This window comes from Erinaceus europaeus, chromosome 1 (genome assembly GCF_950295315.1).
Source record: "Erinaceus europaeus chromosome 1, mEriEur2.1, whole genome shotgun sequence".
Lineage (NCBI taxonomy): Eukaryota > Metazoa > Chordata > Mammalia > Eulipotyphla > Erinaceidae > Erinaceus > Erinaceus europaeus.
The window spans coordinates 115666011-115734870 of NC_080162.1; the positions used below are offsets into that span (position 1 = coordinate 115666011).

The 68860-nt window shown below is 47.9% G+C and overlaps 2 protein-coding genes across 8 annotated transcripts; one reads left to right on the forward strand and one right to left on the reverse strand.

Annotated features, from left to right (window-relative positions):
- Positions 1–13838: 13838 nt before the first annotated feature.
- GUCD1 (guanylyl cyclase domain containing 1) lies at positions 13839–26962 on the reverse strand. 6 transcript variants are annotated; one of them, XM_007533788.3, is made up of 7 exons: positions 26746–26935; positions 25991–26094; positions 21203–21287; positions 20348–20513; positions 19158–19249; positions 16858–17099; positions 13839–16297 (listed from the first exon to the last, which is right to left on the reverse strand). In XM_007533788.3, exons 2-7 carry the CDS (start codon positions 26028–26030, stop codon positions 16203–16205), a joined length of 720 nt encoding a protein of 239 aa, XP_007533850.1. In that variant the 5' UTR covers positions 26031–26094; positions 26746–26935; the 3' UTR covers positions 13839–16202. The 6 variants fall into 6 exon arrangements, with proteins under 6 accessions (XP_007533850.1, XP_007533851.1, XP_060050062.1 ...); XM_007533789.3 differs by having other exon boundaries at positions 13839–16294; positions 26746–26930; XM_060194079.1 differs by lacking the exon at positions 25991–26094 and adding an exon at positions 24923–25071 and having other exon boundaries at positions 26746–26853.
- A 94-nt stretch (positions 26963–27056) lies between these two features.
- SNRPD3 (small nuclear ribonucleoprotein D3 polypeptide) lies at positions 27057–38399 on the forward strand. Of its 2 annotated transcripts, none has more exons than XM_016192827.2 (4): positions 27057–27193; positions 30196–30339; positions 36238–36430; positions 38194–38399. In XM_016192827.2, exons 2-4 carry the CDS (start codon positions 30214–30216, stop codon positions 38253–38255), a joined length of 381 nt encoding a protein of 126 aa, XP_016048313.1. In that variant the 5' UTR covers positions 27057–27193; positions 30196–30213; the 3' UTR covers positions 38256–38399. The 2 variants fall into 2 exon arrangements, with proteins under 2 accessions (XP_016048313.1, XP_016048314.1); XM_016192828.2 differs by having other exon boundaries at positions 27069–27203.
- The last annotated feature ends 30461 nt before the right edge of the window (positions 38400–68860 follow it).

Sequence of the window (68860 nt, forward strand, 5' to 3'; positions counted from 1 at the left end):
CTCCGTCCAAGACGAAGTGAAGAAAGTGAATTCACCATTTTTAATAGCTGAGTAGCATTCCATTGTGTATATAGACCACAGCTTATTCAGCCATTTCATCTGTTATTGGACACTTAGGTTGCTTCCAAGTTTTGGCTATTACAAATTGTGCTGCTATGAACACAAATTGTTTTGGAGATGCCTCCTTTCTTCAGATTCTGCACGGCTCTGTGGAGGCCATCAGTGGTGTGAGGGTTCATGAGGAATGTGGGCTGGTGTGAGAGACCAAGGCTGGGATGCTGGCTGACAACAGAAGGGGAACAGTCATCAGAGGTTTCCACTTGCTGGGCCAGTCTCCAGTTATGCATACTGTGCAATACTATGGATGAGCTGCCAGTTCAGAACCAGATAACTAAACAGGTGGGAGGGCTGGGCAGTGGCACACCCAGTTGAGTGCACACGTTACCATGTCTAAAGACCCAGGTTCAAGCCCCCTCGTCCCCACCTGCAGGGGGAAATCTTGCTGAGTGGTAAAACAGTGGTATAGGTGTCTGTGTATTGCTCCCTCTCTATCCCCCCCAACTTCTCTCTGTCCTACCAAAAGCAAATAAATATTTTTAAACATTTTAGTTACTAATTACTGAGAAAGATAGGAGGAGGAGGAGAGAGAGAGAGAGAGAGAGAGAGAAACAGGTATCACTCAGGTAGTGTGCTACTGGGGATTGAACTCAGGACCTCATGCTTGAGAGTCTAATGCTTTAGCCACTGTACCAGCTCCCAAACCACAGAAGTAAACAAACCAAACAGGTAAGAGAGCATCAGGAGAGCCTGCTGAGTCAGGGAAAGGCACTGATAGAGAATGGCCTATTGGACAGATGCTTCTACCAGGCCTAAGAACAGTTGTTTCTCTTCCTGATGGCCTGCCTGACAGAAGTCATAGTGGTCTCTCTAGCCACCATAATCCCTCCTGTCAGCTCCTCACAATAAACCTCACAGGAGACACCAGTTTTGCCTCTTTGGTTGGACCTTGACTGGCACAGACTCCAGTGCCAGAAAATGCAACCAGGGGAACAGAACCCCAAAGGTGAGGGGCTCTTCACTGGCTCTGGGTCTCTGGCAATCTCTCTAATTTAGTTGCAGTTGTAGGCTCTAGTGACTGTATCTTCAGTGGTAAAGAGGGCTCTGGTAGCCTGGCGTGACTCTGTGGTGGCAGGAAATCAGACATCAGGCGGTCGGCAGCCTGGACCCAGGAGTTCTAGCTCATCCTTCCTGCTGGGTTCCTGGTGGCCTGCACTGTCTCTGGATTTGGGGCTCAAATCACCAGACCCTTCCATCATGTAAGGCAATTCCATGTACTAATTTTTGTTTACCTAAATTTTGCATATAAGCATGCACACACATATATACATATATATCCTATATGGAACAAAGTATGTGTGTGTGTGTGTGTGTGTGTGTGTGTGTGTGTGTGTGTGTGTGTGTGTGTACATACAGTCATATACTTCTCTAGTTGAATCCCTGCTGCCTGACTGACACAGCAGGTACAAACCTCTCTGTACCTTGACTTCCACATCTGTAAACTGAGATCATAGGGAATTTGCAGGTGGCTCCATAGAACACACACATGACCATGTGCTAGGACCATGTTGAGTCCTTTGACCACTACGTGCAAGCTCCAGTAGGGGGCCATTAGGGGAAGCTTCACAAACAGTGGAGTGGTACTGCAGTGTCTCTCCTCTTTCAGTCTCTATCTTTCCCACCTCCCTTTTCATTCCCTATCTAGAAGGAAGAAAGGAGGGAAGGAACAAAGGAGGAGCAAAAGGAGGGAGGAAACAAAGAGGAAACTGGGTGGTGGCACATTCAGTTAAGGACACCTGTTGCAAAGTGAAAGGACCCTGGCTCAAGCCCCCACCCAGTCCCCTACATGCAGGGTGGGGGGATTGAGGGGATTCACAAGTGGTGAAACAGTGCTGCTGCAGGTATCTCTCTCTCTCTCTCCCTCACTCCCTCTCTCCCCTTCTCTATCTCCTTCTTCCCTTTCAATTTCTGTCTCTACCCAATAAGTAATTTTAAAAAATTAAAGATATTAAGGAAGGAAGGAAGGAAGGAAGGAAGGAAGGAAGGAAGGAAGGAAGGAAGGAAGGGTATCCATGACCACTGGGTTCATCATGTAGTCACTGAGTAACAGAAATAACCCAGGTGATAAAGAAAAGGATTGGGGGGGCTGGACAGTGCTGCACCTGTTACTGTGCACAAGGACTCTGGTTCAAGCCCTCAGTCTCCACCTGCAGGGGGAAAGCTTCACAACTGGTGAAGTGGGCTGAGGTGTCTATCTCTCTCCCTATCTCGCCTTCCCCCTCTCAATGTCTCTTTGTCCTATCAAATAAGCAAATAACTGACACAGAGAGAGACTGACTACGCCCTCTCTCCTCCTTTATGTCATCGGGCACACGATGAACCTGGGACCCCCCACCCCCCGGCAGCACTTGCAGGAGCTCCATCGGTTGCTCTGCCACAGCAAGAATCCACCTGCCAAATCTCACAACTCCAGAGCTGAGCAGCATGTCTGAAGGTGGGATCCTTGCTGTGGTTTTCATCCACTCACCAACTCAGCAACTGAATTGCAAGAACAACCCCCTATCAGAGCTGGGGAGTCTCAAGTGAGACTCTACCTGGGGTGAGAAAGCCAGGTGGAGCAGTGTGGGGATTAACTCTGTATTAACCCCTTAACATCTCAGCTGCAGGCTTTTCATCTTAGTGATTCTCTCTGTACCTGACTTTGTCATGTGAGTGCTTTCGAAAAGGAGCATGCAATCAGCTTACAGAGGCCAAATTAGGTGACAAGTTAGTGCACTTATTAAATGGGCCCTGGGGGCCTTAATAAGCGCACACATTACAGTTCACAAGGACCAGGATTCAAGCCCCAGTCCCCACCTGCAGAGGGGAAACTTTATGAGCAGTTAAGTACTGTTGGTGGTGTCTTTTTTCTCTCTCCCCTTCCCTCTGAATTTCTATCTCTATCTTAAATAAATAAATAATATTTTAGTGGTAGTGTGTATGCTTAACACCACCACATGGCTCCCTAGTAGATAAATAATATTTTAAAAGAAACCTTTAAAATATAAGAAAGCATAGGGAAAAAATTAAATACTTGATTTGACAGTGATTTTTTGGTTGTAACACCAAACAAAAGAAAAACTCAACAAACTGAACTTAACCCAAATTTAAAACTTTGTTTATCAACAACACTATCATCCAAGGAGAAAGACAACTCACAGAGTGGCAGAAAATATTTGCAACTCATATCAAATGAAAGGTTCATATTCAGAATTTTATTTTATTTTTTTAAATATTTATTTTATTTATTTATTCCCTTTTGTTGCCCTTGTTGTTTTATTGTTGTAGTTATTATTGTTATTGTCGTTGTTGGATAGGACAGAGAGAAATGGAGAGAGGAGGGGAAGATAGAGAGGAGGAGAGAAAGATAGACACCTGCAGACCTGCTTCACCTCCTGTGAGGCAACTCCCCTGCAGGTGGGGAGCCAGGGTTCGAACCGGGATCCTTATGCCGGTCCTTGTGCTTTGCGCCACCTGTGCTTAACCTGCTGCGCTACAGCCCGACTCCCCATATTCAGAATTTTAAAATGTTCATATTCAGAATTTTAAGATGTTCATATTCAGAATTTTTAAATGTTCATATTCAGAAATAAAAACTCAATACTCCATTTATTTCTCAATAAATGAGAAAATAACTTGAATGAACGTTTTCCCAAATATATGTAAGTGGTCAGTGGTACATAAGATGCTTAATATTATGAATCATGGGGAAATGCAAACCAAAAGTCCACTGAAATGGCTCTAGTAACCAGGGAGGCATGAAATAACTCAGCCAGTAGAGGGTGCGTTTTACCAACTGTGTGGCCCTAGGTTCAAGCTCCAGCTTCACTCAGAAATACCAATGACCTACCCATGGAAGATTCCACAACTGGAGCCTCCTCTTCCTCCTTCACCTCCTCCTCCTCCTCTTAGTGTTTATGTATTTATTGAGTAGAGACAGAAAGAAATTAATTTGGAAGTGGGAAAGAAAGGGGGAGGAAGGAGTCAGGCAGTAGCACAGCGGGTTAAGTGCACGTGGCGTGAAGCTCAAGGACTGTAAGGATCCTGGTTCAAGCCCCCGGCTCCCCACCTGCAGGGGAGTTGCTTCACAGGTGGTGAAACAGGTCTACAGCTGTCTATCTTTCTCTCCCCCCTCTGTCTTCCCCTCCTCTCTCCATTTCTCTCTGTCCAGTCTAACAACGACAACAATAATAACTACAACAATAAAACAATAAGGGCAACAAAAAGGAAAATCAATAAATATCAAAAAAAAGAAAGAGGGAGGGAGAAAGAGAGACACCTGCAGCTCTGCTTCACTGCTTGTGAAGCTTACCCTCTAAAGATTGGAACCTGAGGCTTGAACCCAGGTTCTTGCACATGATAACGTGTACTCAACCATGTGTGCCACCACCTGGCCCCACGGCCCCACACTCTGCTTCTTTCTCTCCCTTTTCTCAATACCACTCTCAAATAAAAAGAATAAAAAGTTAACCTAGGAGGACACATGGTGCAGTGTTTGGTAATGCACAAGTACCATACCCTGAGTTCATTCCCTGGTGCATAACAAACCTGTAAACACATAAACTGAAAATAACAAACATGGCAAGGATGTAGAGAGATTAGATCTTTGTTAACAGGCTGGTAAGAATATAAAACAGGTGGTCCGGGAGGTGGGGCAGTGATAAAACTTTGGACTCTCAAGCATGAGGTCCTGAGTTCGATCCCCAACAGCACATGTGCCAGAGTGATGTCTGGTTCTTTCTCTCTCCTCCTATCTTTCTCATAAATAAATAAATAAATATTTTTTTAAAAAAAGAATATAAAACAGGGGCTGGTAAAATAGCTCACTTGGGTAGTGTGTTGTTCTGCCATGTGTGTGATCTGGGTTTGAGCCCAGCCTCTAACATATTAGTGGAAGCTTCAATGCTGTGGTCTCTTTCATTCTCTCTCTGCCTCTATTAAGAAAAAAAAGTAAAATGATGTAGGTGCTATGAAAGAGACTTTAAAAAATCATTCATTTATTTGATAGATACAGCTAGAATTCTAGGGGAAGGGGAATATACAGAGGGAAAAAGACAGAGAGACACACCTGCAGCTGTGTTTCATCACCTGTGAAGCTTTCCCCCATAGGTGGGGACCAGGGGCTTGAACCTGAATCCTTGAACATTGTAACATGTGCACTCAACCAGATGCGCAACCATCCAGCCCCCAAAAGAGACTTTTGTGATTCTTCCAAACATTAAATAGAGAATTACCTGCCTGAGGCTCAAAAGTCCCAGGTTCATTCCCCCATACCAGCATAAGCCAGAGCTGAGCAGTGTTCTGGGGAAAAAGTAAAAATAAATAACCCGGGGCCGGGAGGTAGCACATCAGGTTAAGCACACATGGCACAAAGCACAATGACCAGCCAGAGGATCCCAGTTCGAATCCCTGGCTCCCCACCTGCAGGGGAATCACTTCATAGGCAGTGAAGCAGGTCTACAGGTGTCTTATCTTTCTCTCTCCCTCTCTCAATTTCTCTCTGTCCTATCCAACAACAGCAATGGCAGCAATAACAACAATAATAAGGGCAACAAAAGTGGGAAAAATAGCCTCCAGAAGCAGTGGATTCATAGTGCAGGCACCAAGCCCCAAAAATAACCTTGGAAGCAAAAAAAAAAATTAAAAGTCTTTAAAAATAAATAAATAAATAACCCAAGGAACCACATTTTGTTTATTCATCTGTACTAACCCTACATCTGTATACATAGAAGTGGGAATAGTCAGGGCAGAGGGTAGACAGCATAATGGTTATGCAAACAAACTCTCATGCTTGAGGCTCCTAAGTCCCAGGTTCAATCCCCTGCACTACCATAAGCCAGAGCTGAACAGTGCTCTGGTAAAAAAAAAAAAAAAAAAAAAAAAAGTGGGAATAGTCAATCATGTATTTAATTTTTTTGAGAAACCACAAAAGTGTCTTTCATATTACCTACATCATTTTTATCATATTTATATTTATATATTTTATATACCATATAATTATTTATTCATTTTAATGAGAGAGAGACCAGAACCCTGCTCACCTCTGGCTTATGGTGGTGCTGGGGTTTGAACCTAAGACCAAGGAGCCTCAGGCTTGAAAGCCTTCTGCATAACTACTTTGCTGCTTCCCCAGCCATACACTTTGCTTTTAGAGGGAGACCTCATTCAGTCTTTCATAGCTGTTTGGTTCTGCAAACACCCTTGAAACTATAATCTAGGACAAAGGCAGTCAAAAATTTTTTTTCCTCTCAAGTCATGCAAAAATGTATAAAATGTGAGAGCCTTCCAACACACACTTACAGCCATCCTCACTCACCCTTCATCCCACATCATCTAGACTCCTGGCAGTCACCCCAGGTCTCCCATGAATCACTGTGATTAATCTGACCAACAGAAACTGGATGGAAGTTGTTTGGTTGGTCTCACCGATTATAATTGATTTCACCTACATGACTTCATGTGCTGAGCCCAACTAGCCGGTAGGTTAACCTCACTCCACTTGACCAGGAAGACAAAGATCCCATAAGCCACCAAGAGCTCTGCCTTGGGGAGCCAAATGACTTTTTCAAACAGTGACCTTTCTCCACTTGGCCTAGGCCATGAGTCCAGGTACAGCAGGGTGTGTTAGATACTACCTAGTCTCCACTTTGGCATCAGGAATGGAGCCTAGGCCACCCTGGTTGATGAATTAACGCTGATCTAAATGCCCTTCAGGTCCAGGGTGGGACCTCTGATCTCTTCAGCAACAGAGACAAATGTTGTTTTCACCTCTCTTAATTGAATGGCTGCCATGACAGGGATATCTGGCAGAGAATGCACAGAATCACTGAGACTGTTGCTGTTCCCAGGAGCTTCTCTGAGTACCTGAGTCTGGCTGGCCTCCTGTTAGCAATGGCACCATGTGATCTGTGGGTGATCTTAGAACCACACCAGAATGTGGGATATAATTCCAGAGGCTAACCCGGTTAGTGCCTGGCTTCCACACAATCACCTGGACTACCCCTAGAAAGACAGGAGCCTGTACCAGTTTGGGGACTGCTGGTCTCACGTGGGTGGCCTCACAACAGAGGTAAGCCACTGACATCCCCCTCACCAATTCAAGGGATGCATGTGATGCAGAAGGGAACACCAGGAGAAATTCAGGTACGAACTTCCAATTTTATTCAGAAAAGAGAGGGCTTATATAGCAAAGTGGAACAAAGAACATTTTTCACATATGTCAGTAATCATAGGTTTCCAAAAGGTCAGTACCCCTGTGGTGGGGAGGGTTAAGGAATGACGGGAATTGATGAGATACCAAAAGGTCAAAGCAGTTAGTTTCCATGAAGCAAGAGATGTTAATTACCTAAAGGTATTAAGAAAAGCATGGTGGTTAAACCAGCAGAGTGAGATAAAGCAGAGAAGAGCAGAATATTGATGTAAGGCATGGTGATCAAAGAACAGAGAAATACGGTGTGTGGAGGTATCATTGTTAAATTACTGGCAAGGCAATGATGAAGTGTATTTTGTATGTGATCAAAGATGGTGAACTGATAGTGAACTTTAAGTGAACTTTCAAGCAGGCAACCATTTGGTTTGCAGCAGGGGAATGAGTTAAGTGTTAAGAGGTTGCAGGCCTCTGTGAAGCTTGGGAGACTGACAAGGGGGAACTGAATCAGGAAAACATTTCCCTCCAAGCTCTATCCTCGAAAGAGAGACTGACAGGTGGGGTGTCTTTTCAGACCTCCATCCCAAGGATAGGGGAGTTCCCCTATGCTTTACCATGCTTTCACATAATCCTACAGGTGTCCCCAAATGTGACCTACATCAGTTTGGGGTATAGACTGATAAGCACTTTCAATATGGCTGCCTAGCCAGGTCGTTTACATTCTGGTTCCTAATTTATTTTGAATAATTGAGTCTAATTCTTGTGTGTTTTTAAAAAAAAAAAAAATTATGGCGGTTGGGCGGTGGTGCACTGAGTTAACTGCACATGGCACGAAGCACAAGGACCTGCACAAGGATCCCCCAGTTGGAGCCCCCAGCTCCCCGCCTGCAGGGGGGTCACTTCACAAGCGGTGAAGCAGGTCTGCAGGTGTCTCTCACTTCCTCTCTATCTCCACTTTCCCTTTAAATTTCTCTCTGTCCTATCCAACAAAAATGGAAAAAATTGGCCACATGAGCAGCGGATCCATAGTGCTGGCACCAAGCAATAACCCTGGAGGCAAAGAAAAAAGAAAAATTACTATCTATTTATTGGATAGAGGTAGCCAGAAATCAAGAAGTAGGGGAAGATAGAGGCACCTGCAGATCTGCTTCACCACTCACAAAGCATTCCTTTTTTTATTAGTGATTTAATAATGATTTACAAGATTGTAAGATAACAGGGGAACAATTCCATACAAGTTCCCACCACAAGAGTTCTGTGTCCCATCCCCTCCATTGGAAGTTTTCCAATTATTTAAACTTCTGGGAGTATAAACCAAAAAAAAAAAAAATTTTTTTTTAGGGTGCATTATTTGAGGAAGTCACTTGGCTTTCCAAGACAGAGTTCAATGGCTTCTGGGATTTATTCTCTCTGTATCTCCCTCATTTAAAAAATAATAAAGTATTAGGAAGGAAGGAAAGAAGAAAAGCATCTGCCCCTGCCCCCTCGCCAAGGATAACTGGCTGTAGTTGTTACAATGGACAGTTAGACGACTATCTGACTATCTTCAGACCTATTTCAGGATGGAACCCCTTCCCCAATTTCTTCTTCATTAACTGGCAGTAAACTGAGGCACCATTTTGTCACCGTATTTCCATACAAATCGGTCAATAAGTGCTACCAATTTCTCAGACTTCCCATCAGATCAACTGCCACCCCCCCACCCCCCACCCCTCAGAGCCATCTCTTTGTCAGCGTGCTGTCCTTGGACTCCGGTTGAGGAGTTGGCTCAGCCAGCAGAAACTCAGGACTTGCATGTGTGAGGTCCCAGGCGTGATTCATAGCTCTGCATATGCCTAGAGCAGAGTTCTGCTATCATGCTTTGTGTCTACCACAAAGTAAGTTTGAAAATGTCAAAATCAAGAGTCTGGTGGTAGCGCAGCAGGTTAAATGAATGTGGCGCAAAGCGCAAGGACCCACGTAAGGATGCCGGTTCGAGCCCTGGCTCCCCACTTTCAGGGGAGTTGCTTCACAGGCGGTGAAGCAGGTCTGCAGGTGTCTATCTTTCTCTCCCCCTCTCAGTTTTCCCCTCCTCTCTCCATTTCTCTCTGTCCTATCCAACAATGACGACATCAATAACAACAATAACTACAATAAAACAAGGGCAACAAAAGGGAATGAATAAATATTTTTTAAAAAAAGAAAATGTCAAAATCTACCAAAGGGCCTGCCTGCAAATTAGCCAACAGTTTCATGGATACAGACTATCTGGAGACACAAAGCTCCCGGATCAAAGCAGAGGGAAGTTTATTATAGCAACAGTAGCAGTCAGAACACTCATATTATCTTTTTTAAAAAATATTTATTCCATTTTGTTGTCACTGTTTTATTGTTGTAGTTATTTTTGATGTCATTGTTGTTGGATAGGACAGAGAGAAATGGAGAGAGGAGGGGAAGACAGAGAGGGGGAGAGATAGACACCTGCAGACCTGCTTCACCGCCTGTGAAGCAACTCCCCTGCAGGGGGGGAGCCAGGGGCTCGAACCGGGATCTTTACACCAGTCCTTGCACTTTGCGCCACGTGTGCTTAACCTGCTGTGCTACCGCCCAACTCCCAGAACACCCATATTATCTTTTTTATTTCTATTTTATTTATTTATTATTTTTACCACAGCACTGCCCACCTCTGGCTTATGGTGATATCACAGCACCAGACATCCCCCCCATATGCTGTCAGGGCTTAACCCCAGGCTGTGTCCTACACCTCAAAGCAGAGCACAGAAACTAAACAGCAGGTACAAAGATTCCTGAGGGAGGGAAGGACTCTGATAAATGGCAGATTCCAAGAGGGTGTTATCTCAGCTGCCTCATGGATCTGTTGTGGGTGTGGGGTGAGATGAGGACACCAAGCCATATACAGTCAAAGACCTGGGGAAAATTCTCTGGAAGCATTTCCTCAGGAAGTGAGGCAGGGCAGACAGCCGGGGAGAGGCACAGAGGAGGGTGGCCAGGGAAGCAGAGCCTGGAGAAGCCACTGGAGGCCACCATGCCAGGCCCAATTCCTGGTAATGGAAGTTTCCCATGAACACACAATCCTGTGCTGGCCCCCATCACACAGGTCTTGGGACCAGGGGCTCAGGAAGATGGTGTGTTGGTGTCTTTCTGGGTTTCTCTATTCTATTGTGAGTGCAAGGGTGGATACTGTGACTGGGGCAGGTCGGAGGCAGTTTAGTTCCCAGACTTCATGCCAGCCTGACTCAAAGGCAGAACTTCAGGGGCCAGAAGCAGCCCACCTCTGACTCTGGAAGCCAGAGTTCAGGTCCTGACTCTTTTAAGCATGGACTCAGCCCTCCAGGCCGCTGGAATTGTTTCAGTTTAGGAAGCAGCAGTGACAGTTTTGGGTCTGTGTCTGTAGCTTGCTGAGTGATGTCCCTGAACCACTGCCCACCTGCTTTCTGTTGGATAAGATCAGAGGTTAATCCAGATGTTATCCTAGTTCACAGGACACAGGCCTGCACAAAAACAAAATCAGTAGTCAAGGAGTGTTAGGGAGCCCTGGACAAATGCCACAGGATTACAGCCTTTTCTGCTAGATCACCCGGAGGAGACTCTAGCTTGCAGTGTTTGTCGAGCTGACTTGACCAAGCACCCTGACAGAGGGTTGCCCCCCACACACACACACAAACTGCCACTCTGAAGGGGCACTAGGCCTGGTGGCCACTGAAGGCATTTTCAGTTCTAAGATTTTTTTTTATCTTTATTTATTTGGATAGACAGTGAGAAATCAAGAGGGTGGGGCAGAAAGAGAGGATGAGAAACAGAGACACTTGCAGGAGGCTGGGTGGTGGCGCACCTGGTTGAGTGCACATGTTACAGTGAGCAAGGACCTGGGTTAGAGCCCCTGGCCCCCACCTGCAAGGGGAAAGCTTTGTGAGTGGTAAAGCAAGGCTGCAAGTATCTGTCTCTCTCCCTATCACTCCCTTCCCTCTCAATTTCTGCTGTCTCTATCCAATAAATATATATTTAAAAAGAGAGAGAGACCTGCAGCACTGCTTCACCACTTGTGAAGCTTTCCCCCTGCAGGTGGGAACTGAGGGCTCAAACCAGGGTCCTTGCACACTGCAGCATGTGCACTCAACCAGGAGCACCACCACTCGGCCCCCGATTTTTTTTTTCAATGGAGCCTCCTGACTTCTGATGGTCCTTTCACTCTGGTGTCCATGCCCTGCCCTGCCAAGTAACCCTGACAGCACAGAACTGACTCATTTCTAAAGGAGGGTGGAGCCAAGATGGCGACTTGCAAGCAGCAGCGGCTGGCGTGAGCTCCAACAAACAACAGCTTGTGACTGGGGATTCTCTGGATAGGGTTCCAGATGCTAGCATGATGCCAACCAGACTTCCCTGGACAGACAACCCCACCAATATGTCCTGGAGTTCCGCTTCCCCAGAGCCCTTCCCCACTAGGGAAAGAGAAGACAGCCTGGGAGTAAGGATCAATCACTCAATGCCCATGTTCAGTGGGGAAGCAATTACAGAAGCCAGACCTTCCACCTTCTGCATCCCACAATGACCTTGGGTCCATACTCTCAGAGGGATAAAGAATGGGAAAACTAGGAGTCTGGCGGTAGTGCAGCGGGTTAGCGCACATGGCACAAAGCACAAGGACCTGCATAAGGATCCAGCTCCCCACCTGCAGGGGAGTCGCTTCAGATAGTGAAGCAGGTCTGCAGGTGTCTGTCTCTCCCCCTTTCTGTCTTACCCTCCTCTCTCCATTTCTCTCTGTCCTATCCAACAACAACACTAATAATAACTACAACAATAAAACAATAAAGGCAAAAAAAGGAAATAAATAAAATTTTTTTAAAAAACAGCAAGAAAAGGAAAGCTATGAGGGGAGGGCATGGGATACAGAGTTCTGGTGGTGGGAACTGTGTGAAGTTGTACCCCTCTTATCCTATGATTTAGTCAATGTTTCCTTTTTATAAATAAAAAATTACATTAAAAAAAAAACTGACTCATTTCTGAAACATGGGAAAAAACTATGGCTTCCATTCTTGATGTTGTCTTTTCTCTTTCTTCTGTTGTCCCTATCCCCCAGCCATCCAGCCTATGGTCTATGAGTTAGCAGTGAGTGCACCTGCCTCCGTTGAACCTTGAGGTGCTGCCTGCAAACCTGAGGGGCCCAGAACCAAAGGCACCAGCTCAGCTATGCCTACAACTCTGCTGGGAACTACCCTTAGTCCCGAGTAGGATCCCTCTCAGTTCAATTTCCTAGTACCCCCCTCCCCCTCAGTACCTTCCCAGTATCCCACACACACCACAGCCACTGCCCCTGTCTGCTAGAACACACCGTCTGCGTTCTAGCAGCTAAGTCCACCAAGGACTCAACACCTCCCACCTCTGTCCCTCCTGCTCCAGTGCGCCCCTCACTCTGTAACTTTTCTGTCTTTACTGTACTCAGTAACTACTCGAAAGAACCCAGACCATTCACAGGCTTGTCCCAAGCTATGATATGTCCGTCTGGAATGGGAAGAGCAGAGCAGGGCAAGCTGACTGCCGGCACTCACACTAACTTGCAGCTGGTGTACACCACCTGTCATGGCACCTGTGCCTGATAACTAAGAATTGGGCAGCTCATGTCTACCAGACTGTCCTACTCCAAAGTCTAGATCCTGGGTCGAAATTTCTAATGTATCACCACAGTGTGGGGCCTAAGGGGACAGGGGCAAGGGCAGAGCAGTCATCAGCGTGGGAACATGGGTCAGGCACAGAACCCTACCTGATAAGCCAGCTCTGGCTGTTAACTCCTGCCATGTCTAGAGCAGGTGAGGCTGCCAGATAAAAGCTTCCCAGCACTTCTTGTCCAATTAGGGCCAGATGGTGGTGCACCTGGTTGAGCACACGTTACAGTGTGCAAGGACCTGGGTTTGAGCCCCTGGTTCCATCTGCAGGGGGAAAGCTTCGAGAGTGGGTAAGCAGGGATGCAGGTGTTTCTCTCCCTCTCTCCCTACCACTGCCTTCCCTCTTGATTTCTGGCTGTCTCTATTCAATAAAGATAACGGGGATGAACAATGGTACCCCAGGTCAAGCGCACACAGTATGAAGCGCGAGGTCCCACACAAGGATCCTCCTTTGAGCCTCTAACTCCCCACCTGCAGGAGGGTCATTGCTTCACAAGCAGTGAGGCAGGTCTGCAGGTGTCTATCTTTCTCTCCCTGTGTTCCTCTCCTCTCTCAATTTCTTTGTCCTCTAAAAGAAAAAAAAAAAAATCAAAAAAATGGCCTCCAGAAGCAGTGGATTCATAGTGTAGGCAACAAGCTCCAGCGAAGCAACAAGCCCCTGCAACAACCCTGAAAGTAAAAAAAAGATAGTAAAAGAAAAAAAAATTCTTGTAAAATCAACCGGTAACAGCCCTGTAACTGGCAGGTAAGCAGGGCCTCCTGACTGGAGGGAGAGTACATCGAGGGCTCACTCATCTCCTCCCTGGTGAGCACCCCCTCCCCCCCCCACACACACACAGTCCCAGCTAACATGTAGAGTTACAAGGACCCAGGTCCCTGTGTGCTCATGCTAAGAACTCAGGAGGAGACACGAATTCCTAAAGGAGAGTCAGAGGTTGCCATCCTTTTGCAATGAGAATAATGTTTATTGAGAATGGCTCATTACAAACAAAATAAATTTTATGTATAAAATCTCTGCAATGCAAAAAGATCCCTTGGGCCTCCAGGTGTCTAGAGTGAATGAAGCCAAATGTCTAGTGCAGCCTCAGGGACTCTGCTAGGTCCCCAATGTGTGGGTAGGGGTGGGTGCCATGGTGCTACAGGCAGAAGTCCAGGCATTATCTCTGGACCCATTTCCCTGACCCATGCAGGACACAGCGGTATGGTGTAGTATGTGTGTGTCCTGCCTCCAGAGCCCACACCAAGGCAGAGGGCACAAGTGCAGAGGCAGGCAGCATTCACTTAAGTCTCCCAGATGGGTGGCCTCTAACTTGGAGCTTGTCCTGAGAGATCACCCTGCAAGCCCAGGGGCTGTTGCTCAGTGTCCTGTGGACAGGCATCACTCATATTTAGTCATCCTGGAAGCTGCTCTTCCTCTTGCTGCTTCTCTCTACATGACTACTTTCACCATGAATGCCTTCAGAACCCTCCTAAGGATGCCACCACAACCACCACACATGGCACCACTGCCATAGGATCTGAGCTTCCTGGGGGCCTGGGCTATCCAGCATTAAGGCAACAGAGACAAGACCAGTCTAAAGGCAACATTGGTCCCTGGAACCCAGGCTGCCTGCTCAGCCAACAGTACCTCCCTCTCAACTCGGGGCTGTCAGGTATTGGGGGGCAATGTGCCGGGGAGCTCTGAGAGAGCTCTAAACAGAGTCCAATTCCACTTCTCATAGCGCTGACTTGGGGTGGTGGCAGCTGACGGGTGGGTAAGTCTTCGGGGGTTGGGGGGCAGCAGCTACCATGGTGTCGTGCCTCAGGCACTGGAAGACCAAGCGCAGGGGCGTCTGGCTGTTGGGGCAACCCCTGTAGGAATAACTCAACTCCCTTGGTTCTGAGATCCACCTCTGCTTAGCTGACTCGCCCCAGACTGGACTGTGTGCTGACTTAAGGCCCTAGCACTTATCCCCCTAGTGTGAGCCCATCCCCATCTCTTCAGAGGACCTTGACCTGGCTCACCTGGCCCTGTAAGAGGTGTCAGTGGTTCCAAAGTACCTGCAAGCTCACTATTATTGTCTTACTTGAGGGCAGTTCTCCCCTGCAAAAGTGAAAATCTAAACCTAAAAAAAAGAAAGAAAGAAAGAAAGAAAGAAAGAAAGAAAGAAAGAAAGAAAGAAAGAAAGGAAAGGGGGGGGTCGGACAGAAGAATGGTTCTTCAAAAGACTTCCAAACCTGAGGTCCCAAAGTCCCAGGTTCAATCCTCAGCACCACCAAAAACCAGAGCTGAGCACTCTGGTATGGGAGGGAGGAAGGAAGGGAGGGAAAGAGGGAGGAAGAAAAAACACACACACACATAAAATTTAAGAAAAAAGGGAATAGCTCAAGGCCATGCTGCGTGACCCTGTGTGCGAACAACACCCTCCACTGTCAAGTCACAGGAGACCCAACATGCTGTGCAAAAAAGGGGAAAACACCATGGGGGGTGGGGGAGAGGCACCACCAGTGACCACCCTGCCACTGCTTTAGGAGCACCAAGTCCTGCACAACTACCTGGGACCTTGGCTAGTGTCATGAGACTCTCAGGTGGTTGGGAAGACCTCTGAGACCCACACGGCTGTGGTCCTCAGGTCAGACATTTTGGGGGGTTGCCTCTGGCACTGCCAATTGGCAGGAAGCAGGGTTCTTCCACTCCCTGGCCCCAAGCCCACTGGACCTAGCGCCTTCATCCTAGAGATGCAGGAGGCCTGAGGTCCAGCCCTCACTAGAGCCAAGGCCCTGGACAGTCACAGGAACTTAGGTCCCCTGGGAGGCTAGAAGTATTGGCAGCATCTCCTGATGGGAACGGAGGTCTGCAGCATTCCAGGGGAGATGGGCGAGAGCGGGTCCTGGCAAGGTCTATGGAAGTCCGTTGCCCTGGGGGTAAGGGTCAGATAGTCTCCCAACACAGATGCTCCTCTGACAACTGGCGTCATTCTCAGGACTTAGCCCCTGGGTTTATGGAGAAGTGGGCTCAGGTCTCTCCCCTGACCCTGGCCGGATGCCCCCTGTGGTCCATCTGCATTCAGGTTCCAGATCCCGGGGGAGGTTCTGTTCACACGTGGGGTGCTCCCAGCAGCTGCAAGTGTGTGGGGTAAGTGGTGTGATGACACTCAGTGCTGGCGAATGAAGTGGACTGTCTGTGGTCTTCCAGAGTTCCCTGGGCCACTGTCCTGCTGACTAAGGACACAGCTCCATATTTGAGTCCCCGCTGATAAAGATGGGCCAGGGCCTTCTGAGGAAGCCCACCTGGTGTGGAGCAGGGCGGGATCCCACTGTCAGCTGTCCAAGTAGACAAAGAGGATGTCTTCATCTGTCCCGTAGCTGGTTCTGGCCTCCTCAAAGTTGCTGACGCTGGTGCTGCACATTCCTGCTGGGGGCGCACAGCCAATGGGTCTATAGAGAGCACTGACCTCTCTCAAGAGATCAGAACCTGTCTGGCCTGGCCACCCCTCACCCTTCAAGTCCCATTCCCCGCCCCCACCAAAAGCCTGCCTACCCTCCTGCAGCTTTGAGAGCTCATTCTCAGACTTCTCCCCAGTATAGCAGATGGACAAACTGGGTCCAGAGAGGAGGAGAAACAAGCTTGAGACCAGCGGGGTGAGTCTGCCGTGACCTCCCTCATCCCTAGGGCAGTGGGAAAGCCCTGGATGGAGCTGGACAGATCTTTTGTGCCGGGTGTGGCAGGAGGCTGGTGAGGCCACAGAGGGAGGAAAACCGAAGTATGTGCAGCATGAGGCAGTGAGGCCCGGCCCCGAGCAGAGGGGGAGGGAGATGGCCAGCTTGGCCAAGACCCGGGCATGAGAGAAGCCAGTGGGCCTGAGTGTGCTGCACAGGTGATGGGGGGTAGGGGGGGAATGACCTTGGGGAGAAGGTGGTGAGGGAGAGAGGTCTTATGGACTGGAGACCTGCCGGTCAGCTGGCTATACTCACGGTCGGAATAGGCTGGGTTGTTGTAGAAGATGCAGCCGGCCGTGCGGTTGTAGCCTCGAAGCACGATGAAGTGGCCCTGGTAGTCAGGGCTGCGGCAGAAGCAGCGGTGGCCACTGGGCGCGAAGCAGCAGTACTTGACTGGGCTGGAGCAGAGGTCACAGTGCAGCACCCCCGAGTTCACCAGAACGATGGCCACGTGGCCCTGGGCCAGATGTGCCTGGATGTCCTGTATGCTCACGGTACTATGGGCAGGAGGTGGGTCAGCTGAGCTGGGCCTTGGGCCACTGCTTAGAACCCTGCTCTCTGCCCCGAGTGTCACAGAACTTGGAGTCATGGCTCATCTCCGCCCTGAGTTCCTCACAGGTGGAATAAACGCCCTGCATTGTCACAGCAGCCCAGGCTCAGCAGTGCAGGATGCTGAGGGACCCATCAGACCCGCCACAGAGGGGCAGGTCAGCTCCAGACAGGCCCCAGGCATAGAACCCCACCTCCTGCCCAGTGAGCTCTTTGTTGTGGAGTGTCTCCCTTGGTCCTTCCCCTTCAATCTTGGGTTTTACTCAGAAAACTGTTGATCTGACTTAATTCCCCAAAACTAAGCCAAACGTGACTTGGGCAGTTCCAAAACCAAACACTTCTCTGAAAGGGCTACTCTTTCTCCCTTCCTCCCTTTCACTTTCTCCTAAGGCTCCTTACAGCAGGAGGGACTGCCCAGAAAGGGTTGGTCAGCAGGACTTCCTGGGGACCCTATAATGCAGCAAAGCCCGCTGCCTGAGGCAGTTCCCTAAGGACTCTTGGGTAGTAAGTCCTAGAACCTAGAACAGGAGAAGGGATGGGGGGGAGCTGTCTTAGATCAGGGCCTCGGCCATCCTGGTGGGTGAGGACATTTGGCTTGAGGCCTGCTTCCTTGTCATTTCTGGAGTGGTGGAATGAGGCCCATGTGTCCTGGCCTGACTCGGCTCTCAGCTCAGCCACGTGGCAATGAGGTTTGTTGTCTCAGCCCAAGAAAACGGTCCATTTTCCTATGGGGTGCTTTAAGAGAAATGGCTGTCTGACTTCCTAGTGTAAGAGTTGTGGGGGGGGGGGGGGGGAGGTTTCATCTGCAGGAAGAGAGCAGGGACTAGGCTGGGCTGTCAGGAAAAGCAGCAGGTTGCACAGATTAACCGGGGTGGGGGGTGGGGGGGTGGAGGAGCCCAGCTCAGACCCTAGCATGGCTGAGGTACTGTTATAATGCAACTGTGGGCAACGGACACCAGCTTTCCTCCCTCAACTCCTGGGGAGTGGGGGAGGTGGTGAGGATAGCACCTGCTCCTCACTCAACAAGAAAAGACGGTCTCTCTCAAGTGCCAATAATGAATGTTCGCTGCCTTTCCTTCTAGAGTGCTTGTGTGCTCCGAAGATGCATGAAAAACCTTCCCATTTCCAAACCACCTACTGTGGAATTAGATTGGTAACAATGACACAGAATTTAGTGAAGTGAGCAACCTGGGATGGCAGAATAACTCAGGTGGATCATGTACCGCTATTGTGTTGAAGGAAGCTTTGGTTTCTTCCCCTCTCTGCCTCTATTTAAGAAAGAATGGGGCCCAGGCAGTGGCAAGTGGTGAGGCAGGGCTGTAGGTCTCTCTCTCTCTCTCTCCCTCTCCCTCTCTCTTCCCCACCCCCTCAATTTCTCTCTGTCCTATCAAATAAAATAGAAAGGAAGAGAGTGATGGATTCATAGTGCCAATACAGTGGCCCAGTGATAACCCTGGTGGCCAAAAAAAACACCACGCACAGACGCACACGATCCAGTTCAGCAGACCACAGCTCAGCTGGGAGGTGAGCAGGCCTAAGGAAGCTCAAACATTACCCGTCCCCCACTAGATGAAATGAACAGAGGGAGACACCCAGGTCACAGCAGATCATGGGGAGATCTGGGTGCCAGGCCATCCCTGGCAGTCTCTCCATTACCATGTGGGAATGCTCCTTCACTGTCACCCACACTGGCGTTCCTGTGCTCTGTCCCATGGCACCATTCTGTGAGCAGCCAGGGGGCTGGCTGCACTCTGCCTTGTTCACCGTCCCTCCAAGTCCTGCCCAGGGCCCACCCCAGGGCAGAGCCTTGTAGCAGGTTACATAACCCCACTGCCCCATATCTGATAGTTGGAAAAAACAAGGCTCTGAGGCAAATGAATATTCATGACCTCCAGGACAGGAAAGCCAGGCTTTGCCAGACCCAAGTCCTCCTTCTCATCTGTAGACCACCCCGAGATCCCCAGACAAGTGTATGGGTAGACAAGGAAGGGTATGGCGAGTCTCACCATTTCTCCACCAGCACCTTGCAGGCCTTGGCTTGTGCAAACAGCTGGTTGACCCGGGTCTCCTCTGTATCAAAGTGTTTCCTGTAGAAGGACTGAGGAGAGAAGGACAAGCTGGAAGGGCCACATGTCCCACCTCTCACCCCCACATACACACTGAACAAAGTAAAGGCCATGTGAGGAGTCAGAGGTGGAGAAGATGGAGGCACTCAGCCTGTGAGTGTGTGCATGTGTGTGTGTGTGGGGGGGGGGGGGGGGTGTTGGTGGTTTGCCATGTGAAGAAAGCTGTGTTGACCCCAGCCGGCACAGCAGTTCACTGGAATGCACAGGAGAGTAGTGGGCAGCTAAGACCATTAGCTCCCAGGCTTATGAGCAGGCGGCTACAGTAAATGAGCAAGGGGGAAGCTGAGTCCACCCAACACTGAGCTGCCATCCACTCACCCAGATGAGGGCTGAGGAGCAGGCTTCAGTGTAGGAGCCTGCAAGGCCAAAAGCCCCTATGGAGTGAGTGGTCTGGGAGGTGGCACTGTGGATAAAGCGTCGGACTCTTAAGCATGAGGTGCTGAGTTCAATTGCTGGCAGCACATGTACCAGAGTGATGTCTGGTTCTTTCTCTCTCTCTCTCTCTCCTGTCTTTCTCATTAACAAATCATAAAAAAAAAAAAAAAAAAAAACCTATGGAGAAGCTCTTTTCTCAGCTTCATAGACAGACTAAACGAGATCCGTGAGCCTCTTCCCCTGGCCTGAGGGATTCAAAGACATTGACCAGCACTGGCTGCCCTGTGACCATCTTCATGCCAGCAAGGGCAGTGGCAGCTCTGCTTGGCCAAGTTTTATAGAGCCCAGGTAGCAGGCCAGACAGGCTCAAGATGTGCAGGGAAGGAAGCCGTGCTGGTGGATTGGTGGGGATATACCAGTATCCTTTTTCAAAATAAACAAAAAGGAAAGATGCTATTTGGGGTTTTAGTTCAAAGTATCAATCACAGAGCTTGCAATTGCTGTCCTGAGAAAACAGGGTAAATCAGCGGTAGACGGATGAGGTCAGCACCTTGTGCTCTGAAGCTCCAGGGCCCGCGGTGTATGGAGTGCTCGGCAGGGAGGGACTCAGGCAGGCAGCCAGGAGGCTTCTCTGCACACACTCTAGTACTAACAGAGGTGGGGTGGAGAGGTGGGTGTGCCTGTCAGTTGCTCACCTGGTTTTTGTAGCCCTTGTCAACACCTAGGGTCTGGGTGCAAAAGCGATGCCTGACGCCAAAGTGGCGCATCAAGTAGGCCAGGTCAATGGTCCAGATGCTCCTGGTCAGCCGCAGCTCCTGAAGGGCACTTTCAAACTCACAGTCGTCCAGCTGGCCTAGGTAGCTATAAGCGAGCAGGCATGGGGAGGGGGGGGTTGGTCCAGGCTACCCTTCCCCCCAGAGTCCCCACTCCACAGAAACCGCTATTCACTGTGATGCAACATGAGGCCCGGCTTGCTTGCTGCCTGAGTAGAGCCTAGAGGCACAGCTCTGCGGGCTGAACTCTTGGCATCCTTTCTGGCCCCACTAGCTTTGTCTCTAAGCTGAGGTAGTTGGATAACATCAGAAGTTTTCCAAAGTTCAGCCTGTGGACTCTTTTGGTGAATCTCATATTATATTGCCTGGGATTCCAGAATGTTAGAGGTATTAGAGAGAGCCTGTTCCAGACTGACAACTAGAAGTTCCCCCATAAGGTGCTGGCTACTATCCCTCTAGGTCTTTAGAGGCCAAAGCTCCAGTGACAAGCCCCTAGTGACCCTGTCTCTTGGGAGCACAATTCACAAAGTGTGTGAAGGGCCACCTATGCCCATCATGAGGCTGTTCTGTGGGCCAGGCCTGGGCAGCTGGGACTTCTCAGAGCACAGCAGACAGCCAGAAGGCCTGGTCCTCCTGCTGCTGTGTTTTGCAGATGCGACTGGCCCCAGATGGAAACTGAGCCTTCTGAAAGCCCCAAGCAGAGACAGCAGCATAGACAGAGCCTACCCAGGTCTACCCAGGCGCTGAGGACAGGGAGGGCCTAGCCTGCCCACTCACCGCAGTACCATCCTGGAGCAGGCCAGGCCACAGTCCCAGTGGTAGAGCTGTTGGATGATGGGTACAGGCAGCTGCACAAAGTCCCCTGCGTGGAAACACATGCAGGTCACTGATCCTGGGAATGGTGCCACCACTGCCAACCACCTCTGGAGTCACAGCCAGCAGAGCTGCCCAGATCCTGCAGGACCATGCAAGAACTGGCTCACTTCACGTGGCCCAAGCCTGTCTCCTAATGACCGGAATCTTCCTCAAACAGGTCAGAACAGTTGTCTGACTCAAAGACTTCTAGAGCTGGTTCCCATATGTCTTAGGACAATTCTTTCATGGGGGCCACCCACCCCTATAGTTTCTCCCTCCCGGCCTCTCTGCAGGAACCTCCACGTAGATGCTTCCCTGCTGTGACTCCCCTGCCCTGGGGCTTTTGCACACCCAGCCAACCACTTGGATTTTCCTACTCTCCCAGATGCATGCGCCAACTCCTGCTGCCCTGGAAGTCACTCCTCCACACCACCCAGCAACCACGTGCATACAACCCGCCAGGCTGCCCTCTCTCCAAGCCCCCCAATCTTCGGCAGGAGCTTTGAGAAGTTAGGGTCAGGGTCATGGGGGACACTCAGCACATACTCATGTCTCATTGCATGAGGGCCCTGGGTATTTCCCTGACTCAGAGCTCCAAGGGCAACCATGGTTTGGAGGGCCCTGTCACATAATCTGTGGCATTCTACTAGGGGCGACATCTCAATCTATCCTTGCCCAACTGTGAGGGGTTATAGGAGCCCAGCAACTGACCTTTGTCAGACCAAATCTGGTCATCTCTAAAGTGAGGGACTTGGCTCTGACTCAGTTGTTCAATCAACAAATTTCTCAAGAGCCTAGTACATGTTTGGCATGTAACCTGGAAACACAGGAGCTAGTATACAGCAAAACCACCAAGTTTAAGAGAAAAGCAGAGGCATGGGCCAGAGATGATATTGGGGTGTATCTCAGGCAGGTGAGTCAAGGAGCACAGGCAGACAGTGACAGTATACACTGTGGCCCAAGGCAGGGAGCCAGCATATGGCCTCCAAGAACTTTGTACTCTGAAGTTCCGGGAATCTGCACAAAGTTCAGAAGCTAGAGAAAGGGGAGGTGACTCCCTACAACCTCCTAACCTCAGAGGGTTCTGAGGCTTCACTTACACCTGAGACCAGACTGCACTGGAAGCTGTGCCCACTGCCTACCTGCCACACCGGCTCACAGAGCTCTACCATGTACACCAAGCAGGAGGGCCTATCAGAAGGGCTGAAGTCCTCCTGGCTGGCAGGCGTCTGGGCAGCCCCTTTTCTAGACGTAGGGTCCCAGTACCTACTTGTCTATGTCCAGACCCTCCCTGCTTTCCCACTATAGCTCAGATGCCACAGGTGGGGTTTCCCTAAGCCCCAGGAGAGCCGCACCACCCCCATCTACGCTCCACCAGGCAGGCTGGGGTTCCTGCTTTGGCTCACAGAAGGGGATCCTTGTATCAACCTGTCTGTATCTTATGGGCCTGTCCTATGTCTCTAGGAGATAGGAACCTCTGGCTGTGTTTTTTTTTTTCACCAGAACACTGCTCAGCTCTAGCTTATGTTGGTGGTGGTGGTGGTGGTGGTGGTGGTGGGGAGGGGAGCAGGGGATTGAACCTGGGACTTTGGAGCCTAAGGCATGAGAGTCTCTTTACATAACCATGCTATCTACCACCCCCCACTGTGGTTGCTTCTTTACAATGGCCTCTCCCCACCACTCCTCGCCTCCAAAGGTCAGTGGCAGGGCCCATGTGAAGCAGGGTGTCATAGGTAAGGACATGATTCAGACTCTGGCACTGCTTCTTCTGGTATGAAACAGATAATCACTGAAGCTGGTCTGGTGGTCCAGGAGGTGGTGCAGTGATAAAGCTTTGGACTCTCAAGCATGAGGTCCCGAGTTCGATCCCAGGCAGCACATATGCCAGAGTGATGTCTGGTTCTTTCTCTCTCCTCCTATCTTTCTCATAAATAAAATCTTAAATAATAATATTTTTTTTAAAAAAAGATGCTAGGGTGGGGGTATAGCATAACGGTTATGCAAAGAGACTTTCATGCCTGAGGCTCTCAAGTCCCAGGTTCAAGTTCAATCCCCCACACCACCGTAAGCCAAAGCTGAGCAGTGCTCTGGTAAAAAAAAAAAAAAAAAAAAAAGGAAGCTAGTCTGAAAGGTGCTAAGTCTGAAAGGTGCTAAGTACTCAGGACAAGAAATGTCGTAAAGGATGAATATGGGATGATCTTAGTCTCAGGCAGAAGTTGAAAAACAACATCAGAAGAGAAAACACAAGTAGAAACTGAACCACAGTTGGTGTATTGCACCAAAGTAAAAGACTCTGGGGTGGGTGGGGTAAGAGTACAGGTCCATAAAGGATGACAGAGGTTCTAGTGGGGGTTGTATTGTTATGTTGAAAACTGAGAAATGTTATGCATGTACAAACTATTGTATTTACTGTCGAATGTAAAATGTTAATTCCCCAATAAAGAAATAAAATGAAAAAAAGAAATGTCTGTAAAGCCAAAAGATGGTCCACCCTGAGGGTAAGTGCCTTGCCTTGTGTGCAGCTTAGGCTCCAGCCCCTGCACCTCATGGGAGTATTATGGCACCAGGGGAAGACTGGGGTATCCCTTCCCCCACCTCTAAAGAGAATGCCTACTTTCCATCCAGCTGGTCCTGCACAGCAAGCCCAGACCAGGCTGAGGATTTGTTACCCCTTCCCATTGCCCCCTGCCCCTTTGAAAGGACTGTAGGTTCTTTAATCTTGAACCCTTGCCTCCTCCCACTGCCAAGGATTCAGTCCTGTGGGTAAGGCCCACACTCTACTGGGTGTACCATCTCCTCCTCGCCCCGGTCCTGTGGGTTCAGTCTTTCTTGACTAATAATCTAGTGGGAAGACAGAGCAGTTATATTTTATGTTTTTATTTTCACTTAAGTCCTCAGCCCTAAGCTCTCACCCACAGATTCTCTCCTATCTCTTGGCACAGCAGTCAGAGGAGTCGCCTCCAGTTCCTTACTACTGTCAATCAAATTCTCACCCCTTACTATGACCTGCAGCCCTTCACCCCAGCCAGCCCATGCCAAGCCAGCCTCTCCTTGGTTCTTAGGCCTCACTCACCTAATTCTAGCTGCCCTTGGGATCCATCAAGCTCTGTCCCACCCAGGGCCTTTGTACATGAAGTCTTTTCCCTCTCCCTCCCCCTTTCTTTCCCTTGTTCTTTTTTTATCCTTTTGGTTCCAGCCCTGAGAGCCGTTCTGACTGTGCCTTCAAGGTGTGGGAACCCTCCTTCCCAGCATTCTTTGTGGTACTTAGCAAAAATCACAAAAAACAAGTAAGTAGTAAATAAATATAGAAGTAAATAAATGAACACCTTTTTCCCAGTAGATTATAAACTTCCCAAGGACAGAAAGTTTGCTAATCGTGTCCACTGTTATTCCCAGAGCCTAGTGTCTGATGCTTGACATAACTCAATAAACATTTGCTGAGAGATGAACTTACTAAGCCGCCACTGTGTGCTAGGCTCTGGAGGCACAAAGGTGACTAAGCTGCTATCTAGGGCCCTCAGAGGCTCTGCTGCCCCTCCTCCTCTTGCCCTGGTCCCTAGAACCCCTTGATCCTAAGCCACCCCAAGTGGTTGTCACCAGTTTCAGCCACCAACAGGTCAGCCCATGGGGACCCGGAGACACTCCTGCCTGTGGGGAGTGATAAGGATAGGTGAGGTCTTCCAAGCCAAAGCTGTTGTCAGATGTTGATGCTTGGGGCCAAGGAACTGGCCCACTTGGGAACCACGGGTCTGCCTCTGCCTGGGAGGCCCTGGCCTGGCTTCAGCTGGTGGCTGTAGGCAAGGAAGACAGTTAACACTTTGCAGCCTCAGTCTGCCCATCTGCAAAACTATAAATAACAATGATCAACTACTTCCTGGGATGGCTGTGAGGACTCATGAGGCACAGCAAGTGAACAACTTAACACAGTGCCAACCGACGGGGCACTGGCTATGACTGTAAGCCATTACCCCCACAGCAGCTATGAAAAGCAGAACTGCAGATCCTCGGACAGCATCAGACCTTACTCCAAGCGCCAGTCACAGAGCACTGTCTGGCTAAGACAAGTGTCCCACTGAAACCTTAGGATTTCCTCGAACCTTCTCTTTCTCCTCAGCCCAGTCTGGTTCTTTCCCCCAATAAAAGGAGCAAAACCAGAGGCCCACAACTCAAGACCCCCCCCCCCACCCATGGGAACAGGAAGGAAAATGTTAACAAAGGGGTGGGGAAAGAGACAGCATAAGAGTCTGCAAAGAGACTCTCATGCCTGAAGTTGCAAAGTCCCAGGTTCAATCCCCCCTACTACCACTACAAGCCAGAGCTGAGCAGTGCTCTTGCAAAAACAAACATACGAACAAACAAAATCTGTTAACAAAACAAAACTCCTAGTTGGGGAGATCTGGAGAAGATCCGGTATCCCCGCCCCTCCCTTTTTTTTTTTTCTGCTCTGTGTTCTCGGACCCTTCCAGGCCCTGAGCCACCACCTCCCATTCCCGAAGGGGACAGGGTCTCCCCGGCCGCTATGGTAGGCCTGGCCTTCGGCCTGAGCAAGGTGTCGGGCCTGCCTGCTAGAAGGACCCTCCCGCCCTGAACCCTCAGGGTCCCGCCCCGCCCCCCCCCCACCCCCGCGAAAATCCAGCCGGGAAGGGGGCAATGCCCGGGTCTGGGGGTGCAGGCGGCGCTCGGGGGCCCCCCGCACCCCGGGACACTAACCGGGCTCGAGCGGCGCCGCGGCCTCCACCTCCGTCCTCATGGCCCGGGCGGCGTGGGGCGCCCATGGCCCCCGCCCGGCTGCAGGGCGGCTCGCGGCTCTGGGGCTGGGAGGGCGGCGGGGAGAACCTAGCCCCGCCTAGGGGACCCCCCCCAGTCCCGCCTCCTCCCGGCGCCAGGACCTGGGGTCCCGCCCCGCCCTCCAGCCCCGCCTCCGCCGGCCACTCACCGCCCCGCCCCGGCCTCAAGCCCCACCCCAGGCGAGCACTCCTTCCCCCCCGCCTCAACCCTGGACCCGGGAATCCCAGGCTCCCACACCTCCAGGACACCTGGCTCCCGGGCTCCCACAACCCAGGACTCCCGGCTCCCCAGACCCCCTGGGTCCCAGTCCTGCAGGACCTCCAGACCCCAGGCACCCCAGATCCCAAGCTCCCCAGAACCCAGGCTCTCCAGATTTCAGCCCCCAGGCCTCCCAGACTCCAGATCCCAGCCCCCCGAAGAACTCAGCCCCCCCAGATCCCAGCCACCACCACCCCAGGTTCCCAGATTCCAAACCCCCAGGCCTCCCACGCCCACCCCCAGATCCCAGGCCTCCCATACCCACCCCCAGATCCCAGGCCCCCAGGGGCACCCCCAGATCCCAGGACCTCCTGGCCCCAGATCCCGACCTCCCCTAGATCCCAAGTCTCCAGCTCCCTAGCCCCTAGCACCCCAGACCCCCGGGGCCCCCGGGCCCCCTGTACAGCTGGGGTCCTCACCTGCCAGAGCCGGGCTCCAGAGACTCAACTGAGAGGCGAGGTGCTGCCTCCCAGCCCCTGACCCGGCAGCCCAGGCCCCGAGTCCCCGCCCCGCTATGCAGCCGGCCCCTGACGCGGAGAGCTTGGAAACCCCAGCCCCGCTCCCCGCTTGCCCGCCGGAGGGTCGCTGCTTCTGCAGGTACCGGCCCCTGGGTCCAAGCATGAGCCCTTTCTTTTGAAGCCGGAACTATTGTGCAAGCGCTCACGTTTGCCAGCCGGTTGGCTACAAAGGGTGCGGAAGAGAGACAGGGCACGCCACCGGGAACCGGAAGGGGCGGGCCCTGCGCAGGGCATCTTGGGAACGCGTGGTTTTCTGGAGGGCGGGAGCCGCCATTCGCTCGCTTCTCGCTTTCTTCGCCCGTTTTTACGAGTCGCCGGCACCGGAAAGGAAGACATTGGGCGGTAGCGGGTGAGGAGAGGCGAGTGGCGGTTGGGGGGGGGTGAGAACGGGGACCGACGGGGGTGCGCTGCCTAGGCGCCCTGCACCCCAGGAGGGCGGGCGCGGGCGGGCGGGCTCGTCCCCGAGGGGCTGTGCTTTCCGGAACACGGGCATTTGGGGGGGGGGGGGGTGAAGCACCTGGTTAAGTGCATGTTACAGTGCACAAGGTCCTGGGTTCGAGACCCAGGTCCCAATAGAGGGGGAAAGTTTCACAAGTTGTAAAGCAGTGGGTCTCTCCCTCTCAGTTTATCTGTTATCAAATGCAAATTATACGTCTATGTATATTTATATACATATATATATATACGTATTCGTGTATGTGTATATATGTTAGAAATTACATTAAAAGGGGCCGGGTGGTGGCACACCTGGTTGAGCGCACGTGTTACAGTGCATAAGGACCCAGGTTCAACCACCGGTCCCCACCTGCAGGGGAAAGCTTCACAAGTGGTGAAGCAGGCCTGCCAGGACTCTCTCTCCCTCTTTCACCTTCATCCCCTTTCCCTCTCAGTTTCTAAACAAATAAATGCAGTTAAAACATTTCTGGCTGCCTGCCTCCTGCAGAACCCTGTGTAGGAAGTGATCTCTTTCGTCCCCGGGCGCAGCATCCCTGCCTCCCACCCCCATGGGCACTGGTCTCCTTTGCTTCCCTGCTTCTCAGCCGCCCTCTTCCTTGGCAGTCATCATCCTTTAGCTGCAAGCCTGCAGTACTCTCCCACTTTCTGTTATTACTATTGTTACTATTTATTTAATTTCATAGGACAGAGAGACATTGAAAAGGGAGAACAGGAGTCTGGCTAAGCACGGGTGGCGCAAAGCGCAAGGACCAGCGTGAGGATCCCAGTTCGAGCCCCGGCTCCCCACCTGCAGGGGAGTCGCTTCACAGGCGGTGAAGCAGGTCTACAGATGTCTATCTTAATTCTCCCCCTGTCTTCCCCTCCTCTCTCCATTTCTCCCTATCCTATCCAACAACGACATTAATAATAACAACAACAACTACAACAATAAAAACAAGGGCAACAAAAAGGAATAAATAGATATTTTTAAAAGGAGGGAGAGAGACACCTGCAGTCCTGCTCCACCACACATGAAGCTTCCCACACCCCGCAGGTGGGGACTAGGGGCTTGAACCCTGTCCTAGTGCAGGGTGATATGTGCACATAACCAGGTGCACCACCACAAGGCTTCCTCTCTCCTTTTTTTTTTTTTTAACATTTTATTTTTGAGAGAGACAGAAACACCAGAGCACTACTCAGCTCTGGCTTACAGTGGTCCAGGGGATTGAACTAGGGACTTTGGAGCCTCAGGCATGAGAGTCTGTTTGCATAATCATTATGCTATCTCCCTCTTCCACTTTTTCTTATGCATGAAACCCAACCTCCATGTTCCTCTTTCTCTCCTGAACATATATATATATATACACCAGGCATTATGACAGCCTTCACTCTTTGCTCATTTTGTAAAGTAAAATCCACAGTTTGGGGCCCGGTGGTGGCACACCTGGTTGAGCACACATGATACAATGCACAAGGACCCGGGTTCAAGCCCCCCAGTCCCCACCTGCAGAGGAAGAGCTTTCCAATTGGGAAACGGGGATGCAGGTGTCACTCTGTCACCCCGTTCCCTCTCAATTTTTGGCTGTCTAGCCAATAAATAAAGACTGAGGGGGAAAAAAAAGAAGAGGTCAAACATTTTAAAAAATATCCAGGGGCTGGGTGGTGCACCTGGTTGAGTGCTCATGTTACAGTGCACAAGGACCCAGGTTCAAACCCCCAGTCCCGACTTGCACGGGGAAAGCTTTGCGAATGGTGAAACAGGTGTCTGCCTTCTCTCCTTCTCTATCTCCCCTCCTTCTCTCAATTTCTGGCTGTCTCTATCCAATAAATATCTGAAGATAATAAAAAAAAAAAAAAATCCACTGCTTGTCCCTCAGTTAGGTCAAGTGAGGTGATGGCCCTGCTTGTTTTTCCTCCATGGTAAACGTTTCCTGCTTATAACCCATTGACATTTTTGTGAAGCTTTGATATTTTCTCATGAGCCTTCCTTGATGGTGAGGCATTAGATTAAAGGGCACATAATAGGCTGGCCTAGTTGCACAGTATCCTGTATGTAAAACCAGGACGCCTTTGGTCTGTGCCTGCACTGTGTGCCCATACTAGCCATGTCAGACTGCTTAGCACATGGAATGTGGCAAGTGTGGCTGCAGGACTGAGTGTCAACATTTCATTCCATGGTAGGTTGAACTCAAGTGGCTGGCTGTGTGTGGTTAGTAGCCGCTGTAATGCCACTTGAGGCCTAGGGTCGTAGATTCTCAAAGCGATGTCCCTGGCAGCTGCAGGTTGTCAGCCATTTGTATGGTCCACATGTTCCCACCCCCCTTCTGCAGCACAAACACTATGGCTACATTGATTAGGTTCCTTGCTGAAGATAGAGGGACACAGGAGGACGGAGGGGGTGAGAGGCTCTTCGTGTCCCCACCAGCTTTTCTCTGTCCAATCCCGCCCGGCATCTGAAATGTGCTTGTCAGAGAGGTTCTTTGAGCTGGGAATAAGCCTTTGTTTGTTTTTTGTTTGTTTGTCTTTGTCTCTGGGACTCGATGCACTATGAATCCACTGCTCCTGGAGGCCATTTCTTCCCTTTTGTTGCCCTTGTTTATAATTGTTGTTGTTAGATAGGACAGAGAGAAATCCAGAGAGGAGGGGAAGATGTGGGGAGAGATAGAAACGCAGACATGTTTCACCACTTGTGAAGTGACATCCCTGCAGGTGGGGAACTGGAGGCTAGAACTAGGAGCCTGTGTGCTTAACCGCTGCACTACCACTCAGCCCCATTTGTTTTTTCCCCCTGTAGGATGTGTGGCTTTGGCATCTTGCTAAGTTTTGTGAGTCTCAGGCCTTCAGGAAGACACGACGTTGCCCACACACCTCCCCAGGTTCTGGGGATGGACTTAACTGTTGTCTTTCTCGCTGCAGAATTCTCTGCCTGCCAAGATGTCTATCGGTGTGCCGATTAAAGTCCTTCATGAGGCCGAGGGCCACATTGTGACTTGCGAGACGAATACGGGCGAGGTGTACCGGGGGAAGCTCATCGAGGCCGAGGACAACATGAACTGCCAGGTATCCTGCTTTGCACCAGCTGCTGTGGTGGTGCTGGGGGCTGTCTGGGGAGACTCTTCAGTTCTCACTCAGCAGCTGCTTACTGAGTGCCAGGCACTATTGCAGACACTGGGGATGTGGGATAAGTGGCTGCTTGAAAGTTTGAGGTTTACATTTGTCATTTGTTTGCCGTGTCATGACTGTTTTCTCCCTTATATTGGGGACCTGTTTAATAAGTGGTGCCACTCCCTTAGGTAAAGCCCTCTTGCCCACATGTGATTGCTTACTGCGTTGTGGTTACCAGAATGTTTTATTTGCTGGGTTTTTGGTTTTGTTTCCCAGTGCCTGTAAAGGTTACGATTATGCTATAATCAACTGGTCAGTCGCATTGTCTGAAAACATGCATTCTTCAGGTCAAAAACTACTCTGTGTGGGAGCTGGGTGGTGGTGCACCTGGGTGAGTGTACATGTTACTGAGCTCAGGGACCCAAGTTCAAGCCCTCTGTCCCCATCTGCAAAGGGGGAAGCTTCTCCATAGGTGAAGCAGGGCTATAGGTGTTTCTCTCTTTCTCTCCCTCTCTTTCTACCCCTCTTTGACTTCTCTGTTTCTAGCCAATAAATAAAGGGGGCCAGGTGGTGGCTCTCCTGGTTAAACACTCACAGTGCACAAGGACTCAGGTTCAAGTCTCTGGTCCCCACTGCAGTGGGAAAGCTTCACGATTGGTGAAACAGGGCTGCAAGTGTCTCTCTGTCTCTCCTTCTCTCAACTTCTTTCTGTCTCTGTCCAATAGTAAGTTTAAAAAATGTTAAAAATAACTATTTTTTTTAAAAAATACTTTGTGGGGTGGGGGTAGATAGCATAATTGTTATGCAAAGAGACTAGACTCATGCCTGAGATACCAAAGCCTCAGAGTTAGTCCCCTGCACTACCAGAGCTGATGAGTGCTCTGGTAAATAATAATAATAGGACTACACCAGCTATAGAATGTCAGATATCATGTAATAAAGTAGCATCTAACATACAGTGTCATGAGGAAATGATTTTATTTACTGAGTAAAAACAGCCAGAAATGGACGGGGGGGGGGGGGGAGATACCTGCAGCCCTGCTTCACCACTCATGAAGCTTTCCCCCTGCAAGTGGGGGCCAAGAGCTTGAACCTGTATCCTTGTGCACTGTAATGTGTGTGCTTAACCAGGTGCACCACCACCCTGCTCCTTGTTGGAATTCTGTGGACTCATTTTTAGAATGACATGTTTTCTGTCATAAAACACAATAAGTATCTAAAGAGAAATGGGTAACAATCAAATCCAAAATTATGCTGTCCTTAAAACATGACTGTTGAGCAGGGAGACAGCATAATGGTTATGCAAACAAATTTTACATCTTAGGCTGTGAGCTCCCAGGCTTGATCCCCATCATTACCATAGCCAGAGCTGAGCAGTGCTCTGGTAAAAAATAAATGAGTAAATGAACTGTTGTGTGGAGGGAAATTTTAGAAAGAAAGCTTTTATTCTTTTTTCCTGAACACTTGAGAATGAGTGAGTACACTCTTTTGCTATGTTACGTATGACAGTGTTTTACTCTGCACTGCACAGTCTGCGATCACTTAACTGAATTTCCTTGTCCACTTATTTTGCTTCCATTTTTGCTTTGCACCCTATTTGCATTTTGAAAAATAGAGATCAGCTGTTTATTTTGCCACCAGGGTTATTTGTGGGACTCAGTGCCTGCACAGCTCCACTGTTCCTAGCAGTTCTTTCCTTTTTTTTTATAATAGAGGGAACGTCACCTGCCATCCTGCTCCACTTCTCATGAAGCTTCCCCCTTGTAGTTGAGGACTTGATGCTGTTCAGATGTCCCCTGTGTGCCCCCTCCCTTTAAAAAAATAAAGATTTGTTAGTAGTTATTTTATTTATTTTGGCTAGAGACAGAAATTGAGAGACAAAAGGGAGATAACGAGGGAGTGAGAGAGACCTACAATACTGTTCACCACTGGTGAAGCTTCTCCCCTATGAGGGGACTAAGAGCTTGAATCTGGGTCCTTGCACTGCTGAGATTTATTTATTATTATTAGTGATAAGGAACCAGAGCATCATCCTGGCACTCGAGAAGCCAGGGCTCAAACTCAAGGACTTAGATTGACCTGTCCAGGGCTCTGGCCACGGCACCGTCCCTTCTCGCCGCTAATCTTTTCCCTCTGAGATCACAAAATAGTTGTCACATAAGTACAGTTTCTCTTTCCTTTTTTTAATTTAATTTTATTTTAGAGCATTGCTCAGCTCTGACTTATGTTGAAGCTGGGGCCTAGGAGCCTCAAGCATGAAAGACTTGCATAGCCACTATGCTCTCTCTCTGTCCCACATCACCTCCTCGTGATTGATTGATTGATTCATTCATTCATTCATTCGCTCATTGATTTTGGATTTACCAGAGCACTGCTCAGCTCTGGTTTATGGTGGTGCAGGGGATTAAACCTGGGACTTTGAAGCCTCAGGCATGGGAATCTCTTTGCATAACCATTATGTTATTTTACCCACCGCCCACCTTCTTGTGTTTTAAATGAATATCCTTTGGTCCAGGAGGTGGCACAGTGGATAAAGCATTAGACATTAGACTCATAAGCATGAAGTCCTGAGTTCAGTTCCTGGCAGCACATGTACCAGAGTGATGTCTGGTTCTTTCTCTCCTTTCTCATTAATAAATAAAATCTTTTAAAAAAAATTAAAAAAAAAAAAAAAAACCAGGGCCGGGTGGTGGCGCACCTGACTGAACGCACATGTTACAGTGCCCAAGGACCCTGGTTCGAGCCCCCTCTCCATTTCTGACTATCTCTATCCAATAAGTAAAGATAATAAAAAAAAATTTTTTTTAACAAAAAAAACAGTATTCTTTGGGACTTATACTCTGCTATAGTTACATATAAGTAAACACACTAGTGCTCTTGTCTCCCCCTCTGATGCAGAAAGAAGGGATTGATTCTCACAATTCCAGCTGAGCCGATCAATGTCTTCTTCAATCCCAGAATGTCGTTTTGTCAGGCACCTGGCTTGTGCCATCTTGTGTTTCATTCTGGCAGTTAGCAGACTGGGTATATTGAGTGAACTGGTTTCCATTAAAACCTAACCCACTCAAGTTACTTACTGCCTTTGATGCAGACACAGCTCTGCCTTAATAACAAACTCCAGTGTCAAGCAGTGGAACTGTGGAGCTTTGTACACAGCACAGGCTGTGGTGTGACTGGGAGAGCATGAGAGCAGTTGTGGCCCTGCTTTTCAGGGTTATAATAGTAGTCAGATGTTACTGGACTCTTTCTTTCCTCATCAGCCAGGGCATAGGCCTTAGAGAAAACAGTTTGTCTTGTTGATCTTGCAAAATAGCCTCTGGTGGACTTCCAGGAGCTCCTCTTTCTTTCAGCAGTCTGTTAGGGCTTCACTGCTCCAAGCTGACTTTTTAGTTAGAAAAGGAGATATCACAGCAGTGGGGCTGGACCCCAATGGCAGGAACTCTTTTTTTATTTTTATTTTTTTTATTTTCCCTTTTCTTGCCCTTGTTTTTTATTGTTGTTGTAGTTATTGATGTTGTTAGATAAGACAAAGAGAAATGGAGAGGAGAAGGGAAGATAGGGGGAAAGAAAGATAGACACCTGCAAACCTGCTTCACTGCTTGTGAAGCGATAGCCCTGCAGTTGGGGAGCTGGGGGCTCGAACTGGGATCCTTAACACCAGTCCTTGCACTTCTCGCCACATGCACTTAACCTGCTGTGCTACCGCCCAACTCTGGGCAGGAACTCTTAAAGAGAGCTAGGGAGATTGTGACAGAAAGGAGTGAATGTGTCTGGATAGGCCAGAGGAGTAATGTGGTCTCAGTGACCAAGATAGACATTTCAGGCATCATTTGGGTGCAACAGTGCAGCATTAGCTAAGATTTCTGTTGCAGGTCAGCAGTAGGAACGACACTTAGCTAGAGGTGCTCCTTAACAATCCTGGGAAGTAAAGCTTGCTGATACCTGGTTTACAGTCAGCTGGGCCTGAGTTCACACCACACTATGATATCTCTGGCAGAGAAATGGAGAATGGGTGACACACCCCAAGGTTTTGCTATACTGGGAGGCTGGCGAAGTGTCTTGTCTCCTGGGATTCTGAGATGTAAAATGGACTGCAATGTGAAACTACCTAGGGCAGTGCCTCAGAGCTAGTATGTTCTCAGTGAGAGCTGGGGTTGGGAGGGTAGGTACTCACCTAGGGTTACACCCCTGAAAAATGGCAAAATAGCCAGCCCTCAGATAGAGGTCTCTGTCTCTTATGACTATGGAGTTGTGTGTGTCTGTTATTTGTAAGCCTGGATCAGACCTTGGTTCCCTCTTGGGTACTCTATACCTGGCCAACCTGCCTGCCTGCCTTCTTTTAAGATTTCTTTTTTTTTTTTTTTTTTTTACAAAATATTTATTCCCTTTTGTTGCCCTTGTTTTATTGCAGTTATTGTTGTCATTGTTGGATAGGACAGAGAATGGAGAGAGAAAGATAGACACCTGTAGACCTTCACCGCCCATGCAGTGACTCCCCTGCAGGTGGGGAGCCGGAGGCTGGAACCGGGATCCTTACACCAGTCCTTGTGCTTCGCACCACGTGCGCTTAACCTGCTGTGGTACCGCCCGACTCCCTTAAAATTTCTTTATTAATGAAAGAAAGGAGAGGTGAGGCCTGGAGCATCACTCTGGTCCATGTGGAACCAGCGCCTGAAGTAAGAACACCAAACTTGCAAATGAGAAAGATAGGAGAGACAGAGAACCAGACATCACTCTGGCACATGTGCTGCTGGGGATCGAACTCAGAACCTCATACTTGAGAGTCCAAAGCTTTACCACTGCGCCACCTCCCGGACCACAGGCTGAAAATTTTTTAAGCTTTTGTTTATTAACACAGCATAGATCGGGGAAGAGAACCAGTGCATCACTCTGGTACATGGAATACTACCCAGTACTCAGACTCGGGACTGCATGTCCCTAAGTTCATTGCCCTCCACCAACCTCCTGGGGTCGTGATGTTCATTTCTTACACCAGAGGTTATAATACTCTTCTAGCCAAGAATAGTATAGCAAAGCTTTTATCTACCCTGGAGCTTCCATGAGTGTCTAAGGTGAAGGAGAAAACCAGAGCTTCACTCTGGCACTGGTGATGCTGGGATTGAACTCAGAACCTCATGTTTGAGAGTCCAATGCTTTTATCCATTGCGCTGACTACAATTTTTTTTTAAATCATTTAAAGAGTGTGAGTGGGGCCTGGTGGTGGTACACCTGGTTGAGCACACACATTGCAGTGTGCAAGGACCCAGGTTCAAGTCCCTGGTCCCCACCTGCAGAGGAAAAGCTTTGCAAGTGGTGAAGCAGTGTTGCAGGTGTCTCTCTGCCTCTCTCCTCTATCACCCTGTTCTCTCTTGACTTCTGGCTGTTTCTATCAAACAAAATAAAGATCATAAAAAAAATTTTAAAAAAATAAAGAGTGTGAGTGCTAGTGCCAGGGATCAAACCCAAGATGTTACATATGCATGCCCAGTGCTCTACCACTGAGCCACTTCTCCAGGCACCTGGTGCACACACTAAACACTGTGACCTCCCCTCTGCTATATCTGACTTATTTGTTTTATCACATTAGTTTATTCTTTTTTTTTTTTTTTTTAATGAGAGAGAAATAACAGAGAAAGAGACTAGAGCACTGTCAGCTCTGGCATATCGTGGTGCTGGGGATCAAATTAGGACCTCAGAACCTCAGGCATGAAGGTCTTTTGAATAGCCAGTATACTATCTACCCCAGCCCTCCATATATATATTAGCTCATTTCCCCCAAGTAAGGCCTATGTGTTACCCTGTTTCCCACTGGTGCTGTTGACATTTAGAAAGGAACTGGTTATTCCCTTGCAGATGTCCAACATCACAGTCACATACAGAGATGGCCGTGTGGCACAGCTGGAGCAGGTGTATATCCGTGGCAGCAAAATCCGCTTTCTAATTTTGCCTGACATGCTGAAAAACGCACCCATGTTAAAAAGCATGAAGAATAAAAACCAAGGTTCAGGAGCTGGCCGGGGGAAGGCTGCTATTCTGAAAGCCCAAGGTAGGTGCTCCGTATACACTGGCTGTAAACTGAGGCTTTGAGTCAAATGCATTTGTTGTTGCTTGGGCAGCGATGGTGAACCTACCCTCTGCTGTCACTTTCTGTTTTGGAAATGCTGTTCATGGGAATCTGGAGAAGCTTGTTTTATGTTGTTGTTGTTTTCTGTCTAGTTCCCTGAGCAGGGGGCACTGTAACATGGGGAAATGTCCTGCAGTAGGGCAGCAGGTCCCAGAAAGGCTGGTATTGGTGCCCTTTCTAAGGAGAAACAGCCACTTCCAGATAAGAAGCAGTTTTGAGTCATCTATGCCCATTAAAGGAGGCCAAGGATTCTATATTCAGAGCTTCTCGGTGTTGAAAATAACTTTTTCCTTTAACATCCTGACATGGCACTAGCGCTTTCCAAGCATTGTGGCTTGGTTTGGTTTGATTTTGTTTGTTTATGTTTTCCTCAGAGGACAGAGCATTAAGCCTGGGACTTTGGAGTCTCCGGCATGAGAGTCTATTTATGTATATATGTACATTAGCTTTTTTTAGTTTAAAAACACCAGGACGATCCTTTAAAATATTGTTCCTTAAGCGCACTTAGCGTAAGGATCCCGGTTCAAGCCCCCGGCTCCCCACCTGCAGGGGAGGAGGTCTGAAGCACACCTGAAGGTCTTAAGACACCTGAAGCAGGTCTGCAGGTGTCTTAACTTTGTTTTCCCTTCCTCTCTGTCCTGTCTAACAATGACGACATCAGTAATAACTACAACAATAAAAAACAAGGGCAACAAAAGGGGAAATAAATAAATAAATAAATAAATTTCCCAAAACTAATCAGAGAATCTCTGACGGGGTGATAACCAGAAGTTCTGGTCTTTTGTCCCAGGGAAAGAACAAATTGCAGAAATAGCCTGGCTTCCTTGGGAGCACTACCTGCCTTGTTCCTATGTCTAGAAAAGATATAACTATTGGACAGGAGGGGGCGGGGATAAAAGACATAGCTATCATCCTTTCTACAGAAACAGATGAAACCCAGTGGTTGTGCATTAGAGCTACTGGTGGTGAGTTTGCAGAGCTATTGGTGGTGAGTTTGCGTAGGCTCACTAACCTGTCTGAGCCATCTGTGCTCTGGTCTTTTTAACACGCCTGGGTTCTGGATACTGATACCTCACTTTTCAGGTGAGGCTTCAGTCGATAACTGTCAGTATATTTTCACATATTAGCCTTCAGTACTGTTGGTCCCCTCCTGGAATCCTTGGGCCACAAAGCATTTGTCAGTATCTGTGTGAAAAGTGGTTATTGTCTCTTGTGGGGTATTTCCTTATGGGGAATCCCATCGCACATAGGCAGAAAATCTCAAAGAATAATGCTCAAAACTGTTGAAAGAATTCCCCAGATTTAGCAGATGCCAGTGTTTAACTCTGTGTGTTTAAAAATGTTAAGTGTGAGTTAAATGCATCTGCCATGTTTTGTTAGCTTGTGTTAGGCCAGTTCTGAGAATCAATTTTTTCTGTACCTCTCATAACTCTCTCCAAACCACCTTCATTTCTGACACTGCCTCCCAATGCTTTGTGGAGATCAGTGCTGGAAGGTGGTAGGTAGTTCAGAGCCTGCTTGAACCCACTCTAGTAACAGGCGCCAGGCTTGCCCTCTGGACCCCATCCCCTGTGAAATGGAGTGGGACGTTTGGGCTCCTTCTGGTACTAGTGCTCTAGGGCTAGCTGCTCCCGCAGAAGCACTCACTGACCACACTGACTTGGCCTTCTCCTTCCCCCCTCCAGTGGCCGCAAGAGGAAGAGGACGTGGAATGGGACGTGGAAACATCTTCCAGAAACGAAGATAAAATTTTGTATTGAACAGAACTTTGCCCTTATTTTTTTCTTTTAGGTTATGCCCTAAGTTTTTTTGTTTTGATTTGCTTTGTTGTTGCTATTGTACTCTTTAGACCAGGGGAAATGCTAAACTAAATAAATATGGTTTAAATACAGATTTTTGTTTTTCTTTTGGAGAAAAGAACTATGTGTTCGTTTTCGAGTTTGCTGTTATGTTTGCTTTAGCAGCAGGTTAAATTTTGATGCCCTGGTAAATGCCAGTACTTAGAATAGTGTAGTTATTAAGTATGTGAGCTAGTGTCCCAGACCAGTTGCTGGTTAAACCCCCAGAAAAATTCATAGACCATGTCTTTGTCTTCAGACATAGACATTTATATGGTACTTTGTTCAGTTGACCTTTGTGGAAATATTGCCAGCTAGTTTGAACAATACAGTAATGCAAACAAAATTATACTGCTTGGACCTATGGCCTTGAGTTCCTCATGACTCAGCATTTACAATATTAAAAGTTAATTCATCAAGCCCCCTAGCTCCCCACCTGCAGGAGGAGGTCACATGCATTGAAGCAGGTCTGCAGGTACCTGTCTTTCTCCTCTATCTCCCCCTCCTCTCTCACTTTCTCTGCCCTATGCAATAAAATGAAAAAAGTGGCCTCCAGAAGCAGTGGATTTGGAGTGCCAGCACCAAGCCCCAGAGACAATCCTAGAGGCAAAAAAAAAAAAAGTGAATTCAGGGGACCAGATGGTGACACACTGGGTTAAAGCGCACATAGTGCAAAGCGCAAGGATCCCGATTTGAGCCCCCAATTCCCCATCTGCACAAAAAAAAAGTTAATTCAGTAGAGAGTCTAAATGGCCACCTTCCATGGTTCCTATAAACAGTGGTTTGAGGGGAATAAATCCTTGTGCATTTTATCAGCATCTCAGCACTGATTAGCACAACCAGTGTATTTCATGTAGAAAAGCTAACAGGATAAGGAAGGTGAATAACTGATTTAAAAAAACAACCTGAAAAAAGTCAATGCCATTTTTTTTTTTTTAAATAAAAGACAAAAGATTGGTTCATAGCATAGTCATTGGACAAATTGTTCTAGTACAGAAAAAGAAAATCCCCACATGCTCTGGCACCGAGTAGGAATCTCCTAACAAGCTTTGTTTTGTAATTGGATACTACCATGAAATAACAGTCTATTGGGTTGTTGTTGTTGTTTTTAAGTTTTATTATTATTAGATAGAAACAGCCAGAAATTGAAGGGGAACGGAGTGATACAGAGAGACAGAAACACCTGCAGCCCTGTTTCACCTCACCACTCCTGGAAGCTTCCTCCCCTTCAGGGGCTTGAACCCAGGACCTTGTACACTGAAATGTGTGTGCTTAACCAAGTGCACCACCACTTGGCCCCACAATATACATTCTTTAGTATATTAACTTATTAAATGAGACAGAGATCAGAGCACTGCTCAGCTCTGGCTTATAGTGCTGTGGATTGAACCTGGGACCTCCAGAGCCTCAGGCTGGAAGTCTTTGTGTGTAACCATTGTGCTATCTCCCCAGCACTTTTTTTAAAAAATTTTTTATTATATATATTTTCCCTTTTGTTGCCCTTGTTTTTTATTATTGTTGTTATTGATGTCGTCGTTGTGAGATAGGACAGAGAGAAATGGAGAGAGGAGGGGAAGACAGGAGGAGAGAAAGACACTTGCAGACCTGCTTCACCACCTGTGAAGTGACTCCCCTGTAGGTGGGGAGCTGGGGGCTCGAACTGGGATCCTTAAGCTGGTCCTTGCACTTGGTGCCACGTGCCCTTAACCCTCTGCATTACTGCCTGACTCCCTCCCCAGCACTTTTTAAACATGCCTTGGCCCCCACACCTCAGTGAATTGGTTCAGTAGATCTGGGGCCACATTCCCAGTAAATAATGCTTTAATTACATACTTAAATGAGTTATGTGCCAGATCTGAAAGCTGACGTGGATAATTCTGTACTCATTGAAAGCTAGCAATATTCCTACCTAGAGCTTAAAAGGTGAAGGGAGTTCTGATTTGTGGTTTTATTTCTAATAAATGCTCACAGTGAGAATTTACCAAGTTTTGAGACCAGGTAGTAGCATAGCTGGTTAAGTGCACACATTACAGTGCACAAGGACCCAGGTTTAAGTCCCTGTCCTTAACCTGCAGGGAAAAAGCTTCATGAGTGGTGACGCAAGGGCTTCAGGTGTCTGTCTCCCGATATCTATTTCTATTCAATAATAAGATTTAAATATATATACACACACACACATATATATGTATAATTTACCAAGTTTTTGGACTAGGAGCAGGTAGAATGAATGGACAGAGTTGGACTCTTGGGACCAGACAGTGGCACATCTGGTTAAGTGCACATGTTACACAGTGTGCAAGGACCCAGGTTCAAGCACCTGCAGGGGGAAAACTTAATGAGTGGTGAAGCAGTACTGTGGGTGTGTCTCTGTCTCTCTCCCTCTTTATCACCCCCCTCACTGTCTCTATCCAATAATAAATAAACATTAAGAAAAAAAAAAGTTGGACTCTCAAGTGTGCGTGTGCCAGAATGATAGTGACTCTCCCCCTCTCAACAAACGTGTTTTATTTATTTGATAGTGCAGAAATTGAGAGGGCAGGGGGATATAGTAAAGGAGAAACCTATAGCCCAGCTTCAACACTCATGAAGCTTACCCCTTGCAGGTCAGCGTGGGGGCTTGAACACAGGTCTTTGTGCACGGTAATGTGCACTCAACCAGGTGTACCCCTACCCAGCCCCCTAGGCAGTGTCTTTTTTTTTTTTGCCTACAGGGTCATCCCTAGGGCTCTGTGCACGAATCCACTGCTCCTGGAGGCTATTTTTTTCCCATTTGTTGCCCTTGTTTGTTGTTGTTATTGTCATTGCTGTGTTGTTGGATAGGACAGAGAAATCAAGAGGAAGGGAAACCAGAGGGAGAGAAAGATAGACACCTGCAGACCTGCTTCATCACTTGTGAAGTGACCCCCCCCCTGCAGGTGGGGGGCCAGGGGTTCAAACTGAGATCTTTGCACCCGTCCTTGCACTTCACACTATGTATTTATTTTCCCTTTTGTTGCCCTTGTTCTTTTATTGTTGTAGTTATTTTGTTGTTGTTGTTATTGATGTCGTCATTGTTAGATAGGACAAAGAAATGGAGAGAGATGGGGAAGACGGAGGGGAGAGAAAGATAAGACACCTGCAGACCTGCTTTACCCTCCGTGAAGCAACTCCCCTGCAGGTGGGGAGCCAGGGGCTGGAACTGGGATCCTTATGCTGGTCCTTGCACGTCGTACCATGTGCACTTAACCCGATGTGCTACTGCCCAACTCCCCATCTTGTATTTTTTTTTAAGGAATTATTTTAATGAGAGCACCACTCAACTCCAGTTTATGGTGGTGTAGGGCATTAAACCTGTAATCTTAGCATGAAAGCCTTTTGCCTAACCATTATGATATCTCCCCAGACCTTATCTGTTTTTACTGGCTTAGTTTTTGTGTATTATGGACTCAAACCCAAATTTCTATAAAAACTAGATAATCATCAATCATCAGCTTCACACCCACATGGTGAAAGTCTGGGCTTCATGTGTCAGACCTTCACTAAGCCCATTCAGAATGGACACTCACCCTACACTTCTGGGAAAACTTGAATTACTTTCTTTGGTTTTCTTTCTGTAGTTACTACTAAATCAGATGTTAAAGCTCTCCTGGACTTTTTTTTTTCCCCTAAGATTTTATTCACTGGGGCCAGGGAGCGCATTCAAGGCCCCCTTCTCCCCACCTGCAGGGGAAAAGCTTCACAAGCCATGAAGCAGGGTTGTGGGTGTCTCTCTGTCTATCTCTCCCCCTCACTATCTCCTTTCCTTCTCAATTTCTCTCTGTCCTATCAAAATTTTAAAATCTTAAATGAAAATAACTTTTAAAAAAAGATTTTATTCATTTATTATGAAAGGGAGAGAGCCAAGGAATCACTCTAACGCAGTAAGATGTCACAGTTTGAACTCTGGATCTCATGATATTTATTTCTTGGATTTATTTACTGGATAAAGATAGAAATTGAAGAGGGAAAGAGAGACACCTGCAGCTCTACTTCACCACTCAGGAAACTCTTCCCCCCTGCAAGTGGGGACTAAGGGCTTGAATTCAGGCCTTTACACATTATAGCATATGCACTCAACCAGTTGCCCAGGCCCTTGAGAGTCCAATTCTTTATCCACTACATCACCTGAACTGCAGGACTTTTTTTTTTTTTTTTAATGAGAAGTATAGGAGGAAGAAAGAGAAAGAACCAGACATCACTCTGCTGCATGTACTGCTGGGGATTGAATTCAGGACCTCATGCAAAGTCTAATGCCTTCTCCACTGTACCACCTCCAGACACCCCCACCTCCACCCCACCCTCACTTTCTTTCTCCCATTTATTTATATTTTGACCAGAACACATTACTCAGCTCTGTATCAGTGTGATCTCCTACATGCAAGTTCTGTGCACTGTCATTGTGCTATATCCCAATCTTTTGTGTGTGTGTATTTTTGTTTTTTCTTTCCCCAGAGCCCTGCTCAACTCTGGTTTATAGTGGCTGAGGGGTTGAACCTCAGGCGTGAGAATCTATTTGCATAATCATTATGCTGTCTCCCCTGCCCAAGATTTATTTTTATTTTTTTATTTATTTTATTTTTGAGAGAGAGAAAGACAAACACCAGAGCACTGCACAGCACTGGCTTATTGTGGTGCTGGGGGATTGAACCTGCGACTTCGGAGCCTCAGGCATGAGAATCTCTTTCCATAATCATACTATCTACCCCTGCCCAAGATTTATTTTTATTTATTTTTTAAGAAGATGTTCTTTTTTTAATTAATTTATTCCCTTTTGGTGCCCTTGTTGAAGATTTATTTTTTTATAAGCAAGGCCCAAGCACCACTTAACACTCAGCTCTGGCATATGCAGTACTCGAGATTGAAGCCATGGCTGCTTGCATTCAAGTTTTGTGCTCTTTCAGCCCTGATTTTGACTCCTGACAGTGTATGTACCAGAGTGACATTTGATCTTTCTTTTTTTTTAATATTTATTTTCCCTTTTGTTGTCTTTGTTTTTCATTGTTGTTGTAGCTTTTATTGTCGTTGTTTTTGATGTCATCGTTGTTGGATAGGACAGAAATGGAGAGAGGAGGGGAAGACAGAGAGGGGGAAAGAAAGATAGACACCTGCAGACCTGCTTCACCACTTGTAAAACCACCCCCTGCAGGTGGGGAGCCAGGGGCTCGAACCGGGACCCTTAACGCCGGTCCTTGCGCTTCGCGCCACGTGTGCTTAACCCACTGCGCTACCGCCCGACTCCCATTTCATCTGTTTCTTTCCTATTTCACTAGTAAATAAAAATCTTAGGTGGGGGAGGTAGCATAAGGATTATGCAAAGAGATTCTCATGCTTGAGGCTCCAAAGTCCCAGGTTCAGTCCCCTGCACCACCATAAACCAGAGCTGAGCTCTGGTGAAATTAAAACAAACTGGTAAAATTGAAACAAACACTATATATGTATTTAAATGAATAAAATATTTTTTAAAAAACTAGGGGATAAATATTAAAAGTAATAGTAGTTAACTAAAAAAAGAAGGGGCCTGGGCGGTAGCACAGCAGGTTAAGTGCACATGGTGCAAAGTGCAAGGACCGGTTCAAGGATCTCGGTTTGAGTCCCAGGCTCCTCACCTGCAGAGGGGTCACTTGGCAAGTGGTGAAGCAGGTGTTTTCCCCTCTCTGTCTTCCCTTCCTCTCTGGATTTCTCTCTGTCCTATCCAACAACAACAATAGCAATGACAGCAATAACAATAAATATAATAACAGCAACAAAAATGGGGGAAAATGACCTCCAGGAGCAGTGGATTCATAGTGCTGGCACCGTACCAAGCCCCAACAGTAACCCTAGAGGCAAAAAAAAAATATGTGGCATCCTAGGAAGTGGTCCAGTAGATTAAGTGTTGGATCCTCAAGCCTGAGGTCCTGAGCTCAATCCTTGCATATCATGTGCCATAGTAATGCTCTAGTTCTGTCTCTCTCTCTCACAAATAAACCTTTTAAAAATATCTATTTGAAAATAAGAATAGGAGATGGGGATAGATTGTATAATGGTTATGCAAAGAGACTCATGCCTGAGGCTACAAAGTCCCAGGTTTAATCCCCTGTACTACCATAAATCAGAGCTGAGTAGTGCTCTGGTATCTCTCTGTGTCTCTGCATCTCTCAAAAATAAAATACTTAAAAATTAAAAAAGAAAAAAACTGTGGGACATGCTGGACTGAGGGTCTAGGAGTCCTTCAAGGTGTTTTAATAAAAAATAAAAAGAAAAGAAAAGAAGAAAAGGAAGCCCGGGTGGTGGCACACCTGGTTAAGTGCATGTATTGTTATGCACAAGGACCTGTGTTCACGCCCTCAGTCCCCACCTGCAGGGAGAAAGCTTCACGACTGATGAATCAGGGCTACAGGTGTCTCTTTGTCACTATCCCTCTCAATTTCTCTCTGTTCTATCAAATAAAAGAAATAAAGTTGAAATTTTTCTTTTTTTTTTTTTTGATAAGACAGAGGGAAATTTAGAGGGGAGAAAGATAAGCAGTTGAAGACCGTCTTCACCACTAGTGAAGCGACCTCCCTGCAGGTGAGGAGCTGGGGGATAGAACTGGAATCCTTGCATGGGACCTTCCACTTCAGAATAAAGTTGAAATTAAAAAAAAAAGAAAGAAAGAAAGAATAAAGAACCAGGTAGTGGCATATCTGGCTGAGCACAGACATTACAATGCACAAGGACCCGGATTCAAGCAAGCCCCTGGGTCCCACTTGCAGGGGAAATGCTTCTCGAGTGGTAAAGCAGTGCTGCAAGTCTCTCTCTCTCTCTCTATCTCTCTCTTCCTTTCTATCTCAATTTCTCTCTGTCTCTATCCAATAATAAATAAATGAAAATCTAATTTAAAAAGAGAGCGAGAAGAAAAGAAAAAGGAAAAAAGTAGCTGCTGGGAACAGTGGTTTCATAGTTCTAGCACTACGCCCCAGAAATAATTCTGGTGGCCAAAAGAAGAAAGAAAGAAAGAAAGAAAGAAAGAAAGAAAGAAAGAAAGAAAGAGAGAGAGGGAAAGAAAGAGAGAAAGGAAGATGGTCCAGGAGGTGGTGCAGTGGATAAAGCATTGGACTCTCAAGCATGAGGTCTGGAGTTCTATCCCCAGCAGCACATATATCAGAGTGATGTCTGGTTCTTTCTCTCTCTCTTCCTATCTTTCTCATTAATAAAATATTTTTTAAAAGAAAAGGAAAAAATGACCCAGGAGTGATGAAATCGTGTAAGCACGAGGCTCTAGCCTGTCAAACAAAAAACAATAGTAATAAATAAGAGTCAGAATAAATTTTGGGCTGTAAGGGAGCCTCTAGTGGTCTCCAGTTCCTAGGCCTGGGCTAAGTGAAAACAGAAATGCTGACTTGGCGAGTGAGAGCTACATCAGGTGGTTGGGGGTAGACCTGTATCCGTTAGTTTATACATGAAAAGATATATTTGCAAACAAGTTACTGTATCTTTAGGACACCAGCAGGGACAGTACAGTCCCTCCCTGATAGGCAAAACCTCAAGCTGTCTAAACATCATAAAAATAAAATGTAGAGTGGTCTGGGAGGTGGCGCAGTGGTAAGGCTTTGGACTCTCAAGCATGAGGTCCCGAGTTCGATCCCCGGCAGCACATGTGCCAGAGTGATGTCTGGTTCTTTCTCTCTCCTATCTTTCTCATAAATAAATAAAAATCTTTAATAAAAAAAAAAAAAAAAAAAAAGGACGTGGTCCAGGAGGTGGCGCAGTGGATAAAGCATTGAATTCTCAACCATGGGGTCCTGAGTTCAATCCCCGGCAGCACATGTGCCAGAGTGGTGTCTGGTTCTTTCTCTCTCTGCCTATCTTTCTCATGAATAAATAAACACATTCTTTAAAAAAAGAAAAAAAGGAAATCACTTAAAAAATAAATATAAAATAAAATAAAATGTAGAGGGGTTGGAAGGCAGGAGATAGCTCACCCTCACGCAAGGGCATGTACCTTTCTTTCTTTCCATATGTATGATCCAGGCTCGAGCTTGTGCCATGACACCAGGGAAGCTGTGGTATTTCTCTCTGTGTGTCTCTCAATGAAGATAGAAGGCAAATCTTAGCCTGGGAGTGCTAAAATCGTTCATGGGTGAGGCCATGACACCATTAAAAAACCAATAAAATGTACAGGTTAGGGAGGCCCTGAGTTCAAGTTCTAGCACCTTATAAGAACAAGAAAGGGATAGTTTTGCTCATGGGTTGGAATATAGATAATTGAACTAGGAAAAAAGAAGGAAGGAAGGAAGGAAGGAAGGAAGGAAAGAAAGGAAAGAAGAAATAAGTAGTCAAGCTGTCTCTAAGACTTTGGGAGCACACTGGTGTGTAACTGCAGTGTGTAACTAATCTTACAATCCTGTAAACTATTATTAAATCACTAATAGTTTTTTAAAAATTGTGAAACAGGAAAGACAGGCTGGAAGGCTCAGTGGGTGGGACTTGTACGTGGTCTGAGTTTGAGCCCCTGCACTGCAGGAAGACACTATAACACTCTCCCTGGAGACAGAAAAAAAAAAATCTCTATTAAAAAAAAAACATTAAGTAACAATATTAAAAGACATAAAACATGGAGTCATGATTAATACAATCATCCAGGAATATTCCCCATAAATAAGGAGTAATAAGCTCTAGACTGACTGAATTAGCATTGCCCTGGACTCAATTAACAAACTATAAAAACAAGACTTGAAAGGGCCAAACTCTTTCCAGATCAATTAACTGTGTCTCAGAACAAAGCTCACAGGGGATGTTAAATACTCAGCACGCTACAAAGTCAATGCACAATGTCTGGCATCCAGTCAGAATTACCAGCTCTGCACAGAGGCAGGAAAGCACAACTGCAGGTCACATATTTCACCAAAAGTAGAGACACAGGAGATTTCAAAAGGGGGAAAGGAGGAGAGGGAGAAACCTCAAATTTCATTTTACAGAGGTGTATGGTGATGCTGCATATGTACAAGGCCCTTGTGCTATATTAACCAGTGGTGAAAAGTCTCTTTATATGTCCTCTGACATTATTTGTATATAGCTGTACCACCAGTTGCTTTTGTTCTCCCTGGTCTAAGCTTTTTTTTTCTTCCTGGTCTAAGCTTTTAAGAGAGTCAACATATCAAAGACACAGCCTATGTATTCAACTGACTCAACTCAGTGAGTCAGTTGTGATCGGTAGGTGGTGCCTTGGATAAAGCATTGGGCTCTCAAGAATGAGGTCCTGAGTTCAATCCCTGGCAGCACGTGTACCAAAGTGATATCTGGTTCTTTGTCTCTCTCCTCCTATCCTTCTCATGAATAAATAAATAAATTCTTTAAAAAAAAAAAAAGTCTGTGCTTTAAAAAGTTTGAGACATTCAATCAATTTTCCCCTCTTAAATATGGATTTATATGACTACAGATTAATAGGAGTGTATATAGACACCATTCCCAAAAGACTGTGTCCCATCCCATCCCCTGCTGGGCTAGTGTGGGGGTGCCTCTTCCTGGGCACGTACTCTCTGGGTTGGAGAGAACTCGACCAGAGCCAGCCTGCGAGATGACTCATGAACTGGCAATGCAATGTCTTTATTGATCAGAGAGCCAACGCTTTTAAATGGTAGACCCAGAAGTGGCAAGTCGGGAATGGAAATGGCTAGGAAGAGGGTGGATAAAAGCAAAAGTGAGCTGGAAATGTAGGAACTTCCTTAGCAACTGTTGCGAGGGTTTTAACTGGTAGGATTAATATTACCCTGCAGGCAGGGAGGGTCTCAAGGTAGAAAGAAGATAGATCAAAGGAATGGAATGGGTGGGGATCTCAGGCAAAACAATGATTACGTAGATAGGCCATATTATCAGGAATGCAGGGTGCTTTGTGAGGCTCCTCACAATTACCCGACAATCTACCCCTTCCCCCCCCACAAACCAAACATCCACCCTTACCCTCACCCTCAAGCCAGGGTTTTTACTTTGGTGCCCTACTTCAGAAAAGTCTCTTTTTAAAATTTTATTTATTTATTTATTTATTAGATAGAGACAGCCATAAATCAAATGGGGAGTGGGAGATAGAGAGACACCTGCAGTCCTGCTTCACGACTCACAAAGTCCCCCCTCCTCTTCCCCCACCCCAGCAGGTGAGGAGGAGGAGCTGGAACCCAGGTCCTTGCATATTGTAAGATGTGCACTCAACCCAGCCCCCAAGGAAAGAAGCTTTTAACCCTCAGTCCCTCAGAAGCCAGAGGCATGTCTGCTATTGATGGCCCCATGGGAAAACACTAGGGGAGAAAGATGAGTCCAGCAGAGTCACTCAGCCAATTTACTCCACCTGCCAGCCAGGAGCCCTGAGGTGTACTGTTGCTGAGGAGTTATTCTGATGCAGTCTCCGCCCCCAGGTTTTACTAAGCCCTGCGAAATCCTAGCAGTGCCCCCTTCAACCAATCCTGGCCCCACACGTCACCCCTGGCTGTCGCCCAATAAAAAGCCCCCTCACCCCCCCCCTCGTTCTCTCGCTGGGCTCTCAGCTCCCCCTCTCTCAGATCTCGCCCCCTTCTCTCCCCCTGTGGTCAGGTAGTGGGGACGGCCATTGCCGGCTGGCTCCACGTGGTCTGAACCAACCCCCCCCCCATCCTATAATAAAGATTTGTGTACCCCTTTGCTCTGGACGTCCACTCTCTTCTCCGCGGTGCAGCCCGACACCAGATGGCCACAACAACAGTGTACTTCCTCCTGCCCCAGGCTGTACTTCCTCCTGCTTTCACTTGGAATCCTACCCACCCACCCCCACTCCTACCCCCTACCTGCTTTTGCCCAACAAATCTCTCCTCTAATCTTTCTGCTGAGAGGAAAATAAGATTGGTTCAGGGCTGAGGAGATAGCAAAATGATTACACAAAAAAAGACTTTCATGCCTGAGACTCTGTAGTCCCAGATCCAATCCCCAGCCAGCACTGTCATAAACCAGAGCAGCGCAGGGCTGGGAGAGGGGGGATCTCAGCCTCACTCTCCCTCTCTCTGTTTTTCATTAAAAAAAAATTAATAAATGATAACAGAAAAGATTTTTTTAAACTGTTTCCATTGCATTCTTTCTGATTTTAACTCCTCCATGTGTGTAGTATTAGCACCATTGGTGGACTGTCTAGAATATCTGTTGAACCCATTATTTCTCCTCTGGATTCTCACCTATATTCCATCTTCACTTGGGCCCGGGCTGTGTTCATTAACCTGCCAATTTTTTAAAATATATTTTATGTTAATATTTTTTAATGAGATACTGAGAGAGGCAGAGAGAGATGGAGACCAGGGGCTGGGTGATGGCACATCTGGTTAAGCACACATAGGACTAAGGAAGGGCCCATGCAAGGATCTGGGTTCAAGCACCAGCTCCCCATCTGTGGGGGGATGCTTCATGAGTGTGAAGCAGGTCTGCAGATGTCTTTCTGTCTCTTTCCTTCCCTATCCCCCCCCTCAATTTCTCTCTGTGTCATCTAACAACAGAAAGAAAGACCTCCAGGAGCAATGGATTCATAGTGCTGGCACTTCTTCTTCTAGCGTTTGCCAGTGCTGGCACTGAGACCCAGAGATAACCCTGGAGGCAAAAAGAGAGAGAGACAGAGACTTGCCAGAGCACTGTTCAGCTCTGGCTTATGGTGGTGCTGGGGATTATTGAACTTCCAGAGCCTTAGGCTTGGAAGTCTTCTTTGTGTAACCATTTTCACAGCCCCAGAAGTGGCCTAGTGGATGGGTCACTGTACGTTCAAGCATTATGTCCTGTTGGGAACATGTGTAAGCCTGATAGAGCTTAGGGAGAACCACCCCCATCTTTGGATGGAGGTCTGAGAAGATAACCTCTTGGTAAGTCTCTCTCAACTGAGGTGAGCATAAGGGGGGAAACTCAGACTTGGTTCTTTCCTTCTTGACTCTCAGGCCCACAGATACCACAGTACTTCCCTCCATTAACTGCAGGCCACATGGCCACAGATTCACTTATTCAAAGTCACCTTCTGATCACAGAAGAACACACCTTATCACACACTTCATCACATACCTCAGACCCCAGACAAGAGAAATTCCAAACTATATGGCTTTTGATATTCATCTTCTTTCTGTCTCACTCTACAGGTTTAATCCCTATGCTTCTCTCAAATACCTTTGGATAATTAAGTTGCTTGTATCATGGAAAATAACTGTCTTGTATCTCATCAATTCCTGTCTCTGATATCTGATTACTGTAAAAAATGGCGACTAATCCCTAGCACTGCAAAAACGGTATCATCTGTTTTCCATCTACACCATGCCTCGGCCTCGCGTGAGCTTAATGCGCAGCTTGACGATACGAGAATCCGGCATGAAGCCCAGCCAGTCTATCTTGGCATTACTCTCGATCGCACTCTGTCATTTCACGAACATCTCATAAAAACTGCAGCAAAGGTGGGCACGAGGAATAACATCATTGCAAGACTGGCCAGCTCCTCATGGGGCGCGAGCGCTTCCACACTACGATCATCATCTCTGGCATTATGCTATTCCACTGCAGAATACTGTGCCCCAGTCTGGTTCCGTAGCCCCCATGCACACTTGGTCGATTCCAAATTATAATCCTCCATGAGGATAATTTCTGGAACCATCCATTCCACCCCGGTTCCATGGCTGCCAGTTCTTAGCAACATCGCCCCACCAGATATTCGTTGGGATGCGGCATCATCTAAGTTCATTTCCCATGTCTACGCTCGACCGGACCTGCCAATATACGCGGATATCTTCGCCTACCCTGTTCAACGCTTGACGTCTCGTCATCCAATCTGGTCTCCTACGCCTACACTGAACTTCTCTGTTACAGACTCTTGGAAACAGAGTTGGCAGTCAGCTGAGGTAAAGAACAAAGACCTCATCACAGACCCCTGCAAGCATCAACCCGGCTTTGACCTAGCACGTTATGATTGGGCCCTCCTCAATCGCTATCGAACAGGCCATGGCCAGTGCGCCGCTATGTTCCATCGCTGGGGAGCCAGAGACGACCCGAACTGCCCCTGCAGCTATAGACAGACTATGACCCACATAGTCAACGACTGCCACCTCTCCAGATTCAAAGGAGGTCTCGAAACTTTACATCAGGCTCAACCTGATGCTGTTGACTGGCTACGGAAGATGGGCAAACCCTAGAAGAAGAATTCCTGTCATACCAGCCCCCTACCTTAGGGGCATGCTGACTGTTAAGAAACCTGTAATTTCTGTCATATTTCAACAATAATTTAACTTCATTGCTTTTCTATTTAACTCATGTCCATTTTGCTAATAAACGGACTCTAGGATTCTGGGATTCTAGGACTCAGATTCTAGACACGCTAAGAGTCCCCTGGTGTCTTTTACTTCGTGTCACCCCTGTCATGAGCGAGAAAGAACCAACCAGCCCGTTACCTTTCCCCTGGAGAACACCCCGCCGGAGAGGGAGAGAGATACCCCAAAAATGTCCTAAGTTCTATCCCTGACACCTCATGTACCAGAGTGATGCTCTGTTTCTCTCTCATGCTGATAAATAAATCTTTTTTATATATTTATGTATTATTTATTTTCCCTTTTTGTTGCCCTTGTTGTCTTTTCTTTTTTGTTGTTATAGTTATTATTGTTGTTATTGATGTCGTCATTATTAGATAGGACAGAGAGAAATGGAGAGAGGAGGGGAAGACAGAGAGGGGGAGAGAAAGATAGACACCTGCAGACCTGCTTCACCGCCTGTGAAGCAACTCCCCTGCAGGTGGGGAGCCGGGGGCTCAAACTGGGATCCTTATGCCAGTCCTTGCGCTTCCCATTGCATGCGCTTAACCCACTTCACTACCACCTGACTCCCAAATAAATCTTTTTAAAAATATGCCATTTCTGTGGTCCGGAAGGTGGCACAGTGGCTAACGCACTAGACTCTCAGGCATGAGGTCGTTCAATCCCCAGCAGCACATGTACCAGAGTGATGTCTGGTTCTTTCTCTCTATCCTCTGTTGGTATGCTTCTAAAAACCCCTTCTGTTTCATTAGTTTAATCCCCCCTGCTTAACACTATTCTATTTACATAACCGCTGTTAACAAGCACCACCCTCCCTCCAGGGCATTGGTGGTTCAGTGATAGAATTCTTGCCTGCTCCGCCCCCTCTCCTTGTCATACCCTGATTTTCACCAGTCACTTTTCTCTCCACCCTCTCTGCATCACATCCTGTTCCCACCCTACTGGGCTAGTATATTTATAAGGACAAGATTGTAGTTTTCAGTTTAGCTTAGCTTGGTATAGATTGCGCTGCGTCCTGTATGAATAAAGAGATTCTGCATACAGCTCAACCATGAGTCCCTGGTCGTCTGTTACCCACCTGTGAAGCCAGCCCGTCAAAAACAACATATGGCGCCTACAACATAGGACCGGACCTGCGCAACTCCCAGATAAGTGAAGACTTTGCCTACCTATGCACTATGGTCTTCTCTTCTACTTATGAAGAGGTTTGCCAAAGCCTCTACTGTTTCATCATGAGACAGTTACTCTGTCTCTGGAACATTTTGCTCTGGGCCACACTTTGTTTCCCTGACTGGGAACTTTGGTTTCTTGTGACCCTAATCATAGAGCTTGGGAGATGCACTGAGATTTCTCCTTGGACTTTCTGGATTCCCTCGCCCATGTTTCCCGAGGAGAAGGACTGCATTTTGCTCTGGGCCACAATTTGGTTCTTTATGACCGTGATCGTAGACCTTGGGATATGCATGGGGATTTCCACTGGGACTTTCTGGACTTCTTCTCACGTTTCCCGCTGAGAAGAACTACTCTAATTTGAGGAGTGTTCTCAAGTACCCTGGCAGTCCCCAAGAATGGAGACACGTGGTTAGTTCTACTCTCCTGATTGGATTCTTTCTTCGATGGGAAGACACTTTTAAAAATGGGTACCTGAAGCAATCCTGCAGGAACAGTCAGAAGCACCCCAAATGGAATTTCGAGGAGCTTTTTGGACTAGGACGCCCTCCGGGGACTCTTGATGCTACATGGTGAGATCTGTTTCGTAAGAGAGTGATTTGAATGACTGAATTTTTGTTTGACATTGACTTTAAAAAAAAAAATGCTGGATGCAGCCATGATTTCTAGAGACATCCAGAAACAATCCAAAAAATTGTTTTTTCCCTCCTTTGATTTCTTCTTTTACGTTTTGGCATAAATCTGAAACATTTAATCCTGAAAACAGTATGAGTTATGGGCAGGGCAGATAGTGCAATGATTATGTTAATTATTCTCATGCCTGAGGCTTTTAACCGTGGTTCTTCTGTTTACCTTTCCACATTTTATTGAGTTTAAACTGTTTAAATAACCTTAAAATCATACTAAAAAGGACTTCCAATTATAATGGAGTTATCAATTATAGTAAACTTCTAATCTGCTACAAGTTTTGTTTGATAAGTAAGTGAATTTCAGCTGTCAAGTCTTCACATGAAAAAGCATCTACTCAAATGGAATTACTGGAAATCCATTTGGATCCTGTTCTCTGACATCGCCCACAATTTGAAATGACTACAGCACACCCCCAAAAACCAATGATGTGACCTGGCACGACCTGAAGAAACAGATTCACAGACTCCAAAGACCACTCTCTACAGAAAAGCAGAATTCTGGTGGCCAACATTCCCCATCGAGACAGACATGCAGCGTTTCATCCCTTGGCATTTTCTTCTGTGGTCAGCTACTTTGGACTGACACCTCCATCGGACTTACTGGTACACGCTGCTGTGTTTCTCAAAGACTAACTTCAGCCAATTGCCTTGAGACTTTATAGACCATGTCCCCTCGCCTGCAGGCTCTGCTCTCAGAGGTAGAAAACTCTCCCTCCTTATTAGGTTATGCCCACAGAGGCATGAGGTGCCCCAAGAGGCAAGAGATGCCCACAGAGGCAGGAAATGCCCTTTGAGGCAAGAGATGCCCCCAGAGGCATGAAGCGCTCCCAGAGGCAATAAATGCTCTTTCGCCTGCTAGGCCTTGCCCTTTGAGGCAAGAAACGTTCTCCTTGGCATCACACTGGTTATTGCTGCGCACCTATTTTGTTTTCCATGTCTTATGCCAGTTCTTTTGAAAACGCCTGTACGATATAGGTTTCTGTTCACCCCACAATCCTGATACTATGGCCATTAGTTAAAAAGAAAGAGGGAATTGTTGGTATGCTTCTAAAAACCCCTTCTGTTTCATTAGTTTAATCCCTCCTGCTTAACACTATTCTATTTACATAACCAGTTCATTCTATTTACATAACCACTGTTAACAAGCACCACCCTCCCTCCAGGGCATTGGTGGTTCAGTGATAGAATTCTTGCCTGCTCCACCCCCTCTCCTTGTCATACCCTGATTTTCACCAGTCACTTTTCTCTCCACCCTCTCTGCATCGCATCCTGTTCCCACCCTACTGGGCTAGTATATTTATAAGGACAAGATTGTAGTTTTCAGTTTAGCTTAGCTAAATGGGGCTACAACAACAAGGGCAACAAAAGGGGGAAAAAATGGCCTCTAGGAGTGGTGGATTCATGGTGCAGGCACCGAGCCCAGCAATAACCCTGGTGGAAAAGATATATATATATGCCATTTCAGGATCAGTGAAATAACTCACTTGGGTACTGCATTGCTTTGCCATGTACATCACCCAGCTTTGAACCTGACCATCATCACTACATTAAAGGAAGTTTTGGTGCTGTGGCTTCTTTCACTCCTCTCTCTCTCTCTCCCTCTCTCATTTTCCCCTCTGTCTCTAACTGCAGACAAACAAATAAACAAAAATAAATTCCTAGGAACTATTGTGTAATAGCTTTTTCTGCCTCCTTTCCAAGTTTAGTTTATTTGCCTCAGTTCTGTGTTACTCTTTTGCAAGGCAAAAAATAAAATTTAACTCAGAAGCAAACGTCTCACTTTCAAATGGGATTAATTGAAACACATCTGGATTTCCTTGTCATCTCATATATTCAACTCTGTCTCTAAGGTCCTCAGTTGTAACTTAGGGAGTAGCAGCTTTTGTGCCTGGTGTTCCCAGTGTCTCTGAGTGTCCGATTGGTGCATCTATGCTTTGCCTTTGCATTTTGCCTTAATCAAACACATCTTGATGCTGGGAGCCTCCTCTCTGAAATAGGTCTCTGGACAGACTGGGAGTGGAAAAGGGAGAGATTCCATCTTCTATATACTTGGAATCTGATAAGTCAATCAATCCGTTCTGTGGTCCCAGCACCTTCTCAACATAGCTCTGTGCTTATGGAGACAGCAATGTGGCCTTTTTCAGGGAGCAAAGCACTGCTCCCCTCCCGACCCATTTGCTCCATTAATTAATTAATTAATTAGTTAATTAATTAATTTATTTTTACCAGAGCACTGCTCAGCTCTGGCTTATGATGGTGTGGGGGATTGAATTTGGGACCTTGGAGCCTCAGGCATGAGAGTCTCTTTGCATAACCATTATGTTATCTACCCCCTATTTATTTATGTTTTAATCTTTATTATTTATTGGATAGAGACAGCCAGAAATCAAGAGGGAAGAGGTGATCGAGAGGGAGAGAGACACCTGCAACCCTGCTTCACCACTTGCAAAGCTTTCCCCCTGCAAGTGTCTCTCTGCCTCTTTCCCGCTCTCTATTTCCCCCTCCCCTTTAAATTTCTCTCTGTCTCTATCCAATAATAAAAAGATAAATTTTAAAAAGAGAGAGAGAACCAAACATCACTCTTGTACATGTGCTGCCAGGGATCAAACTCAGAACCTCATGCTTGAGAGTCCAATGCTTTATCCACTATGCCATCTCCTAGGTCACCCCAGCTATTTCTTTGACTTTGGACGAGTCACTTACTCTCTCCCGGCTTCTGTTCACTCACCTACAATATGGAGGAGGTACTAGATACTCATTATCTACAGATGCAAAGACTCAGAGGCCTAGAAAACCTTAGGGCAGAATCTAGCCCAGATAAAAGGCTCTGGAAGTGCTTGTTTAATAAATAAATGGATTCAGTTCTGTCCAGACCTGAAGGCTTGGCTCCTGTCACCCCACACAGACGCATACACAGAGTGCTAGGGAAGGACCCCCTGCAGCTGAAGAGCACCTATCCAGTGCCCCCCACAAGGCAGGCACTTTCCAAAACTTAAGTCATCCTCACTCCAGCAAAATAAAGGGAGGCTTTGTTTACCCAGTTTCCAGGCCCCTGAGAGGACCTGTGGTCAGAGAGTGACAGCGCTGGGACCAGGTTAGAGTGAGAGCCACCTGCTGCCTCCACCCTCAGGAGCTTTGACTGGGACTAGGCCGGGGGGCTGCTCTCTGGAGCTCAGTGACTCTGCCAAGAGAGGAATCTGTTGCTGGTCATGAAGAGATGGTGGGCATCTGCATGGAAACAGGCCCCACTCCTCTTCTCTCAGGCTGTCCTGAGCTCCAGCCACCACCTTTCGGGCCCCTGCCCGAGAGGCGGGGAGATTGAAACCTGCTATTGCCCAGATTCCCCCACAGCTCGCCTGGTGACCCCCCAAGTAGGTCCTAATGTGAATCTCTCCAAGCCCTGGTGACAGGTTGAGGTTTTCAGAGCTACCTTTAAGGTCAGTTGGTGAGCAGCGAGTGACCAGGGCAGGAGGGCATGGAGTGCCTAGGGAATTTGGGCTCTCTGCAGCATGAGGGAGCCAGGAGTAGGGCTGCCTGCATGTGATGTCTTATCAGGCTCCTAGCCTCACCATTCCTCTCCCCTCTGGACCCTTCCACCTTGTGAGCCTGAGACCTGCTCACTCCTCTACTGCTTCATCTGCCCCCACCCATGCAGCTCTGCCAGCCCCCCTATGCATATGTATATGGGCGATGTATATGGACCCTCAGGGCCTGGGAGGAACATACCAGCTCTTTGTCTCTGATCTAATGTACCATCTAACCCTGTAGAGCTGCCTGTTTGCCAAGTCCATGAGGCCTGGGAGTGGGTTCTGGGGTGGAGGGTAGTGCTGTGCCCTGTGGGTGACAAGCCTTGTTTCTATCATTCCAGGCTTGTCCCCACTCCATGGGATCCTGGCAGGAAAATGGCAGCCCAGGCTAAGGCATGAGTTTATTTTACTTTATTTTATCTTATTCTGAGAAATTCAGAAAGACCAGAGCTCTCTCTGTTCAGCTCTGGCTTATGGTGGTGCTGGGGATTGAACCTGGGACCTTAGAGCCTCAGGCATGAAAATCTGTTTGCATAGCCCTTCTGCTGTCTCCCCAGCCCTGGACAAAAATTCTTTATAGGGTACTGAAGATGGAAGGTCTGGCTTCTGTAATTGCTTCTCCACTAGACATAGGTGTAGATCCATACTTCCAGCCTGTTTCTCTTTCCCTAGTGGGCAGGGGTCTGAGGGGTGTGTGTGTGTGTGGTAGTTTGAGATAATGGGACACATTGGTAAAGTTGTCTGCCCATGGAAGTCAGGATGGTGTCATAATAATGCCTGTAACTTGGTGGCTAGTATGAAACTCCTTTGCATAAACATTATGCTGTCTCCCAGAAGGCCAGCCAATCATCCTTCTATCATTATTTTAAAAATACATATTTTTTAATTTTATTTATTCCCTTTTGTTGCCCTTGTTGTTTTATTGTTGTAGTTATTGTTGTTGTTATTGATGTCGTTGCTGTTGGATAGGACAGAGAGAAATGGAGAGAGGAGGGGAATACAGAGAGGGGGAGAGAAAGATAGACACCTGCAGACCTGCTTCACCACCTGTGAAGCGACTCCCCTGCAGGTGGAAAGCAGGGGCTCGAACCGGGATCCTAACCAGGATCCTTGCTCTTTGCGCCGCCTGCACTGCACTTAACCCACTGTGCTACCACCCAACTCCCTTTTTAAAATATTTTTATTGGGGTGGCAACACAGCAGGTTAAGCGCACATGGCCAAAGTACAAGGACCGGTGTAAGGATCCCAGTTCAAGCCCCCAGCTCCCCACCTGAAGGGGTGTTGCTTCACAAGCAGGGAAGCAGGTCTACTGTCTGTCTTTCTCTCCCACTCTCTGTCTTCCCTCCCTCTCCCAATTTCTCTCTGTCCTATCCAACAAGGGCAACAAAATGGGAAAAATGGCCTCCAGGAACAGTGGATTCGTAGTACAGGCACCAAACTTCAGCGATAACCGTGAAGGCAAAAATATATATTTTATTTATTTATTACTGGATGGAGACTGAAAAAAAATTGAGAGGGGAGAGGGAGACAGAGAGACACCCACAGCCCTGCTTCACCTCTCATGAAGCTTTCCCTCTGCAGGTGGGGACCAGGGACTTGAGCCTGGGTACTTGAGCCCTGTAATGTGTGTGCTTAGCCAAGTGTGCCACCACCTGATCCTGATTCATCCTATCCTTTCAACCTCTCTGCCACCCCTACTCCATGTGCTTGGAAGCACCCTGAGTCAAGCAGCAGGAGCCAGTGTCGGTGACAGGTCACCTGACCCAGCAGGCCTGGTATTCAGATCCCAACCTGGCAGCTGCAGAGCCCCAAGTAGAGGCAACAGTGGTGATCCTGGCTATACGCCCCCAGGCTCCAGGTCTAGGCCCTTATGGATGCTGGGGAGCAGAGGCAGGGAGGCCAGGTCCACCCAGGCTGGAGCAGGGAACTTAGCAGTGACTTCGGAGCCTGATGAGTTCCTTGGCGGTGACCCGAATCAGCTGGTCAGCTCTGAGCAGGAACTTTTGGCAGCCATTATTTTTATACTTATTTATTTATTCATTTTTACCAGAGAACTGATCAGTTCTGGCTTATGGTGGTGTAGGGGACTGAACTGGGACTTTGAAGCCACAGGCATGAGAGTCTGTTTGCATAACCATTATGCTATCTACCCTCTGCCCTATGAATCTCTTCTTTAGAGAACTGTCTATTCATATCTTCTGCCTACTTTTTCATTGGGTTGTTCTTTCCTTTCTGTTGAGCCATATGAGTTTTTTTTTTAGATGTTTGTTATCAACCACTTGTCTGAAGCTTACTGTGCGAATATCTTTTTTATTTTTTTAAATTTTTTATCTTTATTTATTGATTGGATAGAGATAGCCAGAAATTGAGAGGGAAGAGGTGATAGGAAGACAGACAGAGAGAGAGAGACCTGTAGCCCTGCTTCACCATTCACAAAGTTTTCCCCTTGCAGGTGGGGACCGGGGACTTGAACCCCGGTTCTTGAGCTCTGTAACATATATGCTCAACCAGGTGTGCTACCACCCAGCCCCCATGTGGAAATATCTTTTCCCATTTGCTGGGTTTCCTGTTTACCCTTATGGAATCAAACACTTCTTAATGTGATATGTCCTATTTATTTATATTTTGTTCCCCTTGCTCATGGAATGGGGTCTCTTAATACGTCTTTAATGTTAAGGTCTTGAAATGTTTCACCAATATGTTCTATGTATTTTATGATCTCAGGTGTATTATCCAGATCTTCGATCCATTCTGAGTTAATTTTGGTGCATGGTGTTATGGTGCGGAGGTGCTTCATAAATAGTGAAGTAGGATTGCAGGTGTCACTCTCTATCCCCACCTCCTTTCTTTCTTTTTTTTTTTTTAATATTTATTTGTTCCCTTTTGTTGCCCTGTTGTTTTATTGTTATAGCTGTTGTTTTTATTATTGATGTGGTTAGATAGGATAGAGAGAAATGGAGAGAGGAGGGGAAGACAGAGAGGGGGAGAGAAAGAGTTGCTTCACTGCCTGTGAAGCGACTCTCCTGCAGGTGGGGAACTGGAGGTTCTAACCAGGATCCTTATGCTTTGTGCCATGTGTGCTTAACCTGCTGAGCTACCGCCCGACTCCCTCCCACCTCCTTTCTTAATTTCTCTCTGTCCTATCCAATAAAATAAAAAGAAAAAAAGGGGGGAATGCCCACTAGGAGCTATGAATTCAGAGTGCTGGCTTCGAGCCCCAGGGATAACCCTAGTGGTGGGGGTGGGGGCTGGGTGGTAACATACCCAGTAGAGTATATATGTTATCATGCACTTGGATAAGCACATACTTTCTCATATACAAAGACCCAGTTTCAAGCCCCCAGTCTCCACCTGCAAAGGGAAAGTTTCACAAGTGGTAAAGCAGGGCTGCAAGTGTCTCTCTAGCTCCCTCTCTCTCTTCCTTTCCTTTCACAATTTCTCTCTGTCTATGACAAATGAATTAAATATTAAAAGGAAATAATAATAAAATTAATTTCTCCTGTGAGTCTACATTGTCACAAGTAGTCTATTGTCTCACTAACTTTCAGGCCAGCTGAGAAGGGGAGGGACAGACAGTTCTTCATCTGCAGATGCTTCTTGGGGAGGTGATATACTTGATTCTTCCAAGGTCACAGACCACAAAAGGAGGAGCCAGGTCCCCAGTGAAGGCCCTTTAACTCCTAAGGCCTCAAGCTTCCTCTAAGGCTGAGCCTAAGATGGTGACTGATTGTTGGGCTGGTCTCCCCAGCCTTGGAGGAACAGGGTGGCTGAAGTAGATTCAGTGCATCAAGAGCAACGGTTTACTTCAATTATTTGGGGGAGGGCTCCCCTGGGGAAGTAGTCTCTGTGTTTGGAGCTGGAAGTGGCACTGAGGACAGGGTGGAGGTTGTAGAAGAAGCAGGGAGTGAGTGTTCAGGCACCACCTTCTTCTCTTCTTCCTCCTCTTAATTTCTTTATTGGGGAATTAATGGTTTACAGTCAACAGTAAAATAAAATGCAATAGTTTGTACATGTGTAACATTTCTCAGTTTTCCACATAACAGTTCAACCCCCACTAGGTCCTCCTCTGCCATCATGTTCCAGGACCTGAGCCCTCCCCCTTCACCCCAGAGTCTTTTTTTTTTAAATAATTTATTTCTTTATTGGGGAATTAATGCTTTACATTCAACAGTAAATACAATAGTTTGTACATGCATAACACTCCCCAGATTCCCATTTAACAATACAACCCCCACTATGTCATTCATCATCTTTCATGAACCTGTATTCTCCCCACCCACCCACCCACCCCAGAGTCTTTTCCTTTGGTGCAATACACCAATTCCAGTCCAAGTTCTGCTTTGTGCTTTTCCTTCTGTTTTTATTTTTCAACTTCTATGAGTAAGATCATCCTATATTCATCCTTCTCTTTCTGATGTATCTCTCTTAACATGATTTCTTCAAGCTCAATCCAAGATGGAGTGAAGAAAGTGAAATCACCTTTTTTAATGGCTAAGTAGTATTCCATTGTGTATATAGACCACAACTTGCTCAGCCACTCATCTGTTGTTGGACACCTGGGTTGCTTCCAGGTTTTGACTATTATAAATTGTGTTGCTATAAACATAGATGTCAGCTACCAAGCGGAGGAAAGATAGAGGGAGGAGATCCAGAGTGGAGAGGGAACACAATTCTTTATTTGCGCGGGCACCTCAGAGTTGGGTGAGAGCGCAGTGGTTCAGGACACGTGGAGGTAGCAGAAATGGCCGCCTCCTGCTATGCGTGCAGCAGCCCTCCATTCAGTTCACTGAGGTGAAAAGCAGGCAAGAGAGCGAGGGCTGGAAGAAGAAGGGCTTTATAGGGCAAAACTGAGAGTGACGAGCCAGGACAGGATTGGTTGGGAAGGGCACTTCGAGAATATCGTATTAACTCTCACGGGAACTGGCACTAGCCTGAGGGGACAACATGGTGGAACAGGCGCTCCGAGAATGTCCCAACTCTCGCGGGAACTGGCACTAGCCTGAGGGGACATCTGCACAGCACATAGATATACACAAATCTTTTTGGATGGGTGTGTTTGATTCCTTAGGATATATCCCCAGGAGAAGAGTTGTAGGGTAATAGGGTGGGTCCACTTTTAGCCTTCTGAGAGTTCTCTAGACCGCTCTCCACAGGGGTTGGACCAATTTACATTCCCACCAGTAATGCAGGAGGGTTCCTTTGTCCTCACAAATGTCCAGCATTTGTTACTGCTACCGTTTCTGATGTATGACATTCTCACAGGAGTGAAGTGGTATTTCATTGTTGTCTTTATTTGCATTTCTCTGACAATAATTTGGAAAATGTTTTCATATGTTTGTTGGCCTTTTGTATCCCTTCTGTGGTAAATATTCTGTTCATATCTTCTCCCCATTTTTAGATAGAGTCATTTGCTTTTTTGTTGCTAAGTTTGATGAGCTCTTTTTATGTTTTGGTTATTAACCTCTTGTTTGATGTATGGCATGTAAAGACCTTCTCCCATTCTACAAGGGGTCTCTGATTAGGCACCAGCTTCTTGATGAGGGAAGACAGCTGCCACATCTGAGCACCAACGTGGGGAGGGGCCCACTGCGGTGTGTGGCAGGGCTGTGCAGGTGCCTTTCCAGCTCCAGCTGGGACCTCTTCTGGGGCCCTTGCTGCCACTTGGTGTGTAGGGAGCTGTGGCAGACAGGATGCCAGCAGTTTGTTTGCTTTTCTTATATTTGACAGAACCAAACGGAATCAGAAGGGGAAGGGCTATGAGGGAGAGACAGAGGCCAGGCAGTGACATACCTGGTTAACCGCACACATTACAGTGCACACGTACCTTCGTTCAAGCCCTTGGTCCCCACCTGCAGGGAGAAAGCTTCATACCTTGTGGAGTAGGGCTGTAGGTGTCTCTCTCTGTCTCTTTCCTTTTTTTTTTTTTTTTTTTTGCCTTCAGGGTTATCTCTGGAGCTCAGTGTCAGCACTATGAATCCACTGCTCCTGGTAGCCATCTTTTCCTTTTTTTTTTTCCTGTTTTATTTGATAAGACAGAGAAATTGAGAGGGGATGGAGAGATAGAAAGGGAGAGAGAAAGACAGACACCTGGAGACCTGCAGACCTGAAGACCTGCTTCACAGCTCATAAAGCCTTCCTCCTGCAGGTAGAGAGCGGGGGTTCGAACCCAGATCCATGCAGGGGTCCTTGTGCTTCATACTATGTGTGCTTAACTGGGTGTGCTACTGCCCAGCCTCCTCTCTTTCCCTCTCTACTTCCCTCTCCCCTCTGATTTTCTTACTGTTTCTGTCTAATAAATAAATAAAATATTTTTTTAAAGAACTAAAAAAAAAATAGGGAGAAACACCTGCAGCCTTCCTTCATCACTTGTGCAGGTGGGGAGTGAGGGCCTGAACCCTGGCCCTTGCATATGGTTGAGTGTGTGCACCACTGCCTGGCCCCTGGCAGCGGATCTTATGTGAAGACTTCCAGAGCTCATGGTCTGGGGGGGGGTGTTGGGGTGGGAAGCCTGGCCGTGGGGAGGCCCACCTCCTCCAATAGCCCCCTTCCCTGCCTTGGTGACTCTCAGGGACCTCAGTGCATGGGAGCACAGTCATTCACCATGGATCACTGCCCACTAGCTTCACCCCTGCCCCCACCCAGCCTGGCACAGACCCAGGGGAGGCTGCCCACTGAGAGCTGGACAGGCTGGTCCGAGGCCCGCAGTGCCCAGCGGGAGGAAGCCCAGACAATGGGCCCTTGTTCCTAGGCCCCTGACCTAGGGCCACTCTCAGGCTGTCAGAGGCTCCCTGCCCATCCTCGGCTCTCACAGGGGATCGCCACAGTGGGAGGCAGGACCAGGCCCCTCCAGGGAGCTCCACTGACACCACCCCAGGGAATAGGAGCAAGCCAGGTCAGGTCAGCTCTTCTTCCTCTCACTCTCCAAGCTAGAATGCCCTATGGGCCTGGGTTTGGGAGGGTGGTCCACCCCAGCACCACCACCTGGCTCTCTCCTGGTGCTAAGTGAGCACCCTGCTTTCCAGGCACTGAAAGCTCTACCAATCAGCACATTCTTATTATTATTCAATAGGACACAGAGAAATTGAGAGGGAAAGAAAGAGAGAGAGAGAAGAGAGGCAGAGAGACACCTGCAGACCTGCTTCACCATTCACAAAGCATCCCCCCCCCCACAGGTGGGAACTGGGGATTTGAACCCAGGTCCATGCGCTTGGTAATTTGTGCTCTACAGGGTGCACCACCACTGGGCTTCTGTTTTGGTTGCTCTAAACCACCTGGTTTGTGGTGGTTTGTCATGACCATCAGCCTCAGGGGACCAATCTGATCCACCACTGGCAATCCCAGAGCTGGCCCTGGCCAGGTCCTCCCAGCTGTCCTGGGGGCTGAGACAGGCAGGGCCAAGCCTGAGCACAGGTACACAGCCTGGGGTCAGCAGCCCCCTCCCCAAAGCCCACCTGCTCCTGTGCCCTGGGGTTGGGCCTCAGGAGAAGGATGCAGCTGCTGTAGTGGACCACGCAGGCTAGAGGCCAGTTCTGGAGCATGCTGGAAAAGGCCAGGGCTGCCCAGAGCCATGTCTGGCCTTGGCCTTGAGGCTCTGAAGAACAGGACTGGGGAGCCCTACCTTTGAGCATGCTGAGGATTGCGCCCCCTGTGGGCCGTGGCAGGGAGTACCGTGGACAGGGCATCTACTACCTCCGGCTGGAACAACTCCAGGTCCTAAGGGGTCAACTGGCTGCCTGGGGGAGGGTCCATGTGCACTTAGCCAGGTGTGCCACTGCCTAGCCCCTACAGCACATTCTTTTTTTTAATTAGTGATTTAATAATGATTTAAAAGATTGTAAAATAATAGGAGTAAAATTCCACACAGTTCCCACTACCAGAGTTCCATATCCCATCCCCTCCATTGGAAGCTCCCCTATTTTTTATCCCTCTGGGAGCATAGGCCAAAATTCTTTATGGGGAGAAGAAGGTGGAAGGTCTGGCTTCTGTAGTTGCTTCTCTACTGGACATGGGTATTGACAGATTGATCCATACCCCAAGCCTGTTTCTATCTTTCCCTAGTGGGGTGGGGCTCTGGAGAGGTAAGGTTATGGGACATATTGGTGAGGTTGTCTGTCCAGGAGAGTCAGGATGGCGTCATGGTAGTGTCTGCAACTTGATGGCTGAAAGATAGTAAGATATAAAGCAAATTGTTCAATAAACAGGAACCCAGAGGTAGGAGTAGAACAAACGAAACTAGGGGCCTTCATGTGGGGAAAAGCTAGGAAGTCTATTTTAGGTATATTCCAAGGGGTCCATGACGTTGGTGATTTCTGCCTGAGCCTGATAGCTAATATGCAGGTGGACTAAAAGTATTGTCTGGGAAGATGGTGTAGGAGTTGAGAATAGGATTAGAAAGCTGGATTAGGGCAGAGAGTAGCTTCCAAATGTAAAGAAAATGTATAAATACCTTTAATTGTTAACCCCATCAGTCTGACAAAGGGCTCATGTACATTCGTATTTAACACAGGCAAACACCACTACCTTCTAGCATTTTTCTGTCTCTTTTTAAACCAGAGCACTGCTCCACTCTGGCTAATAGTGGTACCAGGGATTGAACCTGGGACTTTGGAGCCTTAGGCATGAGTGTCTCTTTGCATAACCATTATACTATCTTCCCCTGTCCCTTTCTAGCATTCCCTTTAGACCTTTTCTCCTGTACTCCTATTTCTAAACTCTCCTGAGTTGTGTCTGCTAGCAAGAGTACAAGATTCTTCCTGTGGCAACTTTTTCTTTCCTTCTCCCTTCCTTCTTTCCTTCCTTCCTTCCCTTGTTCCTTTTTTACCAGAGCACTGCTCGGCTCTGGTTTATTGTGGTGCATGGGATTGAACCTGGGACTTTGGAGCCTCAGACATGAGAGCCTCTTTACATAACCATTATGCTATCTACCCCTGCCCCAAGGTGCCATTTTCCCAGCTGCCCCCAAGAATTGCTAGGATTGCTCATCTCTCTCTGATACATCAGCTCCTGGGCCCTGCCACCTGCATTTGAACACTGTTCAGTGCTCAGGCTTTCAAGTCATAGATGCCAGCTAGGGAGGCTCTGTAAGGGAAGGCTGAGCCAGCAGGGGCCCCAGACCATAGTTCTGCTGGTCTGTTCAGTTGCTCTTAAAGAGCAAGCCCCACCACTCCAGCAGGAGGCAGGGCTAGGAGACTAAAAGTTGTTGTCCCGTTTGCTTTGTGACCCTGTGCTCATCCCTTCTCCCCAGTCTTGTTCTGCCAAATTCTAACCACCCGTCAGCAGGCTCTGGGTAGAGAGGGTTATGGTAGCAGCTGCTGCAGGGCTGGGGACTGGGGAAAGAAAAGAAGGGTTGGGTGGTAGTGCAGTGGGTTAAGCAAACATGGTGCAAAGTGCAAAGACAGACATGAGGATCCTGGTTCTAGCCCCCGGCTCCCCACCTGCAGGGAGTCGCTTCACAAAGGGTGAAGCAGGTCTGCAGGTGTCTGTCTTTCTCTCTGTCTTCCCCTCCTCTCTCCATTTCTCTCTGTCCTATCCAACAACAGTTACATCAAAACAATAACAATAACCACAACAAGGGCAAAAGGAGGAAAAATAGCCTCCAGGAACAGTAGATTCATGGTGCAGGCACTGAGCCCCAGCAATAACCCTGGAGGTAAAAAAAAAAAAAAGAAGAAGAAGAAAGAAAGAAGAGAAGAGAAGAGAAGAGAGGAGGAAGGGGTTGTGGTGATGCTAGGGCCAGAATCCTTGTCTGCTAGAGTGAGCCAGGCCCCAGGATGTTACCCTAGACATGGACTGTGCTGTGCTGTGCAGGAGCCAGATGCATATGCTTGGTGACGGTGCACAATGGATTAGGAGGACGGAGGGTGCAGCTATGGCGCTGCTGGGCTGGCGTGGTGGATGGGGGGCTGCTGCTGACCAGCTGAGCTGTCACCTCCCAGGGTCTCTTCCACATCTAGCATCTCCCTTCATGGGGGGAGAAGGGAGCAGCCCTCTTCCCATGGCCCCTGAATACAAGAATTTTTCAAAACTACACTGGCCACATTAGTCCCATGCCCCCTGTCAAGGCCAGAGGCTGGGGTCCTCGTTCCAAACTTGGGGCACCCTACACACACGCACATACACACACACACCCCTGGGGTACCCTACACACACACACCCCTGGGGTACCCTACACACACACATACCTGGGGTACCCTACACACATACATATACCTGGGGTACCCTACACACACACACACACACCTGGGGTACCCTACACACACATACACACACACACCTGGGGTACCCTACACACAAACACACACACCTGGGGTATCCTACATACACACACAAACACACACACACACTTGGGGGTACCTACACACACACACAAACACACACACACACATACACCTGGAGGTACCCTACACACACACACACACACACACAAACACATGGGGTACTTACATATACACACACACACCTGGGATAACTACACACACACACCTGGGATATCTACACACACACACACACACACACCTGGGAGTACCCTACACATACACACACACACTCACCTAAAACAACAGCAGCAGTCACGGTGACACAGACACACAGCACCTCCTTTCCACACAGCTGCCCTCCCTCTGTCCCGGGCAGGCAGTGGACTTCCCTCTTGAGCCTGTGCTCCCTGGCAGCTCCTCACCACCTCCACCCCACCCAACACCCCCCCTCGTCCCGCCAGCTGTTTTCTCTCACAGACACTGGAAGTGCAGCAGCTGTGGGGACTGAGTCTGGCCCAGCCAGCACCCTGGTGCTCCCAGGGTAGGGGATCTGCACTGCACCCCAGGGCCCTGCAGGAGTCAAGATCACCCAGTACCTGGCCCTCCCGCTCCCTCCAGCCCAGCTAAGTGGCTAAAACTAGGTGAGGGAGGGCAGCTCCTACTAGGGCTTCTCTCTGAAAGACCTGGCGCCGCTAGAGGAGGCTTGAGACTGGCCTGTAGGAGGTGGCACCTGGCACCCTAGGGCCTTCTGCCCACTTTGGTGGAGCAAAGAGCACTGAATGAGGAATCAGGTGGGGTTGGGTGGGGTTCCAGTGGCATTTATCACTCCGGACAGAGCCTGTGCAAGGGCTTGCAGGATCCTCCTCTGCCGGGAGCCACTGTGTGACTGACCCGTTCACTCTGCCCAGACACTCCTGCTGTGACAAATATTTACAGTCCCTCCCTGCTTAGCTGGGGGCCAGCTGGGTAGAGGCTGCCCCTCTGGCTCTGGCTCAGAGCTGGAAATTAAACGGATAAGGAGTGCATGTTAACCTTTAAGCCAGACTGGGAAGCTTGGCAGGGGGTCTGTGCACCACCCCTGGGGCTGAGCTAGAGTCTCTCCCAGCTCCATGGAGGGACCTGCTTCCCAGGGGTCCCTCACTGGGAGTCTGCAGCCTTTGTTGGAGGCCTGAAGCCCCCACCCCCACCCCAGTGGTGGCTGATTCTGGGGCCCTTGCCTTCCTTCAGTAGGGGTGCATTTAGGGATTAGATCCCAGCCCAGCATCCCACGGCAAGGAGGGTATGTCCCAACTGAGCAGGGATGCAGCTGGGAGTGGGCACAGATGAGGTGAACTATGGGGTTTGGGGTTTGGGCACAGATGGGGGGCTGGGCTCTGTGGCAGCCCAGGCTGAGCCCTAAGCGAGAAAAGGTGGAGGCTGGCTGAGTGTCTTTGCCCCTTGACCAGCTACTGAGTCCCAGCCCCTGTCGTTGCCTGCCCAGGCATTCCTGTGGGAGGGTTCCTGGGGCCTTTTCCTAATCCCCCTTCTCCCTGGCATCTGCTTGCTGGAGAAAGCAGTCTCCCCTCCCTTACTGCCCGCTCCCCACCCCCCGTGGAGCAAAAAT

Coding starts and splice junctions, on each gene's coding strand:
- GUCD1 (XM_060194044.1), bottom strand. CDS start 26,947: ATGCTTGGACCCAGGGGCCGGTACCTGCAGAAGCAGCGACCCTCCGGC. Junction 20,514..21,202: donor TGCTCCAGGATGGTACTGCG/GTGAGTGGGCAG, acceptor GCTCGCTTATAG/CTACCTAGGCCAGCTGGACG. Junction 17,100..19,157: donor AAGGTGCTGGTGGAGAAATG/GTGAGACTCGCC, acceptor TCCTGCCCATAG/TACCGTGAGCATACAGGACA.
- SNRPD3 (XM_016192827.2), top strand. CDS start 30,214: ATGTCTATCGGTGTGCCGATTAAAGTCCTTCATGAGGCCGAGGGCCAC. Junction 30,340..36,237: donor AGGACAACATGAACTGCCAG/GTATCCTGCTTT, acceptor ATTCCCTTGCAG/ATGTCCAACATCACAGTCAC. Junction 36,431..38,193: donor TGCTATTCTGAAAGCCCAAG/GTAGGTGCTCCG, acceptor TCCCCCCTCCAG/TGGCCGCAAGAGGAAGAGGA.